The sequence below is a fragment of the Diabrotica undecimpunctata genome, chromosome 3 (genome assembly GCF_040954645.1).
Source record: "Diabrotica undecimpunctata isolate CICGRU chromosome 3, icDiaUnde3, whole genome shotgun sequence".
NCBI classification, from domain to species: Eukaryota; Metazoa; Arthropoda; class Insecta; order Coleoptera; family Chrysomelidae; genus Diabrotica; species Diabrotica undecimpunctata.
Window position 1 is genome coordinate 24,493,553 of NC_092805.1, and position 72,089 is coordinate 24,565,641.

Below are 72,089 nucleotides of genomic sequence, written 5' to 3' on the forward strand. Positions count from 1 at the left end.
TTCGTCTTCTTGACATTCATTGTTAGACCATACTCTTTTCCATACTCTGCTATTCTGGTCACCAGTCTCTGAAGATCTTTAATGTTTTCGGCTAAGATCACAGTGTCGTCCGCATATCTAATGTTGTTAATGGGAACTCCATTTACCTTTATTCCAGCTGTTTTACCCTCAAGAGCTTTTTTCAGGAACTCCACGAAGTAGGCATTAAAAAGAATTGGCGACAATACGCATCCCTGTCTTACTCCACATCTAATTTCAATTTCTTCTGACAGCTGTTCGTTAACACGTACTTTTGCTCGCTGTTTAAAGTATAGATTTGATATGATCCTGAGGTCGTTGTAGTCAATCTTCTTTGATTTCAGGACATTCATTAATTGTTTATGTCGTACTTTATCGAATGCTTTATTATAGTCAATAAAACATGCGTATATATCTTGATTGACGTCCAGGGATCTTTGTATTAGTATATTAAGTGAAAAAAGAGCTTCACGTGTTCCTAGGCCTTTGCGAAAACCAAATTGTGTATTATTAACGTCTATGTCCAGTTTGTGATATATTCGGTTATGGATGACTTTAAGTAGTAACTTTAGCATATGAGACATTAAGCTAATGGTGCGGTAATCGCTGCATTCTCTTGCGTTTTTCTTTTTAGGGAGACAAATAAAAATAGATGTTAACCACTCTTTGAGTAATACGCCTGAACTATAAATTTGGTTCAAGAGTGTCACTCTTGTACATGTAATTATCGTACATGTAATTTAATATATTGTAATAAATAATGTCGCTAATGATCCAGGTGTTTAAAGCGTCTTCTGTTTGTAAATAAAAAAATAACAATAATTCTTTGTATCTTTGAACCTGAAATTTACGAGGAACGTCTATTTCTTTTATAGTGAAAACTTAAGTTAAAATTGCAAGTGAATCTCAGTAGGTAATAATCCTTTTTTTCAGAATTTTTTTTCTGGACAATGGTTGATTTTCTCCATTTTTAACACCACGAATATCTAACTGTTTCAAATTACTGTCTGGAATGACTTGTAGCTAATATCGGATAGTAGGTTTGCAGTAGTTTGTAGTAGGTAATAGAATTAAAGAAGGGATAGACATTACCAGAAGACGTTGACTTCTAGGACCTCTATTTTATATTTGTTAATAATATGTCTCTTATATAGTGTGTCAATTTTAAAACTTACAATGGGCTATATCTCACGAACAAAAGTCGATATCGAAAAATGCTTGAAACCGTTACTAGGGGGAACTAAAATGACATGAAAGAAAACTCACCTCCATCAACCCCCTAGGTCCCACCCAGCACAACCAACAAAGCTTAAATTGCAAACCCTTACTTGTGATACATCATTGAAAAGACTATAAAAAATTCTATTTTTATTAAGGAAAATTTATTAAGGTTTTTATTGAGTCTATTGATAACCCTGTATAATTATTGTTTAATAATTATAATTTCTAATAATTATAATATCCTTTTGTTTAATAATTATACAGGGTGTTAAAATCAGCCAGATTTCTATGACTTTTGTATTTGTAATGCTATCTTCCGTAATATTATTTTTAATCAAAAGTGCCCGTTGAAATTTTTTTTTGTTAAATAAAAACTTAATTTGCTTTTTTTTGGAACACAAAAAACATCTGTTTTTGTGTTTATTTTATATGATGGGATCTTTTTCATATTTGCCTCTCAGAATCAATGTTATTTACGAAAAGCTCAAATATTTCATGAAAGGTGTCCGGACAAAAATGTAAGTCACGTGTACGTCAGCGATTTAGTTAAAAAGTTTAGAGAAACGGGATCAGTGCAAAATAAAAAAAGGGATACCTCAAGATTACTGAATAAAGTATCCGAAATTGGCCCCTTGTATCTCAAGTAATGGTTGGCAATTTAAACCTTTTTTGGATGCGGTGGGTGGGGCCTAAGGGGTTGATGGGGGTTAGTTCTATTTAGTGTCATTTTAGTGCCCTTACTATCCTAGAAAAAGTTTCAAGCATTCTTCGATATCAGCTTTTGTTCGTGAGATATATCCCATTGTAAGTTTTAAAATTGACACACTGATATTCGAAATAGTTGTTATATTGTACACAGACGTCACGAACAAGACCCTTAGTTATAAAATTTATAATTAATAATTTATAAAACATCAACTGATAAAATCATTAGGATAGTCTACATATTTTACATAATTTACACAAACCTTTCCATCATTTTCCGATCTACCATTTTATTTAGTGGTTTCTAGTATAGTTCGACAAATCTAAATATTCAAATATTTATATCTTCTAGTCCCTTCAACTTCCTTTAACACTGCTGCTCTTATAAATTCTTCTACGATAATCTAATAAATAAACCCAATGCATATATCAGGTAAATATTTCAGGAACGCTCTCGTCTAAAATCCTCTCATTAATATTGAATTTCCGAAAAACAAAATTTTCAAACGAACCTCATAAAGAAATTATTTTGACTTTATTCCTCCGATAGGAGACCTCCGATGTTAATTTGATAATTTATTAACGAATACGTGGGTCAAAGTTGGCTAGAATATTGTCCGAAAACATCCATACGGCCATTAGGGATTAATGGGGCTAATTTCTAATTATAGGGTAAGTAAAATAAAAGAGGGTGTACAGGACCGTGGCTTTTATAAGCTTTTTTATGATATTCTTTCTATATCCTACTACATTTATTATAAAGGTTCTTTGTTTTATTCGTATTGTTTTTATTAATGACTAGAAACAAATATATGTATAATTAAAAAATTTGGAAAATATTAGCATAAATGTGCATTTTGTCTATTGACGGGAAAAAAATTTACATGTTATTTGGGAATTGTATAGAAATTGAAGTAAATAACATCATTATTACTATCATTGACTCTACAATCCATAGTGGGTTTGGGACCGCTCCAGGATCAGCTTCCATTCGTTCGCCTTGGTTTTTCGTATTCTTCACCTTGATTTTTCAATTTCTTACACTTAATACTCGTAAGTCGTTTTCCTCATGCTACTTAAATCTTGCTCTGGGCTTGTCTCTTCTCCTTACTCCATTTAGTCTTTGGTTATAAATGTGTTGTAAAAATGAGCGTTCGCGGTGATCAAGTTTTGTACTGAGAGGGACTGCTAGTCCGGAATCTTGTCGTTTTCGATTACTTAGTCCGTACTTCAGAACCAGTTCAACTCCTTGGGATCTGAAGAAAACTTAGAGTCCATACATGCGCAATAGAAATTTTAAAGTACTTCCAAACATTTTTATATATTCTTTGCTCTGTGTTTTAAACAGCCGATTCGTCAACGTTGGCGCCTTGAACTGTGATTTTTTATACGTTGGCGCCTTAAACTGTTTACTTTACCTTCTTTATTTGTGTTATTGTTTGAGTTTAGTTCGTGGATAAGTGGTAAATTATCTGTTATTTGTTTGCTTTTTAACAGAATAAACTTTGGTATGGTATACAAGATGGACATAAATCTATCCAACAATTAAAATATCATTAAAAAGCTTCGCTTCAACAAACCACGCTGTAAAATAAAATAAACCAGGCATTGAAGACTAAATTGAACTGAAGATTGTTCAAAATTCGTTTGCGGTGTAAATCTATCCTGAACTGATTATAAACCGCGCTTGCGTACAACCAGATTACTAAAAGGATTCTGATCTGATCCTGAACGCGTCCAGTGCTAGTACCGCGAACGAAAACAGCCTAAACGTTCTTCATCGCTTTTTATCATCGTCAAAGATTCTGACACGTATGTCAGAACTAATTTTATTATTAAGAGTTCTATATATCAATATTTTCGTTATTTTTGTGACCATGTTCTTAAATCCATAGTATTCTATATTTGTTAGATAAATACGGCTGGTAATCTTTGCAGTTAATGTATTACTTTGGTTAATTTTTGAGCTTAGATAGATGAACTCTCTTACTCCTTCGAACGTATATGTTCTAACCATTAGATCTTCGGGATTTGCTACTTGCTTATTATTTGTCAACTTTTTTTAGTTTTACTAGTATTAACGTATAGCCCCATTATTTTTACTGCTACTTACAATGCCGTGAATAATTTTTAACTGAAGATTATTCATTGGCAACATTGCACTTAAAGCAACAAACTGATATTCCTCTTGTAAACTTTTAGAGTGGTATCAAAATAATATTTCAATAATAATATTATTTTTTATTTATTTAAAGACATAAGTAATTACGGAAAAATTAAATCTAAGACGTTTGTTTTAACAGGTATCATATAGTTGTCTAACAAAATAAAGTAAAATTTTATTGTTATTGTAGAGTGCCTAATGCAGAACTTCAAAAAACAGAAAACTTTACAAAATAATTATTATATTTCATTTTTATAGAGGGCGAACTACAAAACAAACAAATAATTACCTAAGTTATGCTTATGAAGTTTCGGAATCCAGCGCCTTCTCCGAAAAGGAGTTCCCAGTCACAGTAAAGTATTATTATTTTGTCGAAAACAATGTCTACCAACTTTTCCAATATCCACTTCTTTTTTTCTTTCCTGATCACATGGGCTACAGCATTAGCATAATCTTTTTTCGGTGTGCATTCTATTTGGAGATCTATTATTGGACATCAGAAATTTTATATGTCATGGTTTCACGAGCTACATAACCCTTTATTGAGCCGAGATTAATTCTATCGAGTTTAACACGAAATGGTAAGAAGGAAGTCTCAAAATGGTAATGCCTTTGCACGAGCCATTGTATCTACAACATGCTGGCGATATCTGTCACGATGCTGTCTAATGAAACTTATAAGTCTAGCCTTAAACATATCCTCGGCAAATGGAATTTCTTTTTGTCTTTATCAACTCTGAATGTCTGCTTTTTTGGTCGCCATGGTTGACAGATGTTTTACTAATCAGCTGTAATAAGAAGCGTTATCCATCACTATTAACAAATTTGGCTCGACTTATGAAACATGAATTTCAAACCATTTTTCAAAGAGTTGGGCGTCCGTGTCTTCTTCATCATCTTCCGTTTTTTTGGCTAAAAAAATGAGTACACTATCTAGTATACTTTTTAGTACACGTCTTAAAAGTCACTGTTACTACCTATAAGGGCAAAAATCAGCCGTTGGTCCTTGTAACCCTGTAGTAAACCGTCCACAAATGCTTGACGATAACTCGATACAGTGGTATCTTGCCAGATCTTAGATACTGTGTGACTAGCATTTACCCACTTTCGTTCAAATAAATCATATTGTGAGCAGAACGAACCTTTCCAATAGAGCGAAGATATCTTCGTCGCCATGAGACTAAATCTTCTCTTTGGATATTAGATTAGATTAGAAAGATAGATTTACGGCATCCGTTGGCATATATAAATTTTAAATCTTCGTTAATTCTCATGATTAATGTCTCTTTGCTTATTTTTGGAATAAGATCATTCTTCAATACCGTTGTCCTAATGGATTCGCGAGTTGACGCCTTATTTTTAAAAAATAAATAATGAAAGTAGTGCATAAAAAATTTTTCTGGTGCTTTTGTAGCTTGCACAATCCCAGTCACCTTTTTTTCACAATGAGTTCAATTATCGACAAAGATACTTCCGTCAAAAATGAACACTTAGCTACAGTTTCCACTGTACCAAGTGTACTTTTTAAATTTTCATACACTCTACAGACAATCTGTTGTTTTTGTAGCTGTTTTCTCTTCAGCTGTTTTGTTGTCTTTCTTTTAAGCTAACTCTTGATGATTATTTGAAGTGTATTTCCTTTTCAGCTAACTTTTGATGATTATTTGATGTGTATCGTCTTCTTTTTCTAATGGTGCTACAACCCTTTGTGGGTCTGCCTGATATTCATGGTTTTAAGATCTTCCTCTACATAGTCTATGCACCTTTTACGGGGCCTTCCTCTTGTCCTATTTTCTTGAAGACTCCATCTCTGGATTACTTTTACAATTCGATTATCTGCCATTTTTTCTGTAACCAAACCAGTTTAGTCGTTGTGATTTTACATCACCAATAATCTCCTCTATTTTGTTGTCAACCATTGATAATCTTGGTCGTAGTTTCTTTCTGTTCGGTCCTTTCTGTTCCCAATTGATATTTTAGGTTTAAATTTCTTTCTGATCTGGTGATCTTCTTTTATAATTTTGGCATTTTCACTTGTGTGTTATACTTCTCTAGATTTTCTATTAGTTTTCTATGTGCTTTTTCTTCTTTTTTATCAGTATTTGTTTTTCCCTTTTGTCTCAGCTGCCTATATTCTCTCTACCTGTCTCGTTCTTCGTCTTTCGAGCCTCGGATATGCTTGATTTTTTCTTTGCGTTGCTATGCAGATTCCTTATCGTAATAGTGCAACCTTATTTTTCTCACGCTTTCATCTTCCAATCACTTCGATTGCTACCTCTTCCAATATGGTTCTACACTGCCTCCAATATTTTTGCTAACATCTTCAAATATACCTCCTGTATAATCCTCTAGCTTTCCTTCTAGACTTTCCTTAAATTTCTTAGTTATTACAGAGTTTTTTAACGCTTTTACTTTAAACCTTTTCTTTTTTGCACTTCTGACTTTCTTTGCATTGAATATTTTAGCATTTATTTTCGTTTGGACCAGGTAGTGGATATAATATCTTGCACATACGTCTATTACGTCGCTGAAATGTCTTGAGTCGACTACTTCATCTACATGGTCGATTTGATTTAATTTATTCCCATCAGGGCTTCTCCATGTTCCCTTGGAGTTTTCAAAAGTGTTTTAACTTAAAACAAATTGTATTTTTGACCAATGGAATCCCTCTTTTGTAGTGATACTTTTATAATTTTGACCATAGCTCTGAAGATGGCTTGGTAAACCAAAACGCTTAGCTGCGAATTAAATATTTAAATACTTTTAAAATACCTTTTTTAAATTCATTTATTTAATATAAAATTCCCCAAATTTAATCACCGAATATTATTTGTTTATATACAGAAATACAAAATATTTTACATTTAGTAAATAAACATTTTAATTAAGCTCGTCTGCTCTTTTCAAGTAAGTTAATTTTTTATTTATATAAAAAAATCCATTTAAAAATAAATCAGAAGCTCGTCCTCATCTGAAACAGTTGTTTAACTTCGTGATGCCATAATAACTTGGAGAGCATGTTTGTATTGTGCTTCAAGCCGCCCCTGGACAAAGAAGAGAAACCGCCGTAAGCATCATAATGGAGAAATAAAACACACATCTGAAAATTTTTCAACCCCTTAATTTGGAACATTAAGTTACCTTAAAATACGTTATTTATTAGCGTATATACATAGGGCAAAACGGGTGAGCTTCAGAAAAAGGAACGAATTTCAATATTTTCACCACACATAAGGGTCGTATTTGCCTAAGGGCTTTTTTAAAATTATTTAATCCCGTCTCTGATGCTGGTTAGGTAGGAACATACATTAAACGGTGGAAGCTATGTATTAGTAACTAAAAAGATTATAAGGATTTTTTAAAAATATGTTTACCCTTTAGCAGTGGCGCTCGATTTTGCGGTTCAGGACGTTCAAACTTGTATTGCGCAAAAATCGAGTTGTTTTACTAAATTTTTACAAATATTTGAGATAGATATATGAAAGTATAACAATATTTATGAGCAACTGGTTATTTTAGATGACAAAAATTTTATTTCACTTGTAAACAATTTCTTCTTCGTCTTGCTAGATCATTTTTGTCCTCAAACAAACTGCTGGAATCGGATGTACTATTCGATTCAGTACCGTCATCTTACTAAACACATTCCACTGTCGATCCACAAGTATCAAACTGATTTACATGGTCTACATTGAGTTGAGGAAAATCTAAACAAAGATTTTTTATTGACATAAGTCAATAAAAAAGAATAAAGACAACATCAAAAATACTCACTTCCCTATCCATTTTATCTTGATTTAATTTACTTGCTATAATAGCAAGGTCATTTTTCGTGTTTTTGACTGGTTTGTCTGAAAATAATTTATTTTTAATGTTATCCAAATTGTTTATTTTTTGATTAATTTTGTAAATCATTTTGTTAAATCTCGGCAAAAAAATCTTAAGGACACACCTACCTTCCGTTGATATTGTATCATTCTATTGACTTGCTGGCATTTTACTTTCGGGGCCATTTGTCTGTAATTTACAAGTAAACTCGTGATTGTTATAAAGTAAACGATTTATAAAACTATTAATAACTAATATGTTATAAACAGTTTTTATACGCAAGTTATCACACACGCATCAAACACACAACGACGGATCCTAATATCGTATAAAAGTAATTCCGACGATAGACCCATTAAAGCGAAATATAAGTAAAAGTAAACCTATACTGCCACAACTTTGTTCTTTCATGGCATAAATTGAAGTATTTTAAGTAAATTAAATTCTATACTGACATAGCCTTATATTTTGGGAACATAAATAATATGTTTTTGTCAAAAAATTATTGCCATAGTGGCACAACTTTTAATGTGCCGGTATAGACTAAAAAATAAGATATTTTTATTAAAAATTATAAAAGTTCTTAAGTGGCGTAACTTTAGTTTTGCCACTATTTACTAAAATAATCGGAAAAAATATTCAAACTTTTGAGTCGCACTGGCCTAACTTAAAAATATGTCAGTATTGCTTTAACAATCTTACTTACTTGGACCAATAGCAAAGTCACAAAATGTGCTAGTTTTTCAAGTACAAGCCACACAAACACATCAAAAGTCAACGGCATACTAAATATGTGCCGGTATATTGCTGCCTCTCGAGCGAAATTGAGAGAAATATGCACGTGGCACAACGCTATCTACGGGATTCTATCTTCATACCGGTTTCGTTCAATTATAAAGTGAATTTTTGTAACTTTGAAAATGTGCCACTATAGAACTCAGTGAGCGATATCTGAATATATAATAAAAATAATACTGTCATAATAATTGTTTACTTTAACTTAATCACTAAAAATTGTCCAATATAAGAATTTACTTTATAAAATCTAATGTATTGTGGTTACCATAACTCCTAAATAAATTAAAATCAAATATAATTTAAATGTGTTAACGAAATTTAAATTTTTACTCTTATAGTTGTAAGTAACACTTATATTTTTGATCCTTAACATACCCCTGGTTTCCCCTTTGTCCTCCTACGTTTTTAGTTCAATTTTACAAATATGTGGGTAATTTACAGAGAAGACTGAAGTAATTTGTTAAAAATCCTGTATTTTATATTGCTACATTTTGAAATACTTTAAATACCCTTAGCGCCGCCGCTGCACTAAATTATAATGTAAGAGTATTAATATCGAGATTTCCTTTGCTTTTTCTCTAATTCTGTGCTTGTTAATGTTTATTTGCTTTTGGAAATTTGTATTTAAAGAGGATAATGTGAAATTACTTTTATGGATCAAACGTATTTTTATATGGGTTAAAAGTATATAAAAATCGTAAGGATTATATTTCACAATTTAGGGGATGTTTTAATTCAGAGAAAATATACTTAAGAGGATGAAAGTCTGTTAAGTTGTAGAAATAATTTTTTTTTAATTAACTTTTTTAACTGCTTGAAAAATATACACAACAAACAGATCAAAAGAAATATTAAAAATAAAACAATGTTTAAGAATTATGACAGGATGGTTAAAGTCAACAAAATTGTGGGAAATTTAGTGAACTGCTAATCATATGCTTCTTTACTTTTTTCTTCTTAGCGTGCTGTCTTCCTACGGAGGTTAACAATCATAATAGCTATTATTAGTTTTAAACTTGCTGCTCTAAACAAATCAATCGATTTGCATTGATACCAATTACGTAGATTCTTTAACCAAGAATTCTGCATTCGCTCAACAGATTTTTCGTTTTGAATCCTTCTTTATATGTATTATGAGTCACAAAATTTCATATTTTGGCATCCTCATCACTTTGCCTATGTGTTCCACAGTTTATTTGTTTGTATATTGATGATTAAATCTTACCGTAGTCTGATTTCTAATACATTATTGTTGTTGTTATGATGTGGCAATGGAAATATTCAGCAGTTCTTTTTCCTGCTAGTATGTAGCAGCCCTTAATTGTGTAATCAAGTTATCAAGCGATTAAGTAATCAAGTGATGCAAAAAATCTACCGGCTCAAACGTAAAAACTCTTTCCAAAAAGGAAAATATTGGGAACGAAATATGTAAAAATAGGACAAAACATAAGAAACATATTTGGTAAATTTCACAACCATATCTAAAAAAGTCATTCTACCCCAGTAAAACTGTAAACCTAAACAGCTGAAAAAAAATGTTTTGGGACATTCTTCAGTTATACTGCTTATTATTTATTTTTGACGCCTTCAAATAAGCCTCGGAATTGGACAGATACACAGATGACGAACCACGCAAGAAAAAGGACAAAGAGACCAAATAATCTACGAATTGGCACTTGGAACATCGCATCGTGGAACAAACGGGAACAGGAAGTTTTGCAGGAATTGGAGCTCCATAAAATTGATATATGTGCCCTGAACGAAACAAAAAAGAAAGGGAAAGGAAGTGCCAATACAAACAAATTTATATTCATGTACAGCGGAGTAGATAAAAGCAAACGAGCTCAGGCAGGAGTAGTCCTCTTAATGCACAATAAATATAGTAACAATATTCAAGAAATAAGATACATCAACGAACACATGATGCTGGTGTGCCTTAAAGTTCACCACACAATACTTAATATTATCCCCGTATATGCACCAGATAACAGAAAAAACAAGGAAGACAAAGATGCTTTTTATAAACAGCTCCAAGATCTACTGGACACTACAATAGCCGGTAGTAAAACAATAATTCTCGGCGACCCAAACGCCAGAGTGGGCAACATATCTGTGGCTGGAGTTACACAAAGATTTAACGAAGAAACGCTCAACAACAACGGAGAAAGACTTCTAGAACTTTGTTTAATGAATAATCTCCGAATGAACAACACATACTTTGACCACTTAATACAACATAAGATCACCTGGTCAGATACAAGAGGACGTAATTCTATCATTGACTACATTATAACAAACAGACAAATACACCCCAAGAATATAATAGACGTGCGCATTCTATCTTTTGCCAATGTAGGATCCGATCATGGCCGGGTACTAGGAAAAATAAATACAGCAATCACCACACAAGGCAAGCGAAATACAAAAGTAGAAGAAAAGTTAAACATAGAAAGCTTAGAAGAAGAAGGACACACAACTTGTATAGAAACAGATTAACAGAAAAGCTAAACAGCCATAACCTAGAGACTAAAAAGAATATAGAAGAAACCTGAAAAATTATTAAAAATGTATCCTATATGCAGCGGAAGAAGCTTTAGGTAAAAGAAAAATTAACAGAAAAAAACGGGAATACAAAACAGCATGGTACGACGAAACGGTGAAAGCACTAGCAAATGAAAAGAAACAAGCTTTTCTAAAATACAAAGGAGTGAAGACACTGGAGGCAGGAGAAGACTACGTGAGAAGCAGGAATAGACTAAACCAAGAAATAGATAACATCAAAAAAGAACACTGGGAGAAATTTACCAAAGATATGGGATACGACCTCTATGGATCCCAGAAAAAAGTGTGGAAGATGATAAGAAGACAAAAAACAGAAATGAATGAATTTGTACGAATAGATAACATTACGGAGAAACAATGGACTGAGCATTTCACGAAATTATATAGAGAAGGAGAAGAAGAGAACAGAGAAAGAATCATTAACGAAACTCACGATAGAGTATTAATATCAGAAGAGCTACAAGAACGAATAAAAAAATTAAAAAACAAAAAAAACACCTGGTCCTGATAAGATAAACAATAAACTGCAAACAATGAAAATATGGAGGAACAACACTACGCCACGACTCTTAAAATTATTCGTCGATATAATAAATTAAAAAACAGAAAATTACCTGGTCCTGATAAGATAAACAATGAACTGCTAAAATATGGAGGAACAACACTATACAAATGGCTCCTAAAATTATTTGTCGATATAATAAATACCGGAGTAGTACCAGCGGAATGGAAGGAAAGTCTCCTGCTACCGATACTTAAAAAGAGAGACTCGAGAAATCCTGAAAATTTTAAGGGCATTAGTCTGATGAATAGTACATTAAAATTGTTAACGGCAGTCATAAAAGATAAAATCGAGGAAAAAGTGAACATGACAGATGAACAACAAGGCTTCCGGAAGAACCGCAGCACAATAGACGCAATTTTTATTATCAGACAAATAATAGAGAAGTCTATTGAATATGGAAAACCAGCATACATGTGCTCTGTAGATTTAAAAAGTGCTTTTGATAGGGTGAAGCGAAATGACATCTTAAATTTATTACAAGCTGAACAAATAGACCATCAGATAATAAGAACAATTAATGAAATTAACAAGAACAACAAGACCAGAGTTGTAATGCCAACAGGTGAAACAGAATGCATAGAACTAAATGGAGGAATCCGCCAAGGAGACTCGCTCAGCCCATTGTTATTCAATATGGTGATGAATCAAATAATTCACGAAGTAAGAAAACGACACGGATACCACATGGGAGCGCATAAAATCACGACACTATGCTATGCCGATGATGTAGTACTAATGGCTGATAACGAAGATGACCTACAAAGGCAGCCCCACACCTTCAATGTCACAGCAAACAAACTTAATATGAGAATATCCGTAGAAAAAAACTAAATGTATAGTGATAAGTAAAGAGCCGCGTAGATACAAACTAGAAATAGACGGCAAAATTGTAGAACAACTAATGAAATTCAATTACCTAGGAGTAAAGATCACTAGTGATAGGGATATAAGAACAGAGACTATAAGGCAAGCATCAAAAGCGACAAGAGTAAGTGGTTGCCTCCGAGAAACCATATGGAGAAACAAATATCTGACCACGGAAAGCAAAATGAATGTATACAAGACAACAGTAAGACCAATCCTAACATATGCAGCGGAGACAAGGACCGATACAAGAATAACGAAACAACAAATCAACAATATCGAAATAAAAGTATTAAGATCAATAGCGGTCATATCATTAAGAGACAGACAAACCAACAGAAGTATACGCGAACAATGCAAAATTCAAAATATTAACAGGTGGATAAAAACAAGAAAAAAAAACTGGAACGAACATGTAACCCGAATGGGAGCAGATCGATTAGCGAAAATTTGTAAAAACATTAAGCCGTATAGCAGCAGACCTGTTGGAAGGCCGCCAAAAAGGTTGAAAGATAATGTAGAGTCAACAACAACTGAAACAGAATACGAAGCAGACAAACAGGAGTAATCCTAGTCGCGCGAAGTAGAAGAAGAAGAAGGAGAAGCCTTCAAATAGTTAAAATGTCAAAATTTAAATGGTTTATTTTGTGTTATGCTTTTAGAGATTAAATCTTAACGCCGATACAGAAAAATTGTAATTATATTAAACATTTCGCATTGACATAAACAAAGGATCCATCTTTGTTTTTAAGAAAGCCGATAAATCAAACTAATTGTCAAACATCAATAGCAGTTCTCACTCGAAAACTTGCAAATGAAGTAAATAAAAATTAAAAATGGGTAGTAAATTAGAAATTAACACAGCAAACAACTAACAACATCTTCAGCGTCAACCTCATCTACAATATCTTCAAAAATAAGCCTCTTCCAATCCCGTAAGCAATTTCAATTGACCATCTAAACAACAATCAATTATTTTATCATCAGTATCAGATATAAAAATATACGAATATATAACAACAATAGAAATTTTAGTAGAACCAAAAACTAGCATCTGCGCGTCAAGAAACTTCAAGAACAGAGTATGCATTTACCTTAGTAATAATACAATTATTGTAGAAAATTTACTGCAGAATCACAAACCCGTTCTAATAAAAGAAAATAATTAGATATTAGACAGTTATTACTTCTGCTAGTGGACTGTGATATCAATCTCTTAATTCCAAACACTACCATCATAGATCTCAAAAAAATGGCGCTTAATACAGTTTCCAAAATAACTTTCCTGATAGTTGGCATGCCTGAATCCGAATATAGTCATATATTAAGCTTTAGGCGTCAAGTATTTGTTGTTCAAAAAATTAATATTTCTATTTATTTCTATATTAAAAACAGTTGAACAGATCTTCCATTCTACTAGATAATTCGAAGGTACTTATCGTCTCTTAGTATCCAATTTCCAAAATTCTTCGATGAGTCAACTAAAGCTCTACCTCCAACCTGGACCATAACTCCTATACAATGTGATCTAACTCTTACTAAATACAACAAAATTGAAACCTCTTATGCAATAATAAACCAATTGACCAGTAAAAGAGAGAGAGGGAAAAATCTCCTATGCAACCAGTATCAATGTCGGCAATCTCCATCATTTTGACTTTTGAGTAAAACGCAAAACAATAATATGCCCTTATTTTGGATGATATTGAAACAATTATAGTTTAATTTATTAGATAATGGCAAATGACAGCAAATAATAAAGAAACTTTACCTAAATTATTAACAGTTTTTTTAGATTGAAAAAAATAATGGAGAATTCCGGTTTTGATAGTAAAATTCGTTTTTATGTTACCTTGGAGAGTTTTAGAGAAAATTATATTTATGATAGCTCATAAAAATAAAACAGAAACATTTTGGTTTCAAAATTATGTATTTTAAGAAACAAAATATTATATACTAAAATAGCAGGAAGTTCTTCAAACAATTCACAAGTTGCTTCCTCTCTTATTTCTTCACGATCTGTAACTATATCAGCACTTCATTCCTGAACTGCTAGCTGCTCTAGTTGATTATTAATAAAGATAATATTTTTAAAAAACTTGAGTTTTTCCATTGTTTTAAAGTATTTCCAAAGTGCTTGGTGAGAAGGTAATCAACATCTTAACATTAAATGTTTGTATTTTGAGAACGATTTCCGAAGTGGAAATTGAAACGTCAATAAAATTACTTTTAGTTGTGGCTTGTTTCCACTTAAACTGTAATTACTTTAAAATTCCACAAGAAAATAGCTTTAGAACAATATATAAATAAAATCTGAATCCAGATCTGTTACTAAACCTAATCTTTCGAGTAGAAACTACAACTAAAATTTGAAGAACACACCTCATTTTTTTTTCGCACATTTTGCAACCATGTGGATGGATTGCAAATTCGTTTGCAAGCTTTGTTGTTTTGAACAGATGTTGTAATAGTTTTCATTTTAAAATATTAACAAACTAAAATAAAACAAACAGCTTGGCACCTTGGTTGAAAAAAAAACTACGAGAAATTATAACGATAACGACTCCAGCCGATTCCTAGTGGTATATCACATGATCGCTGCGAGGAGGACATTGCCGACTTTGATTCTAAACCGTTCATGGAGATTGCCGTGTTTAATTCTTAGGCTAAACGTATATGCTATTTTAGAGCTGGATAATGCTGTTTTTGATTCTTATTCTCTTTATTTTTGTACAGCGTTTTAAAATACGAATAATTTGATGTAATTTACTCCACATCCTTAATTGTTACGTAACAAACTTTCCTGTTTTTCCGATTGTTATCACATTTATACAGATGTATCCAAATCCACTAATGGTGTAGGATTAGCACTTGTTACTTTAAAGTACTTTTAAATTACCATTAGTTTGTATTATTCTGACTGGGGAACTGTACACCATTCTACAAGCGGTAATGTATATAAGTTTCCACAACATCTCCAAAGCTGCGATAATTACGGATTTCCTCAGTTCCTTACATACATAAAAACAACTGTATACAAATAATTCCATAGACTATCTAATTCAAAAACAGTAACATTTTCTAAACAAAGTAAAACAGCACGTCAGTTTCATTTGGATCTCATACTGGTTTACAAGGCAACGAAAAAGCTGATCATCATGCACGTGAAGCAACACAAATTGCGTCGTTGGTGTTAATAAATACAGTATCGGTATCTGATTTTTAAGTATTTAATTAAACAAAAAGTGCTAAGTGTGTGGAAAAAAGAATGACACGGGTCACAATCCTTTCTATACACTATTAAGCCTACAGTTATGGTGTGAGACAAGCATTGGCCGTCAGTTATAGTCTGTATATCGTTAACTGTAGTATATCTTTAGCACATATTCTGGTTTACTGTCCTAAATACTTCAACGAAAGACACAAATACTCAATACCTGACATTACAGGGTGTCCAGAAATTCTCCTGACAAACGAAAACCGGAGACTCCTCAGATCATTTTAAGACGATTTAACCCAATTGACCTAGTCCGAAAGTGCTTCCAACGGAACTCTTTTAACATAGCGCCTTGTAAGTAGTTTTCTTCCACTACCCTTAGAACTAACCCTCCTGCCTGTCCCTTCATATAGCGCAGAGACACTTACCCTAACAAGGACATCTACACGAAAACTACAAGTGACGCAACGTAGAATGGAAAGATCATTGTTAGGCATAATGTTGTGAGATAGGTTAAAAAACGAAGAAATCCGTAGAAAAAGTGGTGTAGAAAACACTATAAAAACACATAGCCAAAATTAAATGGAGGTGGGCAGGACACGTCGCTAGAATGAAGGATAATAGGTGGACCAAAAAAATCTTGGAGTGGAGACCGAGAGCGGATAAACGAAACCCGGGAAGACCACCCACAAGATGGATTGACGACATAAAGAGGATTTGTACCAACTGGATTGCAGAAGCGCAAGATAGATCTGAATGGAGGTTTTTCGAGAAGGCCTATGTTCAGCAGTAGACGACTATGGGCTGATGATGATGATGATGACCCTCAGAACCCTTTTATTTAGAAAAACGAAAACTAACACGATTATTTATACTTCAGAGTTGAATGGATTTCATTAATTGCGAATTTCTAGTACCGTTCATAGGTGTCCGTTTTGGGTAGGTCAACGGTTATTTTAATGAATAACCTTTTTGTCTTTTATTTTAAAGTATTTGTAATACTGGATATTTATAAATTACATTTTGTTTCAATAAATGCTGTACACAAAATTTATAAAAAAAATTTGGGAAAAGAAGCAAAAAATCAATTTGAAACAAAATTTTATAAAGGTTTTCAAGGAAAAAATATTTATTACGATGGAACGAAACTACGAGTAACACAAAAGAACAATTATCAAAGGTATAGTAACAAAACATGCTTAATGTAGTCATTAGTCTCTATGTATAAATTTCCCATTTTGCTTAGAAAAGGGCGAATTCTTGCAAAAATTCCGTTGCAAGCATCTTTTATCCTCAGCCAGAGTTGTGCACTAATTTATATCGGAAGGGAATATACAAATGCTTTTATATATTCTCAAATACAATAATCGCAAGGATTCAAATTCGGCTACCTTGCTTACGAAGCAACTGGATCGCCTTTTCCAATCCAGTGGCTTTCGACGGAGGTTGGCAATCATCATGGCTATTCTGATCTTAGATGCTGCTGCTCTGAATAGTTCAATTGATGTGCATCCATACCATTCCCTCAAGTTACGTAACCATGATATTCTTCTTCTTCCTACACTTCTCTTGCCCTGGATTTTCCCTTGTATAATCAATTGAAGTAGGTTGTATCTCTCATTACGCATAACATGCCCCAGGTATTGCAGCTTTCGTGTCTTGATGGTTTCCAATACTTCCATTCTTTTGTTGATTCTTCTCATTACTTCGTTGTTTGTTACATGCTTGGTCCATGATATCTTCAGGATTCTTCTATACACCCACATTTCAAATGCTTCCAACTTTTTAGCAGTCGACGCGTTAAGTGTCCATGCTTCTATCCCATAAAGCAGAGTCGAGAAAATATAGCATCTTGCCAGCCTAACTCTCAAGTCCAATTTTAGTTCTCTTGCACAAAGTACCTTTCTCATTTTATTGAAGTTTGTACGTGCTTTCTCTATTCGAACTTTGATTTCTTTGGAGTAATCGTTTGTGTGATTAATTATTGTGCCAAGATAGTGGTAGTTTTCAACTTGTTCTAAAGCACTACCGTTAATTGTCAGGCTTTCAAAATTATTTTGTGTTTTTGATATCCTCATAAATTTGGTTTTCTTGGTGTTTATTGATAATCCATATTCTTCTCCATACTCAACTATCTTGTTCATTAGCTTTTGGAGGTCTTGGCGGTTGTTTGTTATTATGATAGTATCGTCCGCATATCTAATGTTGTTAATTGGTGTTTCATTGACCTTGATTCCTGCTGTTTCTCCCTCAAGAGCTCTTTTCATAATTTCTTCAGAGTATGCATTGAATAGTAGTGGTGACAATACACACTCCTGTCGCACTCCTCTCTTAACATCGAACTCTTTTGATGTGTGTTCATTAATGCGTACGTGTGCCTGCTGTTTATAATATAAATTTGTTATAATTCGAAGGTCATTGTGTTGTAGTTGTTTTGTTTTGAGGATGTCCATTAGCTCTTTGTGGCGAACTTTGTCGAAAGCTGTTGTTGTAGTCTATGAAACAGACGTACATATCTTGGTTCACATCTAAGCATCTCTGGATTAGTACGTTGAATGCAAATAGAGCTTCATGGGTACCTACGCCATTACGGAATCCAGATTGATTTTCTTCAATATCCATATCAAGTGTTTTGTAAATGCGTTTATGAATGATCTTTAAAAACACTTAATATACACGCCGAATACTTAAAGGCACATTATTTAATAAATCAGGTAAAATATTTTGCAAGAAATGTAAATAATCAGCACCGTTTAAACGACCAGGCAATTCCACGGTTCCAAGTAGATAATCGTCACCTACTCCTATTTGGATGTTTATGCTAAACCTTTGCTGATGCTTAAATTCTTAAACAACATAGGGGTTGTCACCAACAATGTGCATTACGTACAATAAAAATTTCATTTTTTGTGAATGTAGCTTCGTCGCACAACAAAATGTATCTGAAAAAATCTTTATTTAGATTTTCCTGAATTTGTAACTATATAGTTCTTCACGAACAGGAAAATCTCCTTGTAGCAGTGCGTATTTCTTTGTTAAATGAAGAGGATATAAATTTTCGTTGTGTAAGATATTTCCTGCTGAAGATTTTGAAATTGTGGCATACATGGCAGATAGTCTTCGAAAGCTAATTTCTAAATTTTCCCAAACTTGCATTTACTAACATCTTCATGTGCTGCTGTTACATTATTATGTCGCCTTGTTTCATAATTTTTTGGGACTACTGAACTAAATCGGGAAATTTTTTAGCGTATCTACGTTACTACTCGAGCGTTACACCTCATTTCGCAATAAACTACTTACATATCAGAGTATTCCTCAAAAGGTACTCCACAAAGTAAAAACTAAAAGAGAAACTTCACGAACTGACAACAATTTGACAATGAAAAACGTAGGTTATACTTCTGTTAAAATTTCAGAGCCAACAAGTGCAAAAAATATGAATTTAACTTTTATGACGAAAAAACAGAAAATTTTCAAATCGATTTTTCTCGAAAACGGTGTAACCTAGCGACTTAAAATAAAAGTACCTTTTAGTACTAGAATACCTAAAAATCTAATAATCTAGTATCACGAATGTTTAAAATTTAAAAATAAAAAAGTTATGCGTTCAAATAACCATTAACCTACCCAAAACGGACGCCTATGACCGGTAATAGAAATTAACAATTAATGGAATCGATTCAGCTCTGGTGGACAAATATTCGTACCAGTTTTCATTTTTCTAGATAAAAGCATTCTGGAGGTATTTAAAAAAAACTAATTGCAAGCAGTCATCTTCAAAGAGCTCTAACTCCCTTAGGAAGCATTTTCGGACTAGGTAAATTGGGTTAAATCGTCTTAAAATTATCTGAGGAATCTCCAGTCTTTGTTTGTCTGGAGAGTTTTAGGACACCCTGTATATTTACAAGTTTTAGATCTAATTGCACTTTTAAAAATTTATGTAAATATCTAAAGGATATTATTATCCTTAACAAATTATAAATTAGTTTTTTGTAATATACTTTGTAGTTTTATATCGTAATTATTGTATTTTGTCCTCGTGCTATTATCTCTCAGTGGTTGATGCGGTTAAGAAAAAAAAAACATAAAAGAGCATGAAAATAAATGTACGTATTTTAGAGCAGTACTTTATATTTTGAATTATATTTTGTTTATTACTGACGTTTTTTCACAGTGTCTCTTGGCGAATCAACATTTTTTTCGCGTGTACGTACACGATGTGCGATGCCATGTCGACTTTGATCAGCAGGATCAGCTTTGATAACGAGGCCGACTATGATTGTATGAAATATTAATGAATCGACTGGTAATGGAATAAATTAATTTCTAAAAGCAATATTTCGACGATGGCGGGAGGCACTGGATTAGGTGAAAGCATCGGAACTGCAAGAGGAAATTAAAGAGAATACCTAATCAGAGTCTATACTCATCTCTCCACCGGATCAATATGAGTAATTGATTTCCTCGACAACATCGTGGATGAAAACGGATTAGAAATTCACGGTGTTTTTAACTTTTTGTACCTTTTGAGTGTTTTAATCTGTTTACTGAGTAGAATGTTTTTCGACAAAATAAAAGATACAGAACAATCATTAATACACTTAGTATTTATAGATTGGGAGAAGCTAATCCAGATAAAATTATATTACGGTATTTCTTAAATGCAGATTTGTCAAGAAATACTTAGATTTTAACCGTAATTGTTTATTTTAAAACCATAATCTTAGTCACAATGACTAATTGTATTTTTGTTCGGCACACTTTAACTCTGCGTTGGTAAAGTGCTTGAAAATTACGTAAGATAAGTGAGCTAAATATTGACAGACTTATTATTTTTTATTAAATACAAATTTATTTGAAATAACCTGTAAATTTATTAAATAAGTAACAAACATGTTAATAGTCTAATTTCTAATCAATTATAAAAAAAACAATCAAAAAAATGTATATTCTTCTTTTTTTTAAACAATTGCCAACTGGCAATATTTGGATTGGAACCTATACCCTTAATATTGCCACAGTACTGGCAATAAAAGGAACAGGTATTTTGTTAATAAAAATAAGTAATAATATTGAACTTTAGCATATAAAAAACTAATGTGATACATTTACTATTTTTGAGAACAATTGGGACATATGAATTTATCCTTATCATGTTTAATAAGGTCCACATACTCTTCATGTACGTATTGGCCACATGCAAGACATAATCTCATGTCAGCCTGGCAGTCTTCATTACATACATGAAAGAACCATGACTCACTACTTTTTAAATTCTTGTTTATTTTCTTTTCTTTATTTTCTTTGCTCAGATTGTCTTGTTCTTTTTGATGTTTGTTTATTTTTTTTTCTTTCTGTTCCTTGTTTTTGTCTTTTGATTTTTCTTTTTGTTTGGAAGGTTCTTTGTTACTTTTACCTTTGGGTGGTTTTTCTATCGCTGTGGAAAATAAATCCTCCGTAACTTCTTGAGTTTTGCTATTAATTTCTGGTTTTCCCTTTGTAGCAGTTATCTTGATTAGGGGCGAAATTAGCAAGCCCATACCTTTAAAAGAAGTGTCTGGTTCTGGAACTTTTTCAGGAGTGGATGGTACCATATTTTTATCTTCGCTGTTTATATCATCAGATGTACTATCATGAATACCGAAATCTGATTCAGAATGAGACGACTCGCTATATAAACGAAGACGTTTTGTTGATTTTTTTTATTTCTTATTCCACTTGTGCAGGGAACGTTTTCATCAACTGTAGTAGTTGATGGCTTATTTACGTTGTTATCGTCGACGTCTAGTGGTTCTATCACATTTTCTTCAATATGCGTTATAAGACTGGGTGCAAATGCTGATTCAGGTATGATGTCTGGGTTAAAAGGAAATATTCCAGTTGCTTTGAACCCAGAGATGATGTTAGCTGGTGTCATTGCTTTTAACCAAACTTTACTAAATATTTCACCAAATCGCATTTTGGTTAAATTTTTCCTAGGTTGAGTTATCAAAAAATTTAAAACCTCCTGATCCCAAAAAGACTTATAACTTTTGAAGACTGCTTTATCCATAGGCTGCAGTTCATGCGTGGTGTTACTTGGAAGACAAAATAAAGTAACATCATAATTTTCTGCAGCTTCAACAATACTTATGTCCGGATGCGATTTTGCACCATCAAATATCAGGAGTGTGGGTCCTGTATTCTTATACTTTGCAAAATGTCCTATGAAATAAACGCCTCATTTATCATGCTCCCTTTCTGTGTCATCATTACAGTTGATCCTGGTGGTAGATGATCATTCCATTCAGGTTTCAATCTCTTACCTTTGAAAAGAATGAACGGTGGGATGGCTTTCCTCAGGGCATTTCCACAAAACACAATACTAACATTTTCATTGTGTTCAGGCGCTGTCAAGTGGATATGTTTAGCACCTTTCTTGGCCAATACGGTTTGCTGTTTATGGATCGTTAGACGGCAACCTTTCTAGTCGATATTGTATACGTTTTCAGGTTTATCAAACAATTCCAATTTAATGAATACTCTCTCCAATTTCTTAAAATAATCCTTTATAATAAATGGATTCATTTTCTGTACTCTTACTGGGTTCATTTGCTGAGCCTTCCTTCTAGCCACATGTCTTGCAAAGAATAATTTCAGTCAATTCCTTCCTGCTAAATTAGATGTATCAGAAAAATGATTAGGAATGTTCATTATCATCGTATACGAAAATACACTTCTTCTTACTATTATACTAGTTATTGGCATGCCCACCTCTGCTAGTTTATGAATTCTGCGAACTAGGTCTCTTTCTTGTTCAAAACTTAAAACACTTTTCCTTTCAAGTCGTTTAACCGAATTTTGGCTGCGATAGTGTAGTCCAAGTGGCTTATACCGCTTCTAGCTCTTATTGCTTCTCACGCTGCAACGAGATTCGCCTCAGACCATAGGGCTCTCTTTCTATTCGGCATTCTGTTGAAAAGAAAGTTTTTATTAATAAAAAATAAATTTTCATGTTAGGTTTAAAAAATTGCCATGGCAATATTAGGAACTATCTCATGTGGTAATATTAGGATCATTACTAATGCGGAACAAAAATGGCTACTTATGTTTTATCCTCTTTTATATTAATTACACAAAATACGGATTAATAAAATACTTGAATGTACCTACGTGATAACGTTCTCACCCTTCTATAGTCGGTATTAGCTAGCTTATAACAATCATTACAGTTTTCCCACGTTTTTATAAACAAATCGCACGAAATACACGCTGCTTTGCCGTGAACACCAATACTAACTGGTTCCACCTATCACGTTTTTAGAGTGGTTGTTTTAATTCGATATTTGAGCTTACATGACCATCTGTGATTAAAGGCACAAATTAATAAATTTATGGGGAGTGGCAATATTAGCAGCATGGCAATATTTGGTGCACTTACCTTACTTTTTATGGTGGAGTATGATTAAAGACTGGAAAATATGCACTAAAAAATGTCTTAACCCTCCGTTAGTGGTGTGGGTAACATACGTCACCCACATCATTATTTCTACACACCCATTTAAATCGGTAGGTGTCAGCGGTATCTAGACTTCACCACCTTCCAAGCAGTGTATGAGTGAATTTAACGCGTGCTTAATTGCCAATCGTTTCCATAAGTCTTTTAGTAGTTGACGACTGTCCCCCACGCCACTAACCGTATTCTTAATTTTAAGTTTGCGATTTTTGTCTACTAACTATACTAATTTTTAGCACTTAGCATAGAGAATTCGAAGAAGGGTAAAGTTGAAAGAAGTGACGATCCTAAGGTTTGGTTGAAATGGTTCAAGGAGTGGTTCAAGTGATAACGAAGATGGACTTAATATTGACGACGAAAGTGATTTTAAAGAAGAGGACCACGTGACTGAAAGTGAACATAATATGGCTTCCGAACAAGAAGCAGATAAAACTGACAGAAGTGATACTAGTGAAAGTGAAAGTAAATACATTGACAATCGTGCGGAAGAGTATTGCGGGAGAAGATGGAACAAAATAAAGGAAAAGAAGCCCTGTAAAAAACGTACGAACTTGTTCACATAACATAAAAAAAATGCCATTTTTCAGGACAAGAAGGTATTGCTCGAGAAAAAAAGACTCAAATTAACATGGAGTTTTTTTTTTCGATGAGATCGAAATGCACAACATACAGATTCAACGGAAATTTAAGCACTTACTGGTTTATTGTTCCTCATAGGTTTTTTGCGACTATCCAGGAAAAACTTACAGTTTCTGGGACAATTCAAATGGAAATGGCCTGGAATCTTACTACCTATCTATGAGTGAATCCAGATTTCGCTTCTTGATACGACGCTTACAGTTTGACAATGTTATTGATAAAGATAAGCGAAAAGCCATTGGCAAATTGGCACCAATAAGAGATGTGCTGGAATTATTAATAAACAATTATTTTTAACTTACTTTTCACCAAGTGAGTATCTCACAGTCGACAAAACAGCTTCTAGCATTTAGAGGTAGCTGCAGCTTTAATCAGTACACACCGAGTAAGCCGGTTAAAAAAGGCCTGAAAGTATTTGCTTTAACTGACATTAGACAGCTTACACGTTGAATTTGGAAGTCTATGTAGGTAGGCAGCCAGAAGGTCCTTATTAAGTAAGCAACTCGAGAGAAGAAGTTGTGTTGCGTTTAGTTGATGCAGTATATGGATCCAATCGAAATATTACAGGCGATAACTGGTTCACCAGTATTCTTTTGGCGAAAAGGTTTTTGATAGAAAAAAAACTAACTTATGAAGAAACGATGAGAAAAAATAAGCTGGAAATACCACTGGAATTCCTTCCAATACGAAATAGAGTGGAGAACTCCTCCGTATTCGGCTTTCACAAATGGTGCGCTTTGGTGTCCTATTGTTCGAAAAAGAACAAGGCTGTACTAGTTTTATCCACATTCAATTTCACCGTTGATATATATGAGTCCATTGAAGATCAAAATAAATCTGAGGTCGTAACTTTTTGTAATATGACCAAAGTTGGCGTCGACCTGGTTGACCAGCTAAATCAGGGATGCGAATAGTATTATCCTGCCAGTCCTAACATATGCATCCGCTGCGTGAGGACACACCTGTAAAACAAACAGGAAAAATATACAGACCACTTAAAATCAAATAGTCAGAGATGCCCTTAAGATACCAAGGTACGTACCCTTGAGATATGTATATAGAGACTTAGGACAAACAAGAATCCTACGCACGTTGGACGAGAGAGCATATGAAATTTTCAACGGACTAAGAAACTACCCAAGCAGAATGTTAAGAGAGCTGACTAACTACAATGAAAACACAAGGACGGTACACAGAAGACCAAAACAACAGATAGCTCGATATAGGGAGAACCCGAACGAATAAATAAAGAATGAGATGGTTGCAAGAAGAACGAACAAAGAAATGCAGTCAATCAGAAAACACACCAAAAAAACTCTGGCGAGAGGATACGCTTTTCTTTTTTAGGTTTTTAGGTTTTTAGGTAATTATAAGTCCAATATACACCGGGATGTGTGAGAGCATTATACACTTGGGAATGCACACCCCAATACACGCACACAAATAGGATTAAGGAAAAAAGGAAAGAATTGTTGCCCGGGCATTTTATAGTCCCGAAGCCACAAGGAAGTCCACAAAAAAAATGTGTTTTCTGATTAAATAACGTAAATTCATATTGATATATTCATACTTTTCATTAAACCGTTTAACGTAAATTTACCTTATATAGCAAATATAGAAGGGGCCCGTCAGGACTTCTATATACCGCTCCGCGGACTAGGCCCTTAAGGCAGATCGAATGAAAGATGTACTCGCGAAATCCGAGCACTGAGGTCATGTGCGGCATACATGGGCTTGGTGGCCGGACCCCTCTAGGGTGCTCAGCCGGCGAGGAGAACAAAATTTATTTTGCCAAATCGGCGGCTGAGTGACCGAGCACACACTCTTTTCCGGACATAGAGTCATCAGCTCAGGCTGATAGCTCTATGGTCGGAACACACGCTCTTTTTTCTTTTTTTTTAGGGACTCAAGTCCCGACGTAAAGCTAGAGTAAAATCAATAGAGTCAGTAAAGTAAATAGGGAGAAAAGCCTAGATGTGGCTACCCCTACAGTTAGGTGGCATAACCACATTCACTAAAAACCGAGGATGTCCTGTTACCCAGGGCATCTTAAGTAAATTTCAGATCATAAGCCTCCTCACGTAAGTCACACGATGAGGAGGGGTGGTGGAAAAGCCTGGGGGTCAGATAGGTACCACTTCGACTAGCGAGGTGTGACCGGTTTGATCTTCGGACATGTGGATCCCATTCTTACATTGGTATACACATGTTCCTAGGGGCAGGGTTGATCACTGCGTGTGTGTGTGTGGTTGACCAGCTTTGTCAACACAATAATGTTGCGCTCAACACTAGACGTTGGCCGATGGCACTGTTCTACAATCTGGTAAACAATTCTGCAATAAATCCTCTTTGCATTTAAAAATATCATCATCATATGAACAAGAAGATAATAAGTTCAGTTCTTGCAAAATCTGAGTTGGGAGTTGATCAAACCTCAAATAGAACAAGGGTATCGAAATCCAAACATTTCAAGACAACTACGACAACCTGCAAAACTGCTGCTTGCTATTGAGGAGGAAAAGCAACCAGCTGAAGCTAGAACCGGATCCTAAGGAAGATGTTATGTATGTGGAAGAGTTTGGGATAAAACCACCAACAAATTCTGTTCCAAATGTGGAAAATGGGTTTGTGGTGATCATTTAAAGGAAATCTATATAAATTGCCATTAAAATAAGGTTATATGAATATATTATCGTTTACTCGTTTACTTGAAAATAAAGTTTTATTGTAATATGTTTTTGGTTTTATCTTGATAAATACACTATACTGATTATATTACCATGGAAAATAAACTAAAAGTCAAAAAAAAAATGCAAACAAAAATGGGTGACATTTGACCCCCACGCCACTAAAAATGTCATTCTTAGTCACGCCACTAGCGAGGGTTAAATATGTATGCAATATGCATTTTAAAACAGACTAAATATGCACAAATATGCACAAATAATATGCAAATACCTATGCATTTATCATTTAGATATACGCAATTATTTTTAGAAAAATAATTTTAAAGTTTAAGTTAAATACAGTTCGGTTTAAAACGCAAACTAATTTTATTATATTTCTTGATATATTTTTTAAACTTTAGGTTTTGTCACAAGTAAAATGGCAAAATGTACAATTTGACCACAAGATAAATAAGAACACAATAAAACACATTTACATATTTTTATTGTTACAATAGATAATCATATATTCATTAATATTTTCTAAAGTAATAGTATGTCTTATATATCTGTTAATTCTTATTTATAGAAAGAAAAAGATCTCTCAACCACACAAGACGTAATTAGGGCTTATTTAAACTTTGCCATTAGAGACGGATACATATTAATAAACTCAAAACGAAAAAGAAAACACTTATAAAGATGTTCGTAGTTTTGAATTAATTCTTTTTATGAATATATTATTTTTATTTAATTACCAGCTAAGGCTTTTCGCTATAAATATAGCAAATTTTTTATTACTAAACTGTAAATTTTCACTGTAAAGTGATAAATGTGAAAAAATTCGATTTATTTTTAAATAACAGCAACAAAACTAATAGCGTGTATGCACTCTTTTAACTCGCTGAACTTCTACACAACGTGCAGGTACGCTTTCATCACATTTCGAATAGTTTCTTGATCTAGATGCTGTTACCATTCTTCCACAAGTACTACCTTGACATGTTGTAGGTTTCTTAGTGGCTGAGGATCCTTTTAGCATTTCCTTTGTGTATCCCATATGTGTTTAATGAGATTTAAATCTGGACTTCTCGCTGCCCACTCCTTAACCTATATATTGTGGGTAGTCAAATAATTTTTCACTATCCTGGACACGTATCTGTCTCGTATTATCTTGCTGAAGGATAAAGTCTGGACCCCTATTTTCAGCAAATGGGACAACATGTGATTCAAGAACTTCGTTAATGTACCATTTTGTCGTCATTGCTCTCGCCAAATTAATATAAGGTTAGAGTGGCCATTTAAAGTTATTTTACCCCAAACCATAATTGAACTTCCGCCAAAAACCTGAGTTTCTTGAATTGTGAAATGCAATAACCGCGCGTCTGGTCTTCTTTAAACTCTAACACGTCCACCAACAGGATTTAAAAGGAATCTGAACTCGTCAGTAAACATCACGTTACTCAGAATATGCAGGAGTCAAAAAAAGTACTCTAGCTAGACTTCTTGCATTCAACCGATGTTCGTAAAGATAAAAAGATAAAGATAAATTTGATCATAAACCCATGTCAAAAGTGATTAAGTCGTTTGTTGTTTATGTGTGTACTCTGATGATCGTAGTTTAATTTTAGAAACTGGGTGTCATATCGCTGTTAAATATCTTTGGTGAAGTAGATCTCCTTGTTAAACTCCTGGATAAATGTCGATATTTTTATTGGTGTTACAAATTTTAAGAGTATTTATTGAGTGTGATGTTGTAGATAATATTGATGTATCAGTAGTTAATTTTACATTTTTTAAAACCTGTCAATATATTCGAATATTGTCTATATGGTACGATTAAATATTGCAAATGGTTTGGAATGTGGTACGCTTGTAACATAGGCGCAAACCTAGTTGCTCTGTCAGCTAATGGAAATTGAGTTTGGCATGTAACGAGACTAAGTGCTTTATTGCTGTTAAGATTTTTTTTCCGTAGCAGAATTGCAACTGCTTCATTCCACTTTGCCAAGATCTTTCAAAATGGAATAGCATACCCCTATCGGGCTACATCACAAAACGTTGTCGGAATTAATATTCCATCGTCAGTGTATCCTAAAAGTATATAACTACTTTAATTAAAGAAAACATGAAATTAAAAATTTTGACCAAGGTTAATACAAAATGAGGTTAATACTTACCAGATGTACATGTTTTGAGCCACTAAATACTTGGATAAAAACCCGTTAAATGTTATTAATTTGAATTTAAGTTACATTATTATTTGATCTTATATGCTATGATGTTATCATTGGAATTGATAACATGGCAATGTAAGAGTTCACTGGAGGTTGCTAGTCCTGAGATAAAGTGTCTAAGAGGACTTGTTGATAGCAACATGATAGCAACGGATTGAAATGACAATAATGACATGTTAGGACGGAAGTCGGAACAAAGCACTCAATGTAACTTGAGGTACTTGTCTAAATATTACAGTAGCCAGCAATTTAAAATTTAATAAGTTAAAATTATAATAAAATAACAGTAGCAACCATAAATGTTGTAGTTTTAAATATAAATATATTCTAAACTTACGTTAAAAAATTTAAAAAATTTTTTATTAATATAGGTGGATTGAAGTTTGGTAACATTTTGTGGCTACTGCTAGGCAACCAACTATACAAATATCTAGATTAAGTAGTGGTAAACTATAGATTTTTACAAAAGGCCCTTTATGTTTTTGCAACATTTGGTACCTGTAAAATGGAAAGCTGATATATGTAGGAAGTTGGTTTCTTTAAATTTTTTTTGTTGAAGAGTGAAAATTAAATGATGTATTTGAAAGTGCTGGACTCCGTCACTGGTACATGAACGAGAAAGACGTGGTTAAAACGGCTCCGATATTTAATTCGAAAATTCGGGTAATATCGAGTTTATTTATCCACAAAGTGTTTTTCCTGCGAAATAGTGTCTGTGTGAATCGAGTGTCATTAAAAAATTGTGAACTAAATCGAGTTTTTAAAAAAATCGTAACGAATAAACTAAATAAACAATCAGTGCTACAAGCTCCGATCGGTTGATGAGGCGAGTAGCGCGGTGCGGGGAACCTTCACGATAAGGACAATAATTAGTGATTATTTACAAAACAATACATTGGCGTGTAAGTGAGAATTATAACGTCAAAACACTGTTCGGAATAAGGTAAGAGATTTATAATATTTTTAACAATATGGCCGCGAGAAGAGGATTAAATCAATGGGATAGTGAAGAATCTGACGATGGTAAGAGAAAGAGGGAGGAAAAAAAAGAATACGACCAAGATGAAAACCCTTTCATGAAAAGCAGAAAGTTAACTAGGTCTCCACCTAAGAAAGATTGTGATAACACCGAATTGAAAGAAATGATGATCGCTCTTATGAACGAAGTTAAAGGAGTACGAAAAGACCAGCAGATCTTTCAAGAACAAATTTGCAATTTAAAAAAAGAAAATCGTGAGTTGAAGGGAAAGGTAAATTTCCTGGAAAGCAGGATCGAAAAGATATATAAACAAATTCGGAAACAAAACATTGTGATCAAAGGACACGATTTCAAAGAAACTGAGGAACTGGAAGATGCCACCAACTTTATAGCAAATCAATTGAATTTGAATGTGAAAATAAAAGATGTGCAGAAAATAAGAACCTTTCAAGGGAAACCACCAGTAGCGATAGTTAAAGTAGATACAATGAAGGATAAAGAACTTATTATGAAGAATAAGAGTAAATTAAGAGGAACGCGTTATTTCATTGAAAACGATCTAACCCAAGCCGAAGCCAAACTACAGAAAGAGCTAAGAGATATGGCGAAAGAAGAAAAAGGAAAAGGTAATGAAACAAAAGTCGGCTATCAGAAAATATGTATAAACGATGAATGGTGGAAATGGAACTGAGTCTACACAGGCACAGTGGTCAGGAAAATATGGAAACGAATAAAGCGCGGAATAGGATGATGATAGGACAATGGAATGTTAGAGGGACTTTTGAAATAGGAGCACTAAAGAACTTATCAGATACGTTAGAGAAATATGAGATAGATATTGCAGCTATACAAGAAACTAAACAAAAAGGAAATTTTACCATGGATGTGGGAAACTACGTGTTTTTCAACAGTGGAGACAATGAACGTGTATTTGGGGTGGGATTTTTTATAAAGAAAACATTTGCCAATCTGGTGATAGATTTTGAGGCAGTCACAAGCAGATTATGTAAAATAAGAATAAGAGGAAAATATAGAAAAGTAACCCTTATAAATGTGCATGCACCAACAGAAAATACAGATGAAGACGTTAAAGATAGCTTTTATGAACAATTAGAACATATGTTTTACAAAATACCATCATATGACATAAAAATAATTGTAGGAGGTTTGAATGACAAGATTGGCAGGGAGGATATATACAAACAAATAACAGGGGGAAAAAGTAATCATAGAGACAGTAATCTGAATGGAAAAAGAGTAATAGAATTTGCTTTCGAACATAATATGCGAATTATGAGCACTTATTTTGATCACAAAGAAATTCATAAAGGTACCTGGGTATCACCAGATGGACAAACAGTAAACCAAATAGATCATTTACTAATAGAAGCCAAACATATGAGAGCCATAAAAGATAGCCGAAGTTACAGAGGTGCTGATGCAAATTCGGACCACTTTTTGGTCAAAGTTAAAATGGAGCAAATAATACCCACAATTAATAACACTAGCTGTAAAAAAATAAAAAGATATAACGGTGCACTACTTCAGGAGGGAGAAGTTAAGAAAAAATTCAGGCAGCAAATTGAAGAGAAACTGAAAAGCCAAACAACAGTAAATGATATAGAAAGCAGATGGGTACAACTAGAAGAAAAAATTCAAGAAGCAGCCGACTCAGTATTAACAGGAAACAGACAATGTAAACAAATGGATTGGTATGATGAGGACTGTAAGAAAGCCATTAATGACCGAAATAAAGCTAGAATAAATAGTATAATAAGAAATAATGAAGAGAGTAAAAAAGCTTATGCCGCAAAAAGACGGGAAGCAAAGAAGATTTGTAGAAGGAAGAAGCGGTCAAGTTTAGAGCAGAAACTAGTTCGTATTGAAGAAGATTTTTTACATAAACAAATCAGGAATTTCTAACAAGAAATAAAACGAGACCGAACCCAATACAAAACCACATCAAGATATTATAAAGATGAAGAGGGGAATCTGTTAGGTGAAACAGATGAAAAATTAAGAAGGTGGGCCAATTATTTCGAGAACATATTATGTACGGACGACCAAGATGAAAGAGAACAAACGCAACTACAACATGAAGAAGTAAGGGACCCAGATGTAAATGAAGAAGTACCTACCAAGGAAGAAATTATAGAGATCATAAAAAACTTAAAAAACAACAAAGCACCTGGTGAAAATGGTATCATTGCTGAGTTTCTAAAAGAAGGTGGCGAAATGGTGCAAAAAGAAATCGCTGAGTTAATACGCGAAGTGTGGATCAGAGAAAAAATACCCAATCAGTGGAAAGAAGCAATCTTATGTCCAGTGCATAAAAAAGGAGACGTTACAGAATGTAAAAATTACAGGGGAATAGCTCTACAAGATACAGTGTATAAGGTTCTGGCCATATCAATTAGAAATAAAATTAAAACAAAAGTTGAAAATTGTCTAGGTGAATATCAAGCAGGTTTCAGAGCAAACAGATCGGTAATAGACCAAATTTTTACAATGAAACAAATTTTAGCTAGCTCATATGAATTCAACCTAACATTACACATGCTGTTTATTGATTTTAGACAGGCATATGATACTATAAAAAGAAATAGAGTATTCGAAGCACTGGAATATTTTAAATTTCCACCAAAAATAGTAAGACTGACTAAATGCATACTCAATGATACTAAAAGTAAAGTCATGTTAGAAGGACGGGTTTCCGATAGCTTTATCACTAATAGAGGTCTGCGACGAGGTGACCCGTTATCAACAGATTTTTTCAATTTGATCTTAGAGAAGATTTTACGAGAGTGTAACATCTACACTAGAGGCACAATATATCATCACAGGCATCAATGCGTAGCATATGCAGATGATGTTACCTTAATAACAAGGAGACCTGCAGAATTAAGAGAAATCTTTACTAGAATAGAGAGAATGGCCAGGGAATATGGTTTAGAAATAAATGAAGAAAAAACAAAATATATGGTGATGAGGGGAAACGAAAATCATCAAGGACAGTTCTTTAAGATACAAAGCCCAAGTAAAGAATATAACTTTGAAGTTGTTAGCCAATTCGATTACTTGGGAGTGACACTAACAAATAGGAACGAAGAAAACCAAGAAATCATAAAAAGAATGGCCAAAGGTAGTAAGAGTGCTGGGAGCCTGACTAAGATACTGAGGTCGAATATAATATCCAGAACAGCAAAAAAACGAATATATACAACAGTTATCCGACCTACAGTACTCTATGCTAGCGAGACCTGGACACTAAATAAAGATATGGAAGTAAAATTAGATAGATGGGAACGAAAAATTCTTAGAAGGATATACGGAGGTGTAAAAGAGGGGAACATCTGGCGAAGAAGAACGAATGAAGAAATAATGCAAATATATGGGCAACCAAAAATAACAAGACTTGCTAAAATTCAAAGATTAAGATGGCTCGGACATATAGCAAGAATGAAGGAAGGAAGAGTTCCCAATGAATTAATAAACACGGAGGCTGGTACAAAAAGAAAAAGAGGCCGCCCCCGAAGCAAATGGCTGGAGTCGGCAAAAGAAGATCTGAAGTCGCTGCGGGTACAAGATTGGAAAAACTTAGCACAAGATAGAAAGAAATGGAAGAAAACCGTTGAAGCCTTGGGCCTTTGAGGCCGGTTGAGCTGAACTATATATATATATATATATATATATATATATATATATATATATATATATATATATATATATATATATATATATATATATATATATATATATTTGAAAGTGCTATTAAGATGAAGTGTAAATATAGCATTTTTCATATAAAAATGCTTGCACGTCATTCCAGATTTACGACGTCAGAACCACACAGCGTTGCCAAAACATCAGAATAGTTAGTAAGTGAGGAATTTTAAAAATATCAACTATTTGTTAAACTCTTAAATTAACAGTAAATACACTTAGTTTTAAGGCTACTGCAACACACTAAAATACATAAGAAAACATTTTAAAACAAAATTATATGTTCTAAATTTTAAACTTACCTCTATTTAGAGCATTAATAGTAAAAACGTCCCGCCATTATTTCTTGTTTAAAAAAATCTATCTTATATGAAAGCTTATCAGCTTTCTACAGACTATTTATTTGTTTTGGCATAGCACAATCACAATACACAACAATAATTAGTTTTTAAACCTATTATTCTAAATTTAATATGTATTTATAAATACAATTTATTAATATATATTAATATTATGATCAAATTATGTAAGAAATCAAAACATAAACAAAATTCTTACTCTAAAAAAGCGGCAACACTTTATACACTTTTGCCACACGCTGAACTGTCAATAAAATTCTAGTATTCTGGTATCAGTTGCGTGCAATTGTCTAGCATATTCAATTAAAATTATTATTTTGTGGAATATTAGACTTACAGAGTTATTTCATAAAATTTATATTATTTAATATAATTAATAATATTTTAACAATACAATAATTTAATATAATAACAAATGATTTTGGTTATTTAATCAATATAAATCTAAAATTTCCAATATAATGATGATTACATTTTTCTGATTATTATACTATGTTGACGCCTATGAAAGATCGAGCAGTTCCGTATGGGTTTCGTATTATTAGCTGTGTTAGGAAAATTTGAACTCATAAGGTTGACGTTCTGGAAATTTTAAATATAAGTCACTTTCTATAAATTGTGACGTGCAAGCATTTTTATATGAAAAATGCTATAGAATAAAATTTTGTAATGTACATGTACTACTTCTACATGTACTACTACTACATGTACATGTTGTACTTAACTTATTACTTAAGCATGGAAGACCCTCTATGTTAAAAAGCACTGATGCAACATTTGATGCCTGAGAAATATAAAAATATAAGTTATAAGTTCATGAACATAAATAACTGATTGAGTGTTAAAGGATCCTTAATGCAAATGATTTTTTGCTAATCAAAACAGGCAGTTATAACTGTTGCTGTTTTCTTAGAAGCCTCTTTGTCGCGATTTTTGGCTTTATCACATTTATTTTTATAAAAAATATTCATCAATATTAAAATTTTTTATTGTAACATTGATTACAACGTTTTTACCACCAAGTGATTCAAAATTTGCACTTACAATAAGGTTATTTTGTTAAATAACTTTATATTTACATGAGATAGGATAAAAGTAATTGGACCAAAATAAAGGTTATGCTTAAAAGATGATTTAATTCATAGTTGAAAAACATTGTAAGTAGAGTTACAATGTTATTCATATCAGGTGTCGATGTATATTTATGGTTAATTTTGTTACCTATAATATTTTCGTATATAGTTGTTTATTTTGATCATTAGATTTAATCGTGATTTTCTAGTAAATTAATTTATGTTAGCTTTCACAGTCACTATTAACCAAAAATATTGCTCATAAAAAATAGGGATCTATTTACTATCATTCTATTTTCCATATAAATCTTAGGGATAGTGCATCCTTCCGATTTCGCTTGTGTTATTCAAAGTATTGTCCGAAGGCGGAAAACGGAAATATCTGGCGGTATCCTGTTCGGAATATTCTTATCAGTCGGAAGAATTGCAGGACTGCTCGCTTGTTCCGATTTTGAATGCCGATAAATAGGGAATTGCTACGTATCGGACTTTTAGATATACATTGGATAAACGTTTGAGTGGATACCATTTGAATACCGCTTCGGGGTGTTTATGATTTCATTTTTATTGACTTGAGTGCAGGAATATTTGCTTTGGATAGATAGTTGCACGTAACAGTGAGTGTAGTACAAATACAGAAGGTTTTCCTGTTAAAAAGATGTTGTAAATTAATTTAACTGTTAGTTTTTAGATAATTTTGTGTTTCAGGTTTGTGATGGAATATATTATAACTTCATTTATTTAGTAAGATGAAATATACCACAAAAAAGTTAAAGCAATGAAAGAAAAAACAGTTTTTTTCGTATTTGTTGTACTAATGCAAAAATGTCAAATTTTGCATATTTTTATAAAAGTGAGCATAAAGTGCATATAATTTGAAAATTTGGTGTTAACTATATATTTTTATATTCAAACTTACAGATAGCATGAAAATGCCAATATTTAATTTTGTTTTATAATTACTTGGTATTCAAATTCTTGGTATAGTAACTAATAAAAGACAGCGGCTTATAGTTTTGTCACGTTTTGTCCTGGAATTAAGGGTTTGTGTTTGCCAGTTTATGTTTCTGGGTAAAAATTTTTATTTTGACGGTCAGTTTCACTTGGTTTCACTTTTGTTGTAAAATTTAAGACGTAAGCAACGTGTATTTATAATTGTGAATGATTATTGTGCTTTAAAAATGCCGAAAATAAGCAATGTTTCAACTTGGATAAAACCTTACAAAGAGCTATCTATGGATATGGATAAAGTGTATTGCTCATGTTGTGGCAAAACCGTAAGTACATACGCATTATCTTTTATTTTATTTTAAAAATTTACACGGTGGTACAAACAAAGATTTTAAAATTGGAGATTATGTTTAAGAAAAGTACCGACATAAGGCTAGTTCACAATAAATCGATGTATTTTTTCTTTTTTCAAGCATTTTTTAAACTCCTTACGATAAAAAATAGGATACCTATTTAAAATTCAAATCATTCAATAGTCTACTGAAAGGTCGCTAACATTTTGTTGTTGTAGTTTGCTCTAATTTTGCTAAAAACAAAAGCATATCATGGACTTAATTAATTAAGTGCTTTAAATTTATGCTCATAGTATTTTTTCTTTAAATGTAAACAGAAAAGACCAAGAGCCTCTTGTAAATATTTGAGGGTTCTTCCTTCTTTAACAGTCATTTCTTGACATTTTCAAGATTACTACACCGATTTTTATTTGATTTAATTTAAATATTTTAATTTTTATGCAAACACGGTTCATTTTTAGTTTATTTCTACAATCTTAGACTTTAAAAATGAGTGCAACTATAGAATATTTATATTCTTTTTTAGATTTCATCTGAAAAAAAATTCAAATAGATCAGCATGTCAGAACCGTGAAACATTTAGCTTAAAAAGTAAAAACCACATCCGGTGAAAAATATCAACCTTCAGTGTCCAAGTGCTTTCAGTCAAGTTCCAAAAAATAAACCGAACCAGAAACTTTTAACGAAAATATTAACGTAAAAATTTTAGAATAGCACCCTGGATAGCACCAGGGTGCTATCCTAATGCTCCACAAAGGATCCAATAAAGCCTTTGGAAAACAGAATATACATCACTTTATTCAAGTTTAAAGATTGTTTAGCAAGTTTAATTACACCTCATTACAGTAAGACCCCTCATTTTTATGGAGTACTGAAAGTTCATAAAACGAATATACCACTTAGACCAATTTTTGTAGTACCATGAATTCTCCTTGTAGTGAACTATCAACATTTTTATTAAATATTATACAAACATTTGCAAATAAAAATGACACATTTATAAAAAATATACAACATTTTTTAAATAAATTATCAAATATTAATTCAAATCATATTTTGATAAGTTTTGACATAAATAGTTTATTTACGAATGTGCCATTAGATAAGACTTTAAATATAGTCAAAACAAAATTAAAGAGTGATGATACATTGGCAACTAGAGCAAGACTAAACATATCAACTATAATGGAGTTAATAACATTATGTACTGATAATACATATTATCAAGTAAATAATGAATTCTAAAAACAAACTTTCGGTCTAGCAATGGGCTATAGTTTATATCCATGATTAGCCGATATATTTATGGAAGATTTTGAAACAAATATTATTTCTAAACAAAAGTTAAAACCCACAGTATGGTGGAGATATGTAGATGATGTATTCTCAATATGGCCTCATGAATCAGAGTTGTTGGATACATTCCTGAATGATATGCACGATAAAGAAGAGACAACATTTACCATGGAAAAAGAATATAATAACACACTTCTTCTCCTGGATGTTTTAATCTCTAAGAACGATACTGGATATGAGACTCAGGTGTATAGAAAACCAACACACACCAACAGATATTTAAATTTTAAATCAAATCACAATATTAATATTAAAAAGGGAATCATTAAATCCTAATACGATAGAGCAAAAAGTGCTTGTTCTAACGAAAATTCGTTCTAGGAGGAAAAACATTTGTTAACATCTGTTTTATTAAAAAATGATTATTCTTTATCGTTTATAAATAAGGAATTTTCAACAATCGGCCAAATAGAACAGAACAACTCAGAACGAGATCCTACAGCATACACAAAACAACAAAAACATTGAGATCTATTTTGTCTAAAACCAAACCTAACAATGAACAAGAAAGGACAAAGAATTGTATTTATAAAATACCTTGTAAATGCGATCAGTTCTATTTAGGTGAAACATCAAGGCCATTAAATATTAGAATAAGTAAACATCAATCTTATATTAAAAATAGAGAATTTGAAAGATCTGAAATATGTAAACACGCATGAGATAGTGAACATAGGGTTCAATGGAATGATTCAAGTATAGTTGAATCTAGAGAAAAATCAAAGAAGCGGCTCTAATTCTGCTAAATAAGACCGATTGTGTCGCAAGTTCCTCGGCAGAATGTAGTAGGATTTAGTTACCCATATTAAAAGAGGAAGTTATTAAAAGGAAAATACCAGTTTTAGTAAGTGAGTAACATATCGAAAATACATTATTTATGTTTTTTAAATAAAATATAAAATTAGAATTTGGTGTTTATTGAAAGTAAACTAAATGTACGACCAAATACTTACCATGTCGGGATAGTATTATGAGGTTTTTTCTTGGTTTTTTCCTGCTACTTTTCTATGGTATCACTAACAGGAAAATTTTACTGTCATCATGGCATACAGTTGTCTTTTTAAAGACGAATAACATGCTATGATTTTTTTTCTGACGGATATTCTTAAGTTAATGTTGATTTCATGTAATTGAATAAACTATCTTAGTAAAGTCATCCCATCTTATATGTCTAAATTGTCAATATAAATGGGTCAGATAAAATTAAATTATTAGAAGAATTTTTCACCAAGTAACAAAATATAAAATTTCTTTAATTTACTAATGTTTGTATTTTGAGAACGATTTCCGAAGTGGATATTGAAACGTCAATAAACTTACGTTTAATTGTGGCTTATTCCCATTTAAATAGTAATTAACTTGATCTACATTACATTTTATACTATTATACCTTTTAAATTAAATACAACAAATTTTATTAAGTCTACACTTAATCTTTTACTTTACAAACATACATTGAACTTAACTGTTTCTCAAAATCGGTCTGCATAATTATATTGTGCATACAGGGTGTTTCAAAAAAAGGTAACCCCGTCTCTAGGGTAGGTAAAAAACTGAAAAATAATTGGCTAGTTTGCTTAGTAAAAAATTTTTGTAACGCCATCCGTTTTCAATCTGATTCTCATAGAGGGCGCTAGTTACACGGATCGTACTAAGTATTAGTCAATATAACTTTTTTAAGAGTATAAAATTATTAATCAAAATTTCAAGTAAACTTAAACATCATTCAATTTTACACGAAAAATGTACTCTTGGTAAAACTCGATACTGTGTACCGTTTTCAGAATATTGTGATTTGAAAATTATGAAGTAATAATTGATGCTGGTAGTAATGATAAAGTTCTAATAGGTATACCTCTATTTTCTCCAAGTGCGCCATTGAAATCTGACATTTATTGATTGTTATGACAATAAATCAACAATAATTAGAGTTTTGAAACCTTGTTATTTGTAAAATAAAATCAAAATGTACTCAAATGTTGAATACACTGACATGTTATTAACCTTAGGCGAATGTTTAGGATGTTCTAGTGCAGCTGTGACACGTTATGCAGAAAAGTTTTCTAGAAGAAACTTACCAAGTAGAAAAACATTTAGAGCCGTTGAACGACGTTGTCGAGAAACTGGAAATGTGAGACCAAATAAAATAAATTCTGGTAGACCAAGAACAACAAGAACAATTAGTAAAGAAAATAACATTTCAAATTTACTTGAGCAAGATCCAACAGTTAGCGTAAGGAATATAGCAAGACAAACAAATACTTCTTCTTCAAGTACTTGGCAGATACTGAAAGAACAGCAATTACATCCTTATTATTACAGACAAGTCCAAGAGCTCTTGCCAGATGATCTACCGGTTAGAGTGGATTTTTGTGAAACATTGCAACAAACGACAGCCCACAATCCAAATTTTTTAAAATGCATTCTTTTTACGGACGAGGCCACTTTTACGCGACAAGGTATGTTTAACTCCCATAATGCACACTACTGGTGTGATGAGAAACCACGAGTCAAAAGGGTATCACATTACCAACACTCATTTAAAGTTAATGTTTGGGCAGCAACTTTAGGTAACAAATTAATGGGTTATCATATTCTACCTGGAAATTTAAATGGTGATATGTATCTTGATTTTTTAAATAATTCCTTATTCGAGATATTAGAAGATTTAACGCTAAACGAGCGAAGATCTTTATTTTTTATAGAATTTGATAGAAGGTGTCGTAATTGGTTGAGTAATCATTTTCCGAATCGATGGATTGGTAGAGGTGCAGAAGCTCCGATTCATTGGCCTCCTCGGTCATGCGTTTTTAACCCTTTGGACTACGAAATTTGGTCGTATATTAAAGAAAAAGTCTATGCTACAGAGGTAAATTCACGCCAAGAATTGGAAGAAAGAATTCAACGTCAATTTAATGATATCATAGCTGATCCCCTACCGTTTTGAAGGTTAATGGACTCTTTAGAAAAAAGAATAGACTTGTGTATTCGCGAAAACGGAGGGCATTTTGAACACTTACTGTAATTGAATTTTATTTTATCTTTTTAGTCATTAATTTAATTTTCTTCTTGTGAGTTTTCTTGAATTACTAAGTATTTTATACCAGCATCAATTATTACTTCATAATTTTCAAATCAAAATATTCTGAAAACGGTATACAGTATCGAGTTTTACCAAGAGTAAAGAGTACCTTTTTCGTGTAAAATTGAATGATGTTTAAGTTTACTTGAAATTTTGATTAATAATTATACTCTTAAAAAAGTTATATTGACTAATACTTAGTACGATCTGTGTAACTAGCACCCTCTATAAGAATCAGATATAAAAACAAATTCATGGGATGTATCAGCTTCCAAAACATATTCGTATAAAATTTCAATACAATGTTGCCGGTAGTTTCGGCAAAATCGTAAAAAATGTGTAAATTTTTTTTTTCTTCAACGCCCTGTATCTTGAAAACGGATGACGTTACAAAAATTTTTTACTAAGCAAACCCCTTTTTTTTTTAGTTTTTTACCTACCCTAGAGACGGGGTTACCTTTTTTTGAAACACCCTGTATATGTATTATACTTTATGTATTGCAAAAATCTCGGCTCTATAAATATTTTAATCCCACAATAACACAATCACTTTGGTTTTTGATTTCTATAAATAATCATTTTGGAAGCCACTATTCTCAATTCAGTTTTTATTATTTTATCATGTTAAAATTTAGACTGCTGAACTACGTTTATTAAATATAACTCCAGATAAAATATATCATTCTTCATAATCGACATCTTGGGACGACACACGAATATCTCAGACATTCAGGGTCGATTGTGTAAGTTCGGTAAGAGCCTTAACAAGGTCCTCATCAATCGTACACACTCGATAAACCCTTTAGGCAATGGCCCTTCTTCGAGAGCTCTATTGAACTCGTTTGATGGAATTATCGAAGCGTTATTTGATAACAAGCTCAAACTCAAATGGACAACGGTTTTTATGTGATTTGTCGATGAGGGTCAATTTTTTATGTAAAAATATGAGTTAATATTTAGATTCAATGTCTCATATACCAATTCTACCGTAACTTATTTTTTATTATAAAGGTGAAATCTGGAAAGTTATACAATCAATGAGCTTATTAAAAAAAGATAATTAATATTAGTAGGGCATTTTATAAGCGTTTTTGAAAGTTCTATAAATTAATTTAATTATAACAATTTAAACAATTTATTTAACTTATAGCCTTTTTTAATTTAAAAACACTATCAGATGAACAAATACAATATAAAATAGGATCATACAATACATATTACACCAAATGAGGTACAGTGCATTACACAAACAGCTTGACCCTAAAAAAGCTCCAGAACACGATATCATCACTGAAAAAATTAGAAAGAACTACCGCAAAAAGGGATACTTATGTTAACCTACATTACAAAAGCCGTCATAAAACTTAAATATTTTCCGGCACAATGGAATGTAGAGCAAATAGTCATATTCCTAAAACCTGGTAAACCTTAACACGAGACAACTTCTTACCGACCAATAAGTCTACTGCATGCCATGTCGAAAATTATGGAAAAAACTTCTACTGACACACCAATTTGGATTAAGAGCCAAACATATAACAATTGAGCATATTCATCGATAGGTAGAATTATTCCAAAACTCTTTTGAAAATAAGCAACATTGCTCAACTGCATTCATCGATGTGAGTCAAGCTTTTGACTAGGTGTAGCATTAGGGACTCTTTATTAACGAAAAAAGACCTACACCAGAACCTACTATACTTGTACCTAAAAGAAAGATATTTCCAGGTGAGATATAAAGACGAAATAACTGGTCTATATCTCATAAAGGCAGGCAATCCTTAAGGTAGCGTTCTTGGGCCGATCCTTCACCTACTATTTACCTCCGATTAGCCTACTGACAATAAAGTACATACAGTCACATTTGCGGACGATACCGCAATAATCGCGGTACATTCAGATCCTGTTGTTGCTTCAGAACAACTCCAAGAAACCTTAAATAAAGTCCAGAAATGGACTCAGAAGTGGAAGATAAAACTCAATGAATCTAAATCAAGCCACATAGTGTTGACTAAATGCCATAGCGAGTCACCTCAAATATTACTCTACAATGCTCCTCTTCCAACGGAAGATATTGTAAAGTACTTGGGCTTACATATGGACTTGGAAAACTCATATAGAAAATAAAAAAAACATTATCAAAATATTATTAGCATACAAAAAAAATATTATTAGCATAAAGTCCCAGTTGTCGTTGCGAAACAAACTACTAGCATACAATGCCATACTAAAGCCAATTTGGACGTACGGTTTAGAGATGTGGGGCACTGCATCAAAATCCAACCTAGCAATAATGAACCGATAATCAAACGAGACCCCAAAGCAAAAATTACCGTTAGATTTTTTATTCTTAAGTTTAGACTTCTTTCAAATACGCCGCCAACTAAATATGACCATTTCTACCAACAAAACTAAATGTATGAGAAAAGCTAAATATCCGCTCAGATGTAAGTTAGTAGTTGAGAACAACCCCTTAAAACAGGTGATGCAATTCAGATATCTGGGCATAGATATATCAAGCACACACGATCCAGTAAAGGACCTAAGGAGTCAGATCAACAAAGCATCCGCATTGTCGGGATGTCTGCGGGAGATAGTCTGGTCAAATCCGTATACGCGCACAGATAGTAAAATTAAAATCTACAAGATTTGCATACGACCGATCATGACATATGGCACAGAAGTGCGCGAAAATACCAACAATACGAAACAGATGCTAAGGGTTGCCGAAATGAAAACCCTAAGAACAATAGTGGGCAAAACAAGAAGAGACAGGGTGAGAAATACACACGTCAGAGAGCAGTGCAAAATTCAAGATATTGTACGATGGGAAAGGCAGCGTAAAAGGATGTGATACAATCATGTAAGACGAATGGATGAGAATAGACTTTCAAAAATTGTCCTAGAAAACAACCCGCCCGACTCAAGACCTCCCGGAAGACCACCTAAAAGATGAAGAGGTAGTTGGCAATCTACCTCCCAGGAAACTAACCAGAGGCAGTTTCAGAATTAAACAGATCGAAAGATCTCCAAAAAGTAGAAGAGAAAGAAGTAGAAGTTAAGAATCGATAGTTGTAATATTCATGTAGAGTAAATATTTATTGAAATATTTCTCTTTGTCAACTTAATGTGTTTATGATTTCTTTCCAACTAATTGCACAGTAAACGAACCAAAAAAAATTTATCAACACTAAAGCATCCCTGGAAGCCGAAAAATTCCATTTTTTTACGTACCTATACCGATTTTCATTTTTGAAATTCAATTTTCTTTAATCTAGTTTTTTTGACTTAGACCGATTACCTTTGACCGGTTGCATCTCAGGAACCACTACTTGTAATTCAACTTTTTTTCTTTTGTAAGAAGCATTTTGCTAAGTACTTTCTTACGCCGTTTTCCGAATTTACTTTAAGATAATAATTACCGAAATATTCTATTTGTTTATAAGCCAAAAAATTGTTTGTAATTTTAAAACATTGCTGAGGTAGTCCAAATCATTCGATTTTAATTCCATAAAGTATGCTAGATGGGTTAAGTGTGTTTTTATAAGTGAAAAATTGGCAAACTTTTATATTCAATATTTTTTATTGTCCAAGATTTTAAATAAATTCATTTTTTTTTAAATTTAAATTGCAAAATTAATATGCGAAATCTATTAAACCGATTTTAATAAAATTTGATGTGCTGTTTGGTTATGTTACAGTAGACTCCCTCTATAATGAGAAGTGAAATGGCAGACTAATTACCTCGTTATAAGCGGATCTCGTTATATCCAACAACAATAATACTGTACATACATATGAATATGTAGTTTTCTAAAACATTAACTTTCTATAGTGAAGCCATTCGGGGCAATATAAGATGCTAATAAGTATTGTTTTAATGGCGTTTTTGAAAAAAAAGTTGTTTACTTTTATTGTCAATGAAATACATTAAAACAAAAAAGAGTTGTTTACTTTTATTGTCAATGATATACGTTAAAACAAAAAATCTGTATTCTGTAAATCTGTATAAAGCGTATTTTCAAGAATAAAATAAACTACTGCGTCTGCAATTGGAATATCATTTTTAACTGCTAATTGGAATATCTATCACATCTTGTCTATTAGGACCTATATTTGATTAGGTGTGAATGGTCAACATCCTACAATGACACATGTGAATCATAAATTGTATATTTCGGACTAAGAATCATAAATTGTAAGAAGTTTATTTCGGACGGCAGTTAAAAAGGGTATTTATTTATAGCTACGGTCGGGCCAAAACGTAAAAAACACGTTTTTCAATTTTATTTTCTCTCGTTATAAGCAAATTTACCTCGCTATAGAGGGTTATAGTTCAAAAGAAATTTCACGTTACATCTAATGTACCTCGTTATAAGCGAAAACTCGTAATAACTGTGTTCGTTATAGAGGGAGTATACTGTATAAAGATTTTCCAGACAAATTATGAAGTCTAATCTAAGTGGTTGCAAAAAATTGAATCAAAACGGCTTGTTTTTCCTCTTTTTTCGTATATATTGCTATGCATTTAAAAAGCATTGGCCCGAAATTTTGCGCCTACGCTCTGAAATGTTAATATTTTAAATATTTAGATTAAATAATGGTATTAATTAAAATTAAGTTGTATTTCATTTTTTTTTACTTTGACCTCTCGCAGTTCACATGATTTCAGAATTCAAATTAAGAATTTTAACAAAAAAAAAACGTTTTACCGAAAATGATTTCAGAATACAAATTGAGAATTTTAACAAAAAAACATTTTGCCGAAAATACAAAATATACCACTAAATTAAGTTTTTTAACCTCTTTTCAATTGCCCAGTTTTCAAAAATTCAATATACAGGGTGTTATTTTGGGTCAGAATATTTTTCCAATATTTTTTAATCCAGACCTGAATTTCTTATAATTTAAAATACATTAATCGAATGGATACCTTAAAGAATATTCGTATGCCTAATATAAAGAAAAGTGTTGTTTAAAAGTTATGAACTAAATAAGATGTTGGCAAAATAGATAAATCACCCAGTATGGTTGTTATTGATGAATTAAGACCAATTAACTATTGGGTTTTGTGTCCCCTTTTTTTAATTACCGTATGTTACTTTCGAAATTGTACAATATTTGACAATAAAATAAGTATTTTGTTATTAGTAGATACATGACTAACAAATAATAGTTATTTTAGTTCTCAAATATTTACTCGTCGGGCATTGTTTTCATTTTACTCTCAGTAGGTTTAATTTCTATCTTACCTTACCTCGTTGCAATGGCACACCAAAAAAACTTCATCTAAATATTAAAATCAAGTTTCTTGTCTCTTTTCCTTGAAACCAATCTTATCTTAACGAAGTTCGCCATCTCATCGCTTAGCTACTTTGTATGAGTATATTTCGCCGAGAGTCAACAAAATCGTACAAGTTCTAATATTCGTTGTTCGAATCTGCGAGTTTCCATCAAACAAATAATAATCCCATAGATGGCAAGAAGTATTAATAATCAAGAACTAGTCGCCGAGCAAGTTTATTGCGAATTTATGAAGTTAATGAAGTTCAAGATTAGAAGCCATTTATCACATGAAAGCAATAATAATATATATGAGAGCGTTTACTTTTCGGGATAAAGTTTAGCGTGTATTTATATATACGGGATGAGTCACAGAAAGCTTTTATTTCTATAGAATCCTTGGATAGTGTACAATATTTGTTATAAAAAACATTTCATTATCAACATTATCTTTACCTTATCCTCCACGCGTGTTAGTTGGTCCCACTTCTAAATTCATACTGGACTAAGAATGTTGTTCAATATAGCTTTATTTCTTTGTCTTGAGATCAATTTAAAGTTGGTCTTTCGTCAGGGGATTTTTAAATTTTTAAAGACAGAAGATCTGACGTGACCGTATATGTGGTGAATCAAGGAGTTCGCATCACCAGACACCCGTTAAGAATGGCTATGTTAAGGTGTATATTAAAAACCTAGTTGTGTACAATGACTATGTTTTAGCAAACATCCAAATAAGAGGCTAGGAAGAAGACTGTAGCCGTCGTCATAGGCGGCGACCTAAATGCAAAGGATCATCCATGAAACCCACGAGTGCAAGATGTGTGTCATTTTTAAATTGCTTGGTATATATTGAAATCCCCTCGTATATATATTAAAACACCGAAGAACAATTTAAGTGTATTTCTATTTCCTTTTTGCGTTTTATGTAAAACAGATGCGTATTTCCTTTTTATCCTTTTGATCGAAACTCCTTTAAGATATTTTTCGTCGTCAAATGAACGAAATATTCCAGTTTATATGTTTTGTTTATACTAAGTTGGGAAGCGAATGATTTTTAAGAATCACATCACTCTCGCTGGAACCACTGTCAAAGGCAGTTGGTGTCCGTGTTAGTCCGAATATTCTTTAGATTTGTATGTATGTTTTTTTATTGTTTCTTTGTTGTGGAAAATAAGTAGTTATTAGCAGTTCAATGTGTAGTTGCAATCTAAGTGAGATTTTAAAAGATAACCACATTTTTCAGGTCTACCTGTTCCAGTTTTTTAAGGAGAAAAGTTTCCAAAGTTTGTGTTCCAGTGCCCCAACTTCCATCCTCAAAAATTCGCAGCGTGATATGTAGTTTTTGTTCGTGTGGCAGGGAGTTTAAGCTCAGTTCTACCCCCAGAAATTCCAGTGAAGTCTAGTTTCCACCCCCAGCATTTTGTGTAAAACTCCAATGCAATCCAGGTAACTTTTGTGTTTAAATTTTAAAGGAAAAATAAAAATAAATATTTTTATAAATAATTTCTTTCATGGGAGTTTGTAAAAAGATAATTTTTTATTTGTAGTAATTTATTTTTGCTATAAATTATAGCCCAGTAACAATAGTAAGTGTTTCTCTTTGTATTTACTTTTCGTATTATGAATATAGTATTTTTGTATTGTCTATTTTTGTAACTGTCGTGAGGCAATAATAAATGTTTAATTTATTTTCGTTACAATTTTTAAATTGTTTCCCCAAAACAACTTGTTTCTCACGTATGTCGGTATAATTTGACACCTCCAAGCGGCGGTGTTAAATAGCTATAGTTCCTTCTTGTTGTTTTGTTTGTCCATTTGTTTCAGGAGATTCATGTAAGTACCCCTTTGTTTTATTTTTGTAGTTGCCCCAATCCAATCCCCTTACCATTCAACTTATCCACGACCCAGCTACTCCAAATAAACCCTGATTGTCGTGATAAGTTTAGTTTATTTTGCTTGCCGTATCTCTAGCCCCAATAATTTCTGTCCCCAATTTTCAACCCCCTCATAGTAATACCCTATGTGGTAGGCAAAATATTTCGTTACAGGTAGGAGGGGGAAATACGGATCCACGCTGTATGGCTTACCGTGTTAAGTGACGGTGAGATACCTGCATTCGTGAGAAGTAATAGTGAACCCTTTCTGGAAATCTCACTGGTTTCAACGTCAGTTCTAAACAGAGTCGTAAGCTGGACTGTTTTGGTAGAAGAATCGAAGATAGCGAGCAAAATTCAGAAACAGAAAGATCAATCCTAAGATATGTTTAAATGAAGAGGTTTTTGTAGATGATTTTGGCTTAATTAATCCGGAATGCGAGGTACAGAGTGAGTTAATTGAAGGTTTAAGTGCGACACAGGAGATGCCTTATGTAAAGTAAAATGGGAGGTATGAAAGAAAACAACCTTACTGGTGGAACGAGCAGCTTGAATATCTGAGGACAAATTGCATGAAAGTAAGAAGAGAGTATAAGAGGCTAAGAAAAGTGTAAGCAAGAGATTTCGAAGAAAAGATGAATTAATTAAAGCGAATTTAGAATGAATACATAAATGAGATATAAGATTAATGACATGAGATCTAAGAGAGAAAGGGGGTGTAACCTGCTTCAGGATCTCGAAAGGGATCTCTGAAGTAGGGATGGGAAAAACCTACCGGTTTTAACCGAAAACGGGTTTTTTTACTTCCCAATAACCGGTTTTATCGGTTGTTTTTTTGTCCCGGTTATAACCGGTTTTTATTTTTTTATTTTTATTTTATTTTATTTTATTTTATTTTATTTTTAAAATAAAAACCGGTTATTAGGTTTTTACGGTAATTAGGATTAGGTTAGGTATTATTTTGGATCCCAATCATAATTATTATTCTCAAGTAATTATTCCAAACAAAACCATAATTCAAATTTTATTTTATTTTATAAATTTAGAAGCAAACTGAAAGTACAAACTTGTAACCTATTGGATTAAAAAAACCGAAAACCTGTTTCTGGAAAAACCGGTTTTTTGGCCGGTTATAACCGCCAGGTTAAACCGTACGAAAAAAAAACCGGTATAACCGAAAACCGCTGTTTTGTCAAAAACCGCTATCCCTACTCTGAAGATAGGGCTTTAAGATGGTGTGTAACGATTTGAAGGGTAAAAAGATACCTTACCCCTTGCCTTAGAAGAAGAAACGCAGTTTAATACGGAAGATCTGTCCTCATGTGGAGGAAAGGCGTGTAGGGGTTACCTGTTTCGTACAAGCAGAACTTCTTACTGAGTTGGAACTCGGCGAAGCTGTTGAATTGATGGAGATTCAAAAGGCACCTGCCATGGACGGAGTCATGCCAGAGACAGTAAGACTCGCCGCACTAAGATACCCGCAGGTTTTTCTGAGGTTACCAAATAATGACCAAAAAAAGGAATGTTAATCGGTCAATATTCTTGATTTAATAAGGAACTTGCAAAACAAGGCATAACGTCAGGAAGTGGAAATGAAAAATTTTAACTTAAAAAAGTTGCGAAAAATTAGGAATATTCGATTTTTAGAAAAACGCACCCTGGTTCAAGTCTAAATTTCCTTTTTTGCTTATCTCATATGGCATTTTAAGTACTTAAAAATATGGCATAAGGGATAAAATCGTTGTTGAACTTTGTATTGAAAGACGACAACGATTACAACGAGAAATTGCTGTTGTCTACAAAACATTCGGCAGTAATTTTGCGTAGTTCACTACGTACTATAAACTTTAAGATACAATTTTAGCTAAAAAACGTGTTTGAAAAAAACTAAAAAATGTATTAAGTTTACTTAAAATCTTTCTATATATCCACTTAAGAAATTGCATCAAAATTTATATTATAAGAATTTGCATATCATGAATGTAAATTGTACCACCCCGTAAGAATATAAATACTGAGATAGATATTTGTCAGAAGGACGACGTTTCTATCTTTTGAAGCTGTCTCTTTTCCCGCCGTCCCAGAAGAGACGGCAATATAAAGTTTGTATCAAGTAAACTTATGAATATAAGGAACTACTTTCTGGGAACGGAATCCATATCTCCGAACTTGTAATACTTGTATATTTGATATTTGTCATGGCCCTTTCGATCCCTTTGGCGCAATTGTCTCTTTCGTTTAATTCGAAGAAGAAAGGGTGAGGGGCGGACGTGTACGGCATCTCGCATATATATCCGGCCGGGGCTTGCTTCTAATTTCGGTTCAACATTAATTCGATGTTTTGATGAAAGCATGAGGCCTACTTATTTATATAACGGAAGAGTTATAGCGATGGATAACACCAAAACTTTTCTAAACAAATCAATTACACACACACATAATGGAAATATCTTAGCAATAAATATTAAACTTCATTAGCAATGTTACGTCTCCTTATAATTTAGTTCATTTTGTTTTTCGATTTTATTTTATTTTAGATTCATATCGGTAATTCTTTAAGTTTGTGTAAATCAGTTTCCAGAAGTGTCGTAAAAGAATAAAATATATTTATTCTTACATATTTCTGGGGAAAATTTGTCCATTGTAATCCTTATCTGTAAAAAGTAGTTATTTTAACATTATTTACAGTTAGTAGAGCACAGCGTTTATTGTTCGCCATGTATTTATATGTTTCTAAGAAGGAAAATATAATCGATTTTGTGTAATCCACTTTTTCCCTAAGGTAAAATTTTATAGTTTTTAGAAACGACCTCCCTTCCACTAGGGATTTCTATTAGGCATTTATTGTAGCTTTAAGGTATTTTTGTAGTTAGTACACAGCGAAACTAAGTTCTGTAAATACGTATAGTAAACAATAAATAGTTCTATAAAAATTGTCATCGTCTATTATTTTAATTTGATAAAATAATATTTTATAGCAACTATATCTCACGGTAAACTAATCGTGGGTCAATTTAAGCATAATATCACTTAAATAGGAGGACAAGAACATGATCTAAAAATAATTAACATAGTAGTAGTGCAAGATCCCACTGCAGGATCACTGCGTTCATAACGTAGTTCATCAAACTTATATCTTTACATACATGTAAAATTATTAGAATACATTGATAATAGGTTGCCAGTCAAAAAGTGGCCCCAAATATTTTTAATTTAAATAATAGTTATGAGTTTTTGACAAATATTTTATTTTGTTCATTTATTTTTTAAATAAAATTCGCTGTTCGTGACGTGTATGAATGTTTTTTATATCAAATGAAAGCTATTATTTTATTAATATGATAATATAAAGTTAATATACTGTTTGAAATTAAAAATGGTAAAAAATTAGGATTGCCAGCTGTTAAAAGCGCGAGGTATCAAAGTTAAAGTAAATAAGAACTAGGGTGCAACGACACTGGCTTGGCAAGTGATAATATGTATATTATTATAAACAAAGAAATCAGTCAAGGATCAGATCAAAGAAATCAGTAAGGATCAGTCAAAACACACCATTAAAAGATGTCACAAACAAAATTTTAACTATTCAACAAAATTTTAAAATGTATTTTGTCTATTATTTTAAATGTTATATTTTATATGTGTGTTTTCAATGTTGAGTGTCGTAGCTTTACACAGATAATCTCAACTACTAGTAAGTTGTATTGATAATTTGAGATATGTTGTAAATATTTACACTTTCTTCTAATTACAGTGTCTTGAAGAAGGAATAAAGTAATTCCGAAAGCTCGACCAAAAGTCAAAAGAGTGTTTCTATAACATCCTGGCCAAACCTACTGACTGCATCCCTAATAAACTGCTTTCTTTGTTTATATAGACAGTCAATAATATCCAGTATTTCTAGTATTTCTTATATTATTATATGTATATATATATATATATATATATATATATATATATATATATATATATATACCGACGCATGCTTTAAAAACTTATAAAATTGGCTATTCAAACCAGCAGCGTTGCGCGCCAGCTATCTTGTATTTTATATTTGATTCATGGGGTTCTTTAAAGCCGACAACACTTATATTTGAGCATTTTTCACAGGCTAAGTTATATCATGATATTAAGAAAAAAATAGCTTTATTTTAATATAAAAAAACATGCACATACGTCATGAACAGCGTATTCTATTTAAAAAATAAATGAACGAAATAAAAATTTTGTCAAAAATATTAATTACTATTATATGAATTAAAAATAATTGTGGCACATTTTTGACTGCCAGCCTATTATCAATGTATTCTCCTAACTTTAGATGTATGTAAAAATTTAAGTTTGATCAACTACGTTATGAACGTGGTGATCTTACAGTGGGATATTACGCTATAGCTACATTTAAAGAAAGCCAAATAAATGATAATGGCAACAGTCTTGTACAATTCTGTAAAACCAACAACTTAAATGATCTGGACAAATCAACGCGGAATCTGGAATCAATAAAATAGTCTTCTTCTCTAGGTACCGTCTTCTTTAAGGATAACTAAAGCTTGTAATGATTCAACAATCTTTTATTTTTTTTTAATCCATTTAATTCAGAAACCAGCAACTTTTATGCGATCCTATATAAGGCTACAATATGCGCTTTAAAAAATCTAAAAAAAAAAACACTTAGTGTCTCTTAGTATATAATAAACAAAGTTTAAATGTTTATTTTATTTAGCCCAAATTGCCTTAGGTATTCGTTTTTCTGTATATCTCCCAAGTTTTTTAATAATGCTCTAAGAATTATGATTTATAATTTCAAACACAAAAATATACTTTAAGTATTTGTTTACAATTAGAATCGCTGAGAGATGAAACTAAATCAGATCCTGCGCGGAAGTTTTGTCTAATCTCCGTTACATCAACCTGTTTTTTAAACATACAAGCTGTATCTGTTAAATTACGAAATTCAGGATAAGGCAAAATGGCAATAATATCATTCACTTAAAGCGAAAATTTATCATGTTTACCATGTGACCAGTTTAAAGGCCTTCTTTACTTCATTCGTAGATTTATATATTACAACGTCTTGATCTTTTTCATTGGGCTTTTTGAATTTTAGGAACATAACGATTCTTTTTCTTAACATTTAACGAGTATTGCTTCTTCTTTCTTTCTCCCTATACCTTTACTAACAGAAATACTCCTTCTTTGATGCCATCCTTATTATAGGCCAATATTCATATATATATATATATATATATATATATATATATGATATATATTGGACTACTTTTTCTTATATATATATATATATATATATATATATATATATATATATATATATATATATATATATTCAGGGATTCTACAGTACTTACTGCCTTCCCTCGCTAAACCGCTTCCATCTCGCTTTGTTTTCCCATTCTCCATCGTTTAGGCCTCTTTTACTCATAGCGTCGTCTACTTCGTTCCTCCAGGATTTTCGGGGTCGTTCTCTTTTCCTCTTTCCCATGGAGCTCCATTCGGTTATTCTTTTTATCCATCTGCTGTCGCTAGTTCTTCTTACATGTCCATACCACTTTAGTCTTTTTTGTTCTATGTATGTTAGTATGTCTGTTTCTATTGACGTTCTTTGCTTTATTTTGTCATTACTTCTTCTATACATTCTTGTTACTCTGCAGCATCTTCGCAGGCATTCCATCTCTGTTGCTACTATCTTACTGCTGTTTTTCTTGTTTATGATCCAATTTTCAACTTATAATATATAGCCAATATTTAACCCCATTATTATCAGACTTATCCAAGTTAGAGGTTTCACTTTCTGTTTCGTTATCACTTGGTGGCTCTTCTTTACTGACGCTTTCAGTTTCATCAGGCTGCTGAGCTACAACACTTTTACCTGACTCGACATTTAGTTAAGTTCCCTTAATATTTCGCCTGGATAATGCAGCTAAATATCTTTTCTCCTTTAGGATAATGTACCAAAAGGTTGTCGATTTGTCCCTATATTTCTTCATCTTCTCTAGGTAACTTATTTAATTAAAACTTTCTCGGCGTAGAAAGGGTAAATTTGCGTGGCTGTTTTTGTTATTTTCTTCATATGCTGAAGGGTAGTATTTAGCAAGTCTGGAAAATCGTTCTTATCTGTTGGGGTTAACGTGAAGTGACAGTTTTTCCAATCATTGAGAGTTTTTCTCCAAGCCATCTGAAAGGGACGGAAAAAAGCCGATATCAATTGGTTGGGTCAAATGTGTTGCGTTTTTGTCTAAACATATGAAGCATACATTGTTTTGTTCGCTTAAAGATATCACCTCATCGGTAAAATGTAAGAAAAGGTTATCTACTATGATGATTTTTCGCCCTTCAAGACGTTCTGCATAATGTGGTAAAAATGTCAAAGTGAACGAATCCGTAAATGTCAGTGAATCTATCCATTCATGATGGTTGCGATTATATCAAGAACCTACAGAGCAGCATCTATCAGTACAGCAAGGTGATACTTTTGGAACATTTTTAGTCCATCGTAGCCACATTTTTTCTGCTTTATAAATTATATATGGTGGTAACAGCAATGCTGAAGCTGAAGCACACATCATTATAGTCATTGCGGCTTTATATTAAAAACTCGTTCATGATATTTGGTGCCGCGTTAAAATATCATTTTCTTATTTCCGGGGTTATCTTGTACATTGGTCTCGTCGTAATTAAATATATTGTTAGGTGCAGATTCTCGAGAGTTTTTTTTGAAATATTAGCTATAGTTTTTTTAATATTGGTTGTCACTTTTTGGGTAAATTCTCTTTTATGTCGTCTCAGTAATGAATATACCCAGTCAGTTACAGATAAATTGTTTTTGAAAATATTGCAGCACGCTGTATAATGGTTTTTTCTTCGTTCGCGGAAAATACAGTCTGCCCACCATTTTTTCTTCCATGTCGGTTATTATAGTGATTATTAAGGGTTCCATAGGAAACCAAACGGACCATTCTTTCTCAAGAACTTTCTGGAGGCCATCTTCCATCCTTACTTCATCATAGTCCTTATATGTACGATACTGTTGGTACAGTTTAACTGTAATTAATAACTTTAAAAATTTCTCAATTAAAAACTAAAAAATTATGAGCCAAAATAAACGTGTACAACTTTTGTCAGGGCCGAATCAATAACAATAGGGATGTTCACTAATTTTTAAATATTATTAAATTCAATAGGTTATAACATATATAAAAACATAGCAAACATAAAATTGTTTAAAAATATATATTTCTTAAGATAAATCAATTCTTAATTTCAATTCTGATGGAGGCTAGAAAAACAGCTCCTCGCAGCGAGGCTACGATGTGTGACGTCAGCAGTCGTATCGACTTGTTTTGTATACGTATTTGCGAAGTGTGACCAGTTCTTTAAGTATTTAATCACTGATAATGAAGCCCAATAAGTGGTGTTTTGTTCCAGGGTGTCTAAATACATCTAAAAACAATTCTGAGAAGATTTTTATTACAGTTCCAAACAATTTAACACCATATTCACTTAAAATTGTCAAACCACAAGTTTTTATATCTGTACCTCGGAGGAATACAACACTATGTCCATTTTTTCAATTTTGACACTTTTACAGATTAATAATTAACTTTTATAACTTTATTTACAGGAATAGAGCACTAGGTCCTAAACCATTAGCTGATAAAGAAAGTGACTTTTAAAAGAACACCAACACCATTTTTACTTAGAGGGATAAAACACCATGTGGACTTAATGTTTTGTCCCTCTACGCATGTGAATTACCGCCGCGCATATCTCTATGATGAGAGGTAGACTGTTAGTGATCTAATAATAATACTTTTGCTATTTATGGTGTGTTTACAGTGGTTTGTTACTAATAATAAGAACAATGAACCATAATTCTCGTAGGAGAAAGATTCTTGAAGTACCTACTAAAAAGTTCTGCGAATTCTTCTACTATATTTACAGGTAAGCTACCTTTTTGCTCATTATTTTTAAATTATTAAAAAACATGACCTCAAAAGGGTAATGTAGTGATTTGATACCAACCTTAGACTAGCAATATTATTAAATCTTTGACAACCAATATTATACGCCTTGTTGAATTTCAGAATCAAATAATACACCAAGCAATGATGTTTTAAATGAAGAGCATATTATTAGAGATGCCTTGAGTTTTGATAACGAAGATCGGTCTGATATAGACAAAAGTTCTGATAAACTATTTGTAGTGGAAATGAAATAAGATCTGCATTACTAAAATGGGCAGATACCGTCATTCCTGACAGTAATATAGAAGAAATCATACTATGGTCTTACAAATGTTACGGCCAGAATAAAAATGTTAGCATTAATACTTGTTTAAAAAAGTAAAAATTATCATCCAGAAGTTTCTACTAAAGAGTAATACCCACATGGAGGCGAACACTGTCCATGCGCTGATAGAGCGAAAGAGAAAAAACTTAACATTTCTATTTACACGCCCTGGGACTGGCCGCAGATAGTCAGACAAACCTCAATGAAATCTACCGTACATAATATGGAACTAGAAAATTTTAAAAATTTAAGGTCTTTGTATGATGTCAAAACATCTTAAAATCCGCCTTTGAATAATAGAAAAGAGACATTAACGAACAACAAGTTCTTCTGTCAAAACTGTGTTTAACTGCAAGTTAAATAAAACAGCATTGGAACTCTGTTTTTAAAAAGTAATTTTCATGACGAAAACCAGGAGATTGACCTTGTTAGGTTTCAAAGGCGACACTTTACATTGCAAAAAGATTTGCAACTGGTGTCACAAAGTCCAATACTTATATCACAACAAAAGTATAACGATCTATTAGCATTACTGTCATATGTTCCTACATTTTGTCATGATTTTTATCAAAACTTAAAGCATACCTACTAGTAATACTAATAGTGACTATCCAGAAGGAGACTTACTTGAGGATGGCTGAGTGGTTTGTACCTAAAATGCCATTTTGGTTAAATAAATAGATGTATTATTTGTATTTGTAAAGGTAAATTGTATGGATAAATAAATTTTGTCAGTAAAAGTCAAACAGGATTGTAGTTGTTATTGAATACCCCATACTAATTCTTACAGTACAATAACTTTATTAGATGGATACAACACCATGTCCGTTAAAAGGGTTAAAAAACACAGGAACTAATTTGTTTTTAATTATAACAAATGTATTATGTAAATAACAATAAACAGAATGTTCTATTAAAATATTATTTCGATATCTCAATAAATAGCTGCAGCAATAATACTTTTTGGTGAAAAAAAGTTTAAAACTGCTCTCCTGTAAAGTTTTAAAAATGAACATAGTGTTGATTCCGTCCGAGGTACAGATATTTGCATTTATTTTTTTTTTTCTAACTTGCATAATTACTGCCTTTTCTAGTTTTTCCCTCTCTTTGTAGCAAACACCACTTATTTGGCTTCATTTTCACTGTATAAATACTTAAAGAACTGGTTACACTTCGTAAATACGTATACACAACAAGTTGTCGATACGACTGCTGACGTCACACACCGTAGCCTCGGTGCGAGGAGCCGTTTTTCTAGCCTCCATCAAAATTAAAATTAAGAATTGATTTATCTTAAAAAATATATATTCTTAAACAATTTCATGTTTATTATATTTTTATATATTTTATAATCTATTGAATTTAATTGAATTTAACTATATTTAAAAATTAGTGAACATCCCTATTGAGCTAAATTGTATATCTTCTCAAACAAAGTTATTTAACAATTATTTTTTGCCAAGAGACACAGTTTTTATATAAATTGATTAATATTTTGTTCTAATTCTTACTATTATCTTGTATCCGATAAGTAAAATACGTGGTCGTAAACTTTATTATAGAGGCATGGATCATTTGTTGATTAGTAATCTTCTCAAATTGGTTGATTTCGATCGTATTCTTCTTTATAGCATCTACAATAAAACGAATCTCTCCAAAAAATCAATTATCCCCTATCTTAATAAGACAAAAGGCAATAACAAGAAATCAATTAAAGCTATTCGAGACATTTACTCGAAGGGTGAAGCCAGGGGACAGGGAAAGAGAATATGTGTAGACAAAGAGTCAACATTTATTACTTCTTGGGCCATCAATAGGGGTTTGTATAGTGATTCCGCAGTAGTTGATGTCCCATGTGTGACGGAGGCCAGTGTCCCCAATATTCTGCGGTTCGTCGTTTAGTGGCTCCTTTTTGGGAATTGACAAGGGAAATTGTATGTTTAGGGATCGTTCGACGTTCAACTGGGTAGAATTAGTCAGATATACATTACTGAAACGAAATTCATTAAACTTATGACAAAATTTTTTATAAACAATAAATACGATTTTAAAATTGGCTCTCTCTTTTAATTTTTGCATAATATCAAATTATATTAATATAATAGTGTTTTTAATTTCCATTATATTTATTTATCACATTAATAGGTTTTGCTTCATTAAAAAATAAAAATTAAAGTAAACAAAATTTTAAGCCTGCAATTGTATTTAAAAAAAATGTCATTGATAGTTTTGATAAAAATATTTAACATTAAAATACTGACCAATCATAAAACATTGGGCGTAAAATTTGGAAATAGGAAAATTTTAACATACAATTTGGTAATAAGTAGGGAAGACCAGTCTGTGTTGGCACCCCTGACAAAAATTGTCTGTAAAATCTTTAATGAAATAATTAAAAGGGACTTTTTACCACAAAAAAAGCAAAGTATGCCATCATACCCGAATAGTCATGTTAAGTTAAATATTTCAAAATAAATAAAACAAAACTGTAAAGGAACTCAAAAACTATAATGAGTACTAAAAAAATCACTTTACTAAAGTACTAAACACTTTAATTTTTCTCTCTAAACCTGCACATTCTGTATGGCACCAACTGCTACACTTTTTACAACGAATCCAAGTCTTTCACTTTGCGAATATTGAATATAATTCATTGCAGTAGAGACAAGCTGCAACAAATTCATGGCCGTCGCTTTCGTTTATTTTGTCTTATTCCTCTTCTTCGCTTTCATCAACTATTCCTTTTATAGTTTCATTTTTCTTCGTAAGCATCTTCCGTCTTTCTTTTTTCGTCTTTTTTTCTGTGACAATTGTACTGCTGTAATAGCTGGTGAGTTGTTTAAAATACCTGTTTTCCCTCTATTTTTTTTTATGCCATCCTGTGATGTAGGCACTTTAGGCATCGGCGATATTTGAAGGAGAGATTCCTTAAATTTTGACATTTTATTTTCGTCTGGTTTTGGAGAACTTGATTTGGAACCTACTTTTGAAAAAGAGGCTGCCTTATCAGCTGGTTCTTGAAGTTTAGTGACTTCATTTGGCAAGTCATTTTCGTCATTATTTGCAATATTTTTAGTTTTAGCATCAGCGAAAACTTAACCAGGAAATTTATCCAGGTATAGAGGTCAAATTCCTGTTTTAGAAAAACCACTCAAAGCATTTTCGATTGTAGCTGCTTTTTTGTATGCATTACAAAATAGCTCCTCTACCTTACTGTGCTTCACAGCACAATCTGGATTTGATTGCAACCACTTTTGAATTTCCTGATCATAATAAATGGTTAAAGGTTCTTAAACGCTTACGTCCAGTGGTTGTAAACGATGGGTGCTATGGGGCGGAAGACATAATATAATAATACCATTTTGTTTTGCAAATTGAAATATATCTATGTTCTTATGACTTCCATGTCTATGTAATCCATGCAATCTCTAAAATGTATGTCATTTTAGAAACAAATCTCCATTAATGCATCCATTTTCTTGGCAATCCTAAGCAACCTGGCTAAGCGTGGTCTAAGAGATCTTGTTTCCTTTTTTTTTACTTGAATATATGTTACCGTGGGAAACAAATGTTCCAAATCGTATTCGTGGCAAAAATCACTGTAAAATACCTCTTTCCACAGTTGACAATATGTCAACCTGCTTGCGCCCTTTCGTTAAGAATATCTTTGCATATCTGGAATGTACAGTAGAGAAAACACTTTCATCTACATTACAGATTTGGTTTGGAGACAGATAACCTTTGTCAACGTTAAAAAAATCCATAATTTTTGGTTTAATTAATGTTGGGTTTTAGCTAATGAAGTTTTTTCTGTTAGTCGCAAACTTATAGATGTATTTCTTTTTAAAAATCCGTGCACTCAATCCTATCCTGCCAATTGCTTTATTTTATTAAAAGGATGTGGTAAATGGTTGGACTCTACCATGTTTAAACCAAAAAAAAAGATAACCTTTAGTGAAATCTGTAGCAAAACTATTTTTCTCATAAAATTTTTTATGTAACGTGCTTGCAGGAATATTCTAAGTTTTTGCAGCACCTTTCCAACCCATATGTTTGTTTCTTACTTCTTCCACGCATATTTTATATTATGTTCTTGCCAAGGCTGCCTTTTTTAGTTATCGAATCGTCCATTTCTAAAATAAAATATATATAAGAATGCTGCACTTGGCAATGATGGCACCCTATGCCAACAAAGCTGGACGTTTCAGGTGCCATTATTGCCTAATACGCAACGAAGCAAAAAAATATTTTTACATAATCAAATTCTAACTTTATTTATTTCTGACTTTAATAGCACGCGAACAAGGCGTGTTTCTTATCATATAAATTAATGCAGTAAAATTGTTTATCTAATATAAATATTACAAGCTTATTAGGTACCTGTCAATGATGAATCAGCACCCAAAATTTTTTTAAAACTTCTTTATTTTGATAACCTAGCTTACTTTAACGTTGCCGTCGAATACTGTGAAGTTTACGCATTTATGCAGTGCAGTGTAAAGTTGGCACATTGTAATATGGTTGCGTTCAGGAGATATTGGTAGGGTGCCATCATACCCAGGGTGCCATCTCAGACTGGACTCCCCTACGTAAGATGAAAATCTCACTGTAATTGAGGCTATCGGTCAAGGAGAAATAAAAAATGAAAATGATATTTTATTCTTTTTAAAAGAACAAAATAAATTTAGGCCATGCCTTGAACGGATTTATTTAGTGGACATACGATTAGTTAAGAAAAAAAAAAGTAAGTATGAATTATTTAAAAGTAAAGAGTGATATATGATGCTGAAATTATCAAAATCTGTACGCTATTTATTCATCATAGAGTATTGTTCTTTTAGAATGTGGCACATTTCCAGCAGATATTTTAAATGTGTATATGTGTGTGTAGAGGAAAGGAATGGCTTTAGATATAGTCTATTAGCCACAAAATTTAAGATCTTAATAAAAAAAATTTTCTGTACCTATAGATTTGATATCATTAAAATCAATTTGATAATTAAAAGAAACAGAATGCCTGCTGATGACACAAAAGTTCTTATTGCATCTAATATCACTACGATGGGATGTTATATTATGTCCTTTTAGAATGTGTTTCGTTTGGCCAATATACTTTAAATGCTAGACTTTACATGAAATATATTATATACCACATTCGACTCTCCGGAATCTCTACAGGTGTTTTTGTAGGCGAAACGAGATTTCCAACTGTTTTACAATTTCCGATTCCTATTTTATTGAATAAATGTTTAGTATGTTTATCAGTTAACTGTAGGAAATACGATAGGAAACAGTATAGTTAAGGGGACTCAGATGTGGACACTTCCTTAAGTCGAACATCCAGAGAGACGCCAAAAACTGGCGGATTTTAATTCGACAAAAAGAGATTGAGATTCATTCTTACTAATTTTAAGTTAACGAGGTAAAATAAATAAAAATTCAGGTTACACAGGTAACAATCATATTTTTTTTTTATTATAAATCAGCATTATTTCAAAACACCCTAGAAATAAAAAAGGTGCCATTGAAAAAATTCAAACATTTTTTTTTGGCTTCAGATGTATTTTAGTTGTCCTCTATCTATAGCATTGTATAAGGTATAAAGTGCAGAGTTGTTGGTTTACTTTATACAATTCCGTAAAGTATTCAATTCCTCTTTGATGAAAACCCGTGAAGCGCTCGTAGTCAAATCTTTTATGTCATCTAAATCGTTAGTATCGGTTTTCTGAGCTACTAAATCGATAATTTCGTCATCAGATATTGTCCCGACAGTCATAACTCCATCATCGCACACGACAAAGTCCTCAACGGATACTCCTGATGCAAACACTACTGTATTTAATTCTGCAGTGAGTGAAATAGAAAAATCTTCTATTTCAGCTTCTTCTGTTGACGACTATAGAAAACCACAGTGTACATAACGTTTTTTATAGTAGTGTTGTTATATTTTGTCAATCTTTACCAGCTATTATAATGGTCTGCAAAACATCTATAATAGAATTTTTGTTGAGGCTATAAGTGGGTTGTATATTTGGCAAATTTGTTAATGAAATATTTTATATTTTGAATATTCATTTCCCTTGTCTTATTTTTAGAGGGGTGCTTGCATTTTTTATTCAGTGGCGGAGTGATTATTTCCCCACCTTTTTGATTTGTTTATTAAAGCTCTGGTGAGCCTTCCTTCTGAAACTTCTAAAGCCTTTTGAAAAATGATTTGCAAACAATTTCCATCACTGATTCTTTCGGTAATGTATAAATTCGTGTCTTATTATTATTTTGAGCTATTGTAGAACCTTTGGAAAATATTTTTTTTTCTTGAAGTGACAACACCAAATGAGTCTTTCGTGACACTTTTCGTGAACAGCTACAAACTCCATAAAAACATTGTTTCTCCACACAATTCTACCAAGAGAATTGAAATATAATTTTCCTGAATTTCTTTTCAACTTGGACTTGGATCTTTATTAAACTGACTTATTTTTCTTACGTTTTTTACCCCTACTTGATATAGTTTCAACAAGTCCATCTTCTTTGAAGCTTTCCCTAGTAGTAGAATATTAATCATCAGATGGTGGATGGAAGTCAGAGCAAGAATCTGTTATAAATTAGTTGGGTTCACAAGTACTGGATGTATCCGACGACGGCATTTCCAAACTATAACAAAAATATTTTCTGTTACTTAATTCAAGTAATCAATTGTCTTGAAGTTAAAGATTAACCTATACTTTTTTCAACATCACTTAGAAAACGACCCTGCTTTCTTCATTTTAAGGTTATAATTTTAACCCGGCGCCAGTGTGGTGGGGTGTGACATACCCCAGTGATTTTAAAATGAGCGCCAATATTTTTATCGGTAAATTAGCGTGACATGCATTTCAGTACCTTTCGTTAAAACCTTGAAGGAGGTCTCGCAGTTGTTGATTTACTTTAGAAGTGAACGCACGCATCGCTGTTTTGATCCAAACGTCGTTGGGGTATCATATACCCCACCACACAGGTAAGTTAATATATTTATGGTAGTATTATTTGAGTTGGGCATTCACATTTTTATATAATTTCCGTTGAAAGTATTTATTTTTAATGAAAATGTAAAATTTTATACATAAATTATTTATGTTTTTGTTCTAGATTATGGCTTATCGATATGAACGGAAGCAGACGAGGCTTCAAGCTTTATGGAACGATTCTCAAGACTATGATGTAGTAATTGGATCTGCAAGCGAGAACGAATCCGACAATGAAGATAACCGTAGCCACAACTATGACAGCGAGGAAGATGCTATTGATTTAGAACAGTCGGTGGCTAATATAGAAATCGAAAATAAACTTTTGGGCCAAGGACAGGAGAGTCAAAAGGAACATTACGTAGGTAAGAACGGCACTAAATGGTCTTCAACAAGCTTTCCTATAAATGTAAGAACACGCTCAGTAAATATCATTACGCATTTACCAGGTGTAAAACGAAATGCAAAAATGGCGAAAATTCCCTTAGAATGTTTTAATTTACTTTTTACACCTAGTATGACGGATTATGTCGTAACTTGGACTAATATAAAAATTAGAAGGAAGTCCACTTGCTACGATGAAAACCATCAGTATGCAGTTCGCGAAACCAATGCAACTGAAATAAGAGCATTGTTGGACTATTGTACTTGGCTGGGATGTTCAAGTCTGCTCGGCTTAATTTAGAAGATCTTTGGTCTACCGACGGAACCGGAATAAGCTTATTTAGAGAGACGATGTCTTTACAACGATTTATTTTTTTACAGTCTTGTCTACGTTTTGACAATATAGAAAATCGAGAAGAAAGAAAAAAACTTGATAAAATGACTGCAATTAGAGCAATTTTCGAAAAATTTGTGCAAAATAGCCAAGACGTCTATACGTCAAGCGAATACCTTACTATTGATGAAAAGCTGGAGGCATTTAGAGGCCGCTGTGGTTTTCGCCAGTATATGCCGAAAAAGCCTGCACGATACGGATTAAAGATATTCGCTCTCGTTGATGCAAAATCATATTATGTTTTGAATTTAAAACTATACGTGGGATTGTAGCCAGAGGGACCCTTCCAGTTGAGCAATAAACCTAGCGACGTAGTTCTGCGACCTGTAACTCTGATATCTGGAACCAAACGAAATGTAACATTCGATAATTGGTTCACAAGTTATGAGCTGATGCTGAAGCTTTTAAAAGATCATCAACTGACGTCTACTGGAACTATAAGAAAAACCAAAAGGCAAATACCTGAAAGTTTTATAACATCTAGGAACAGGCCAGTATATTCCTCAAAATTCGGATTTCAAGAGAGTATAACGTTAGTTTCACATGTACCAAAAAAAGGAAAAGTAGTTCTTCTCATGTCAACTTTACATCACACTCCTGATATTGACGATAATACTGGCGAAAGTAAGAAACCAGAAATAATTTCTTTTTATAACGCTACAAAATGTGGGGTAGATGTGGTAGATGAATTGACGGCTTCATACGATGTTTCACGTAATAGCAAAAGGTGGCCCATTGCAATTTTTTATACGATAGTAACTGTGTAGGTATAAATGCTAAAGTAATTTATCAACAAAATACTGGCGATTTTCAGTCAAAACGAAGGAAATTTTTGAAATTATTAACAATACAGTTACTAACAGAATACAAACAAATTCGGTCTACCAACTTAAGGCTTCCGCGAAATTTACAAGTCCATCCTGAATGAACTGTAACAAATGATGAAGTGCAATCAGGTAAACGAATGAAAGTAGCCAAAAGATGTAATGTTTGCCCGAGAAAAAATGACAGAAAGACCTAATATAATTGTGTGATTTGTAAAAAAGCTATATGTTTAGAGCATTCAGTGGTGCATTGTGATTCTTGCTATTTAGCTAAAAACAATTAAAATGTATTCTGTATGTTATGGTTTTTCAAAAATTTGTTTATTTTTACTAGTTCTTTGATCTTTTTTTTTATAATCGACAAAAAATGAGTGTAACGTTTTTTTATGCTGTAAAATGAGACTTTTTTGGAATATTCAAGTATTTAGTTTGCAATTTGTTATTAAACACTAGTTCCTTTTGATTTAAGTTTGTTATATGGTGAAATATAAATCACAATATAAATTTTCTAAAAATGTGTTATTTTTATTTCATTTTTTTTTTTAATTTGGGGTATCAGCTACCCCACCACACAGGTTTTTACATTTTAGTCTACCACACTGGCGCCGGGTTAAGGTTATATTCTAAAAAAATTTAAAATCCTAATTTAAATTTTGAGCCGAGATATTTACAATCACTATTAATATAAAATACAATAACTTACTCACCGTTACACAAGATTGCACGAAAATAAACCGTATAAAAGGCTGATAGTACTGTCAAAAACGAATGAATGCTAGACAAGGGTAATGATACAAACACACAAGACAAGAGTAAGAACGTCTAAAATATCATATTGCACACTGGCCCAACTGTCACTTGGGCCACATTTCCATAACTAAATCATATGAAATGTTTACGTAGTCTAACTATACAACTCGCGCCCTCTCTTGATATACAGTGAAATGTTAGTTGAGCCACTTTGTACTACCTATCTGAATTATACAAAAAAATCAGTTGGGCCATTCTGCTTTTGAAAGACTGCTATATGAAAACTCAATTTAAAAAAATTATGTCTGCATTCAGCTAACTAAAAAAAATTAATATTGTTAAGAGCGTAATAAATTATTAATTCCAAATTTTATATATTTTATTTAGTATCGACGAAAATTAAATATAATTTCCAAATTTTACCTTGTAATATTTATAATATTTCTAATTTCATATATAGTTCAGGTTAAGATCAAGTTGTTATGAAGCTTTTAAAAACCTAAATATATACAGTGTGTTTCATTAAAAATAAAGATTATGGACCATACTATAATTGCATGAATCACCCTGTACATTTAAATTAATATTTTAAACTTGACTGTTGTCAAAGTTTTTTGCACTTTTGAAGCGAAACTATACTGGCATTATATTACTTTTTCTTTGCAGTAAAATAATAAGGCGAGAGTCACGAAAGTAGCATCACGATACGAAATAACGGTTAATCATGAAGTCACAGTAAACAGTGGGAAGAGTCTATTTACTCAACGAGAAGAGTCCGTTATAGAATATATAAATTTTTTTTTCTTATTACAATCTATAAAAAATATTAAATAACCAATAAAATTATTTTATTCAATTTTAAAAATATTATTTAAAATCTAAAAACACACAAAACATAAAGTTTACCTATACTATTCACCTTTATGGACTATACTAGACGTACGAATTACCTTGTTCATTTAATTTATGTCTAAAAAGCGCACATTTAAAATCTCAGCGTTTTTTATATTTTAAAACGAGCACACAAACAATTTTATTCCATAAGTGGTTTCCACACTATATGATATAACCTATATTCAACTAGGGTTTTGACTTATCTTTTAACATTTTTAATATTAAAATGTATTTTGATCGACCTGCAAAAAATTACATTGGATATTTTTATCTACTTTTTGAGACAATCTAAACATTTTAATACCCAAGAGAGTTTAAACCTCGTAGTAAACTAAGCGGCATCTTAATTGTATAAGCCGTCAGACCAACACTACACATCGATTGAATACTGACATGGCAAATTGGCCCTTCACCCGAAATTCCTGTGTTCAACCGCATGTAATCCTAGAGGGATGCGAAGAATTCAGCTTCATCAATACCTGTCTAATAACAAACACGGAATTAACTGTATCGAAGAACATCCATTTCAGAAAAGGCCAATAAAACGAGTAAGTCCCTTAAGTTACAATATAATATATTTCCTTCATTTCTTATCGATTATTTTACAACTTGTTCGATGTAAAGTAATTAATAATAAAAAGGAGGGGATGTTTTAAAGAAAGAGAAATATTCTTAAATTTTAAAAATGATACAGCTTCGTTTTTTTTAATACCTTTCACTTCCTCAAAATTTTAAAACCTACTTTTTTATATAGTGAATAGCAGAATTATGGAATAAATTAATTTTTTTGAAAATAGGCGACTATGGAGACAAATCCCGAAACAGATCTGTTGTTATTTTTAAATTATAATTATTTAGCCTGCATATCATACCAACGACGAAATTTATTCCATAATTTTGTCCCTTATGAGAAAGGGGTCTTCTTCTTCTTCTTCTTTGGGTGCCGTGTTCGTATTCAGACGTTGGACGTAATTATGTTTACAATTTCCTGAAACCATTCTCTGTCGGCTGCTGCGCGAAATAATTCTTCTTCTGTGGAACCACACCATTGTCTAATATTACGCAGCCATGAAAGTTTCTTTCGACCAATCCATCTCTTTCCTTCCACTTTTCCTTGTATTATAAGGCGAAGTAGATGGTATTTAGGTCCTCTAATTATATGGCCGAAGTATTCTGTTTTTCTCCTATTTATGGTGTTTATGAGCAGACGTTCTGAATTGATCATTTGAAGAACATCTTTATTGGAAGTGTGCGAAACCCACGATATCTTTAGGATTCGTCTATAGCACCACAATTCGAATGCTTCTAACTTGTTTAGAATTGTGGTTTTTAACGTCCATGTCTCACAACCGTACAATAGGATGAACCACACATAACATTTCAGGACCTTCTTACGAATATTCATCGACAGGTTTCTCTTGCATAAAACTGGTTTCCAGATCATAAAAGCCTTACGTGATATTTTGATCCTGGTTATTATTTCTTCATCAGAGTCACAATTTACATTTAACGAGCTGCCAAGGTATTTGAAATGGTTTACCCTTTCGACCTCCTCTCCATTAAGAAAAATCAGACCTTGATCTATATTGATCTTTCCAACTGCCATCAACTTTGTCTTTGAAATGTTGATTTTTAGGCCTCTCCGATAACTTGCTTTACCGACTAGATTTAGTAATGGTTGGAGATCTTGTAAAATTTCTGCAAGAATGGCTGTATCGTCAGCGTATCTAATATTGTTGATTACTTCTCTACCTAGTCTTACTCCCTCTTGTCTGTCATCCAAAGCCTCCCTAAAGATTTCTTCAGAGTACAGATTAAAAAGAGTGGATGACAAAACACAACCCTGCCGTACTCCACGTTTGATGGATATTTTTTCAGTTGGACTGTCTTCAATTTGGATAGAGGCTACTTGATTGTAATATAAGTATTAAAGAGGTCTACATTCGGCTATAGGGAACATTCGGCTATCCTTAATAATTTTGAATTATATTTAAATTTAAGGTAAGTTTTTATATATTTTTTTTTGTGTTGTAGGCACCGTTTTTCTTCTAGATCTTTGGTTTGTGTAATATGTACTAGGCTACTATGTTACCTATATTATATAACCTCCAATACTTTTTCCAATACTTCTTCTCCAATACTCCAATACGTTTTCTCCTAAATTTTTCTGCACAAACTAAGTCTAAAGTGGAGGTGGCGAACATTCAGCTGGATTTTACAGGTAACATTTGGCTACCAGCCGAATGTTTCTCATGTAAAAATAATAATTTTGTTTATTTAAATATTTCTATAAAACATCATTTAAAATATTTAACAAATTATTTGGTCATTCTAAATGCCTAAAAAAGTATGTTTAAAAACACCAGCCGGTGTGACAGTGAAGAGAGAATAAAACTTACTATGTAACAATCTGCAAAAACTCGTTTCATTTTGCCAAAAACTAGGCAGTTTATTGTTAGTTAACCAATCTTTAATTTTAGTTTTCGTAAAAGACATGTTTGGTGCTTTCACTAACAACATGTTATGGTATGGACCGTTATCCATTTTAATTAAGGATGCTTCAGACAAACTTTTTAATAGTTGATTTTCAAACCACGATAAAAAATTAATTTGATTAATTTTTCCACGGTATCCAATAAAGCTGGTTTAGAGGAAAATAAGCCTCGGCACCCTCAATAAAGCCATTTTCATTACCAGCATGAAGAATGATTTACCTATCTAAAAAAAATTATTTCAACACCTTTATATTTTCAATATAATTAAATTTATTACCGTTTTCCATCAGTTTTAATAAATTTTACACTCCTTTTCATCTCATCTTGCCATAAGCGACATATAGATCCACTTTGAAAATCCAAGTTTCATCTATAAACACAAACTTGTATAGTTCGTCATGTTTATATTTTTGATATAATCTCAAAAATTCTGCTCTCTTTACAACAATATGAGAGTATTGGATTGTCTTTTAGTCATTAAGAATTCAGCACATGTTTTTCTAAATAGAATTAAAAATGATTTCATGTTAAACAATTCTTTTTAACTTATCTCTAACGAAAAGTATACTTTCTGCATTCAAACATACTGTAAATTTACATTTACATTACGACTTTTGCTTGTATTTATTATTTCAGTATTGGTAACTGTCTTAGGCATAGTACGTTTTGTGGATGGTGAAGTTAGAGGTGTATTGCTGTGGCGCACCCAGGGGGGATTTTTTGGGGGTTAAACCCCCCCCCCCAGGGCATCATAAGTAAACAATATATAAAGAATAGTTGGAAAATGTAACTTGTCTTTCACACACAATACAAAAATCTAAAACGTTGATTGAATAATTAAATTACCACTTTAAATATGTAGAACACAATAATTATTATAAAAATAGACAATAATTAATAATATTTTTCATTATATTTAGATATAGATACCTAATATTAGGCACATAAAAAAGTAGACAGAACGATTCTGTTGCGAGTAGCATGCGCCAACAGGACTGTATCTGCGGCGGCCTTGTGGACTATCACGGGTTGTGTTCCTCTGTATGTGTTAGCTGTAGAAAAGAGACATCTCAATGGGAGAAGAAAGCATTTGACAACAGCTATAAAAAAAAAGAAGAAAGGGAAAAATCAATGGAAAGATGACAAGAAGAGTGGAACAACAAGGAAGACGTTGCTCAGTGGACAAAGATGCTGATCCCGAGCCTAAGGGACTGGGTAGATTGTCTGTTTTAGGGCGTATCTTCATAGGTTCAGAAAGACAGATACAGGATAAATACCTATACTGTGAATATTCCGACATTGTTACTCACACAATGCTGGAGTGTAATAGATGTACAGTGGAGAGAAACAGAATGTATAAAGAAATAGGTATGAACCCTGTGACTGTAAGAGATATGATCGCGAAGATGACGGGAAACAAAGAAGGAATGGAATAGTGTTTACAATTACATCCGAGTAGTCATTAAAAAGAAAGAAGAAGAAGAGAAACACCAACCGGGCTATCGACAGAGATAAGATCTAATTACTATTTTAATGGGAGTAAGTCGCAATTGAAGGTTAAAATAAGTTTATTGACGTTTGAATTTTTGATCTTTGATCTTGCACTGATAACTTGTTTATACTCCAACAATTAATAGAAAAAAAAAATAGCGGTTGGTACCGAAGTACATCTAGCCTTCATCGACCTAGAAAAGGCGTATAATACAGTTCCAAAACTTAAATTGTGGCAAGCTTAACAACAACTCGACATTAGTCCATACCTTTTAGGAATAATCACAGAAGTATACAGGGATAATACTACTTACCTAACAATCGGATATAGACTATCAGAGCCAATAAAATAACTAAAGGACTAAAACAAGGATGCAGTATGTCACTGTTTAATTTATATATTGAGGCAGCCCTCCAAAATTGGAAAAATTGGAAATGACGTATGACAATGACAAAAATGACAAAACTTTGCGAATGACCAAGTCATCCTAGCTCAAGATTCTTATGATCTAGAATTTATGATAAAGCGTCTATAGAAAGAATATTTAAAAAGGAGGTTACAAGTCAACATGAAGAAAACGGAATATTTACTTAACTATCAATTCAGATGCAAGGTTTGAAGTGTTGATAGACGAGGACGTGGAAATCAAACAAATGGAAAAATTTAAATATTTAGGTCCACTCATTTCTAAGAACGGCTTGGGAGAAAACGAAATTAAACACGAATTAATCAGAGACGTAAAGTTGTAGGATGTCTGAACTCCTTATGGTGAGATCACCACATTTCCAAAAGGAACAAAAAAAGAATAGGGCAAACCATGATTGAATCAGTTCTTTGTTATGGCTTTGAAGAATGGACAATTAATGCAGACCTAAAGAGAAGATTGTTGGCAGTTGAAATGGATTATTTAAGAAGAAGTGCTAGAACATCAAGGCAGGAAAGGAAGACCAACGAATCTATAAGAAATAACATGAATGCTACAGAATCGGTCATTGACAAAATAGAAAGAAGAGGTTCAAAATGGTTTGGACATCTATTGAGAATGCCTGACGAACGTTGGCCCCAAAAACTTCACAAATGGAAGCCCCCTGGTAGAAAAAAAAAGAGGTAGACCTCGACGCTCGTGAAATGAAGGAATTAGAAGAGTGATGGAATCGAGAGATTTGGAGGAGGAGCATGCCTTGCACCGAGAGGATTTCCGGAGGGGAACGGGAATACGGCGATAGCCGTCTTTAAAATGTATTGTATTTAAAAGTTGGATTAATGTCAAACGTCAATAACCTTATTTTAATCGTCAATTAGGGCTTATTCCCATTAAAATAGTAATTACTTTAAAATGACACAAGAAAATAGCTTCGGAACAATAGATAAGATCTAGATAAGAGAATGGAGTGTTCCAAAAATGTCGTCAGCCTTACAGTGGACACCCCACTTTCGGAGTACGGTACGTGCGACAGTCAACTGCGCACAAGTAAGAGAGGGTGGTTTTAGTTGATAGGCAGGATAATAGATACCTGAATCTTTGAC